The sequence below is a fragment of the Vicia villosa genome, unplaced genomic scaffold (genome assembly GCF_029867415.1).
Source record: "Vicia villosa cultivar HV-30 ecotype Madison, WI unplaced genomic scaffold, Vvil1.0 ctg.000244F_1_1_3, whole genome shotgun sequence".
Taxonomy (NCBI): Eukaryota; Viridiplantae; Streptophyta; class Magnoliopsida; order Fabales; family Fabaceae; genus Vicia; species Vicia villosa.
The window spans coordinates 417,316-489,404 of NW_026705096.1; the positions used below are offsets into that span (position 1 = coordinate 417,316).

General features: G+C 32.1%; 4 protein-coding genes and 1 long non-coding RNA gene across 5 annotated transcripts; all 5 read left to right on the forward strand.

Moving 5' to 3' along the window:
• Positions 1-18,232: 18,232 nt before the first annotated feature.
• On the forward strand, positions 18,233-21,094 carry LOC131625830 (ethylene receptor 2-like). Its single transcript, XM_058896656.1, has 2 exons — positions 18,233-19,995; positions 20,369-21,094. Exons 1-2 carry the CDS (start codon positions 18,247-18,249, stop codon positions 20,900-20,902), a joined length of 2,283 nt encoding a protein of 760 aa, XP_058752639.1. The 5' UTR covers positions 18,233-18,246; the 3' UTR covers positions 20,903-21,094.
• A 13,575-nt stretch (positions 21,095-34,669) lies between these two features.
• LOC131625843 (uncharacterized) lies at positions 34,670-35,837 on the forward strand. Its single transcript, XM_058896673.1, has 3 exons — positions 34,670-34,749; positions 34,849-35,135; positions 35,260-35,837. Exons 1-3 carry the CDS (start codon positions 34,670-34,672, stop codon positions 35,835-35,837), a joined length of 945 nt encoding a protein of 314 aa, XP_058752656.1.
• Positions 35,838-39,235: 3,398 nt separating this feature from the next.
• On the forward strand, positions 39,236-39,787 carry LOC131625831 (uncharacterized). The gene is made up of 2 exons (XR_009290965.1): positions 39,236-39,375; positions 39,463-39,787. It is a non-coding gene; the product is annotated as an uncharacterized LOC131625831 (long non-coding RNA).
• A 4,925-nt stretch (positions 39,788-44,712) lies between these two features.
• LOC131625832 (protein FAR-RED IMPAIRED RESPONSE 1-like) lies at positions 44,713-45,483 on the forward strand. Its single transcript, XM_058896657.1, has one exon. The coding sequence runs from the start codon at positions 44,713-44,715 to the stop codon at positions 45,481-45,483; it is 771 nt and encodes a 256-aa protein (XP_058752640.1).
• A 39-nt stretch (positions 45,484-45,522) lies between these two features.
• On the forward strand, positions 45,523-46,314 carry LOC131625844 (protein FAR-RED IMPAIRED RESPONSE 1-like). Its single transcript, XM_058896674.1, has one exon. The coding sequence runs from the start codon at positions 45,523-45,525 to the stop codon at positions 46,312-46,314; it is 792 nt and encodes a 263-aa protein (XP_058752657.1).
• The last annotated feature ends 25,775 nt before the right edge of the window (positions 46,315-72,089 follow it).

Genomic DNA, 72,089 nt, shown 5'->3' on the forward strand with positions numbered 1-72,089 from the left:
GATTGATAGTCCCTAGAGTCATCTAGAGGGCTTTATTACTAAAGGAAAAAAAGACAAGCTGAGGAACAAGCTCCTTATTTTCCCAATGTGAAGGCCCTGAGGCTGAAAGATAGCCTTTCACAGGCTGCTGGTAACGTCTCTCCTGTTCCAGGTGAGGCGAGCACTCATGAATTGTCTGAAGGCGAGGCTCCACCACCCCAATACTTTTTGGAGTGGTGTTGGCTCTTATGACATCAAATTCATAGGTTCTCATTTTCTCTTCTCCAAAAAGTTCAATGGTTATTACAAGGCTCTCCAATCTAAGTTGCTGTTGAAAGAGTATTGTGGTGTACTTTTCGTTATTATCGTATCCACAGGGATTATTGCGATATCACCGCCGTTCTATAGCCTATTTTGTCTTGAGTTAATGTTACTTTATTTTTAGGTTTGCAAAAGATCATTCAATTCTTTTAGTAGCAAAGAGTAAATTAATGAAAGTTCTAAGTTAAAGAAAATGTATCAAGATTCGATTTCATCGACCTAAATTTGTATGTTTCCTTATAAATAGATGCTTATGAACTTGCTAACGATCAATATAATTACGTATCGACACCTATATCGTCCGTGTCCGCAACGATATAGTTAGATTTACCGTATTGTTTAACCGACGATTTCTCCACCGTTTAAACAATACAAATAACGTTTTAAAACCGATACTTAGTAAACATCAAACTCTAAATCCATGTCTGCAACTTATAGTTTGAAAGATGATGAGTTAGGTCTAGATACAAACATTGATGTCTCAAACATTTATACCAAAGAAAAGCTTTAATAAACAAACTAAACCATCTATATTGATCATTACTTGTTCATACACATATATTCACAAGAAAAACATACAAAAGGCTAGGAAGATTACATCTTATCTTGATACAAAAGGGATTTAGCTATCCATGAGAATGGTAGCTTGCATAAGAAGGAAAGGATGAAGATCAACAAGCATCAAAGGCGATTAATCGACGATCAAGGCTTTCAATCTTCAATTCTATGTTTGCTACAGTGTATTATGCTCTTGGTTCTCTCTAAAAATATCTCTACTCTCTTCAAAAGTGATCTGGCCCATAAACAAATAAACAAAGTTTCGCAGACCGCGCTTAGCGCGGTGCAGCCCGCTAAGCGCGCTATCAATAATTGCTTAAACCGCCCAACCGCGCTAAGCGGGCTCCAGACCTCGCTTAGCGCGGAACTCTCTGCCAGAACTTCCTTCTTTTCTTCAAAAGCGCGCTTAGCGGGCTCAACCTCGCTTAGCGCGCTACCTCTTTTCAGCAATCCTTGGCTTTGGTCTTGGAACATCTTCAAAGTGCTTTTTCCATGGTCCAAGCTTCCAATTATCTATAAAAACTACAAAATCCAACATAGATTGCAAAGATAAGAACTATTCAACAATAATATAAATATAAGAATAAATATATACCAAATGACAATAAAATACTACTATTAACCACAAAAAGACTTGAGAGTTACCAAAAATTACCTAAGATATTTACACAAATTGGTAACTAACAACTCTCCCCAACTTAAACCTTTGTTTGTCCTCAAACAAAACAAATACACCAAGAGATCACAAGCTAAGACAAAAACAATTGGGTGGTTCAAATTCCATAAGCACACAAGCAACATCTCACCCTTACTCAAATAATACCATGCTTGAGATACTAATACTAAATACACAATTGATGTAAACAACTCCTAAAACAAAATAAGTTCAAAATTGAATCACAACCTACACACTTCTCTAGTAAGAGACAAAATTGAGGACCTAACACTCACACAACAATGTCGCCAACATCCAGAATTAATTATGCATTCATCTACACAACATTTATATAAAAAGCGTAAAAGCAAGAATCACAAAGACTTTAGGGTTGTATTTTGGCTTGGTTAACAAGGAAGTGTCATTTCTCAAGGCCATTGAAACGAAAGGGTCAATTCCTAAGAGAGCATTCAAATCAAGATTATATCCACACATCCTTATCAACCGATCACACAATTTTATTGCTCAAGAGTTCATCTTTTTAATTTAAAGGAAACTAGCTATATACAAAGCTCTTTTCTTTTTCTTTTTCTTTTTCTTTTTCTTTTTCCTCTTTTTTTTTTCTTTTCTTTTTTTCTTTTTCTCTCTCGAGCAATCACTTATTTTTTTCTCATCACCAATACAACCAAAAAAATTTTATTCTCCCCAACTTGAATATTACCACCACATAATCACGAATGCTCTCTATTCTAATGCGAAAAGGAATCATTCCTAACCACATTTCATGGTACTCTTCAAGGTTAAAAGAAAGTCATCAAGATTCAGATCAAAAATCGGCAAATATAAACAAGGAAATGATATCGATTGAATCTTGGCAAAAAGGCTCAAAGTGGTTATCAAATGTTCACACACTCACCGGGTAGGTTATATATGGTAGAGAAGTTTTACTCGAAATGCGAAACAAAATGCTTTGATCACTTTCATGCTTTACACAATTAAAATAAAAAACGCAAGATTAAACATAATAAACACGAGTTAAACGCACATTGTTGGTAACCACAAAATAATATATATATGTACAATGGAAAGGCTCCTCACACTAGTTTTAGAACTAAAATGATTCATTATTGAACTATATTTGTTAAAGAAAATATGACATCTCATTTGTACAATTACAAGCATCTCATTCATGGTATATTAAAGGAACGGTAGAAATGTACCTTGCACGTACTAATTTCACACTATATCATCACCGCCCCAATTGGTTGTAAAAGCTTGCTTCATCAAAGGAAGCACTTTCACAAGAACAACAACAAAAATTTAAAAACACAATTGCATATGTATATAGAAATAAAAGCAATTAAACTAAAAACTTAATAAATTAAAAACAAACACCAACAGGTGTCAAAATATCCAAAAAGGCATAGCAATGCCTAAGGTTCAAAATACCTCATCCTATAAAAGGACGGAACAAAAAACTACAAAGCTTAAGTCAAAAATAAAAAAAACTAGCACTAAACATACTAACTAAACATACTAAGCATCAACTAAAAAGAACTACTCATCCTCATCATCTTCCACATTCTCATCCTCGCCACCATCTCCCTCCTCCTCAAGAAATGGACTGACCTCAGGCCAATTAGCATAATCCACCAAATCTTGGCGAGAACTCCACGGATGAGCCACATGGGGCTCCATCATCTGCAACCTCAGCTGAGACATAGCGTCATGCATAAACATGAATGCTCTCTGATGTGCCATATGAAATGCCAAGTTCTCCTCTCTATCAGGATCACTACGGCGGCGAGCAGGGCGAGCAGCAGCAACAGGAACAACAGTTAACCTGGATAAACAATAACGCTCAATAAAAGTATCATCAATAAAAGTGTCAATGGACATAAGCCCCTCAGAAGGAATCTGCACTCTAGCTTTCCTGCACAAATTCATGATCAAACCCGGGAATATCAACTTGCAGGGAGCACGATCACCATGGCGAGTTCCACTCAAAGCAACCCTCTTCAGCTCATTCGCAATAATGCGAGTAATATCAATCGGCTCATGCTCAATCATACGAGCAACCAAAGCAGCAGACTCAGCAGGTAAAGAAGAAGTGTGACTCCTAGGCCTCAAATTATGAAGGACCACAGACATGAGAATCTGAGCATTAGTAGACAACGACTTCCTAGAGAATTTCTGGGGCTGTTGTGAAGGATTAAGATCATAAGACTGCCCAACCGAACACAAGACCTCCCTCAGATGCTCCCAATCGAAATTACCCCTTGCTAATTGCACATGATACCCACACAGCTCACCATCCTCAAAAGGTAATTGAGTTCCAAGAAACTCACGGATAGCCTGACGAGAAAAATCAATTTCCTTACCACGCACCCAAGTTTTGAACTCAAAGGGAACACCTTCAACCGGAAATTCTTCATTTGGAACGGCATTAGCATAGAACTCTCTTACAATCTCCAAATGAAACTTAGGTGCAGGCTCACAAAGTCTAAGCCAACCATACTCCTCAATGGTGCGATGACACCACCCATAGGTTCCCTCAGGATTGATCCTCACAATTCGCTCTGGCCACCATGTCCTAACCTCTAACTTCTTGTACCTCGCCTCCTGGACATGACTCTTAAAACGGTTTTGATTAAACGGAATAGCCCTAGGTGCTTGAGAAGAACTGCCACCTTCGGTTCCGGTCTTTCTTTTCTTAGAGCCCAGGAATTTCGGTCCCATCTGAAATAATTAGGAACACGGCACCACAAAACCAACATGTTAACACAATACATAACAAAAATTAAACAGCCACAGCAAGAATTAAAGCAAAAGATCACTCCCCCTGCATCAAACAAAAACAGGGAGAAGAGGGGATTTTTCTGAAATCCCCAGACCGCGCTAAGCGCGCCTACCGCGCTAAGCGGGCTCTGCGATTTGCAGAAAAAATCCCCTGCGAACCAGGGTTTCATCCATGCATTTCCAGCACCCAAATATGATTCTAAACAAGCACAAAGCACTGGAAACCAGATTGAATCACTAAGTTTTCAAAACAACAACCCTAACCACAAAATTTCTATTCCTAAACTAAAATTAAACCCTAATATATAAAACAAGCATAAAGAAATAGCAAAGGAAATAGAGAAATTACCTTGGTGATGATGAAGGAGAAGAAAAAGCAAGGAGTTAGATTGCTAAACAACACAAAAATGGAGAAGCAAAGAGAGGAAATTCTTTAGGAGAGCAAAATGAGGGAAATGAGGCCACAAAACCTCAAAACCCTATTTTCTCCATTCAGAACGCGCTGGGCCGGGTCTAACAAACAAAGGCCCAAAATTCAAAAATATTTTTTTTTTCTGAAAACTGACCCGCGCTAAGCGGGATTAGGAGCGCGCTAAGCGCGCAACTCTCTGGAACTAAGGGTTCAAAAATCTTCAAAGCGCGCTAAGCGGGCTAGAGCGCGTTAAGCGGGCTTAACAGAACACAGAAAAATTTTTCTTCTACCAGCAAGTGTAACTTTACCGGTAGACTGATTTTGGCTCGACCAGAACGCAAAAAACATAAACGGTAAAAAACACATAAAACAAGCTGAATATTTACAAATTGGGGTGCCTCCCAATAAGCGCTTTGTTTAACGTCGGTCAGCTCGACGGCCAAAGGCAATCAAGGATCACCAAACGATAAAACACAAGTTTCACGATTAAAATCGCATCCTCGATAAACCTTCAACCTCTGACCATTAACTACCCATTCTTGCTTTGATTTTTGGTCCTCTATCACAATAGCCCCATGGTTTCTAACCTCTTTGACCAAAAACGGTCCGGACCATTTAGACTTCAACTTTCCCGGAAAAAGTCTTAACCGGGAATTGAAAAGTAAAACTAATTGCCCTACCTTAAAGTCCTTCATTCTAACCTTACTATCATGATAGAATTTGGTCTTTTCCTTGTAAATCGAATTAGACTTATAGGCATGCAATCTCATCTCTTCCAACTCATTAAGTTGGATTTTTCTTCTCTCTCCACACAACTTGTGGTCAAAATTCAAAAGCTTCAAGGTCCAATATGCCTTATGTTCTAGTTCTACGGGAAGGTGACAGCTTTTACCATACACCATTTGGAATGGTGTAAGACCGATCGGTGCTTTGAAAGCGGTCCGATACGCCCACAAGGTTTCATCAAGCTTCATCGACCAATCCTTCCTAGAGCTAGACACAGTTTTCTCAAGAATTCTCTTAATTTCTCTATTGGTCCTCTCAACTTGCCCATTAGTTTGTGGATGATATGGAGTAGCCACCTTGTGCTTTACTCCATATTGCTCCAACACTTTCTCAAGCGGGGCATTACAAAAATGAGATCCACCATCACTAATTAATACTCTTGGCGAGCCAAACCGCGAAAATATATATTTCTTCAAAAACTTTATCACGGTCTTACCATCCGCTTTGGGTGAAGCAATCGCTTCCACCCACTTAGACACGTAATCCACAGCTACCAAGATGTATTCATTTGACATAGAGGAAGGGAAGGGTCCAACAAAATCAATGCCCCAACAATCAAATACTTCTACTTCTACAATACTTTGGAGGGGCATTTCCTCTCTTTTCCCTATTCCACCAGTTCGTTGACAACTGTCGCATGAGGCAACATGGTGGTAAGCATCTTTGAACAAAGTAGGCCACCAAAATCCCGATTGAAGGACTTTTGTGGCCGTACGCAAACCATTAAAATGACCACCATACGGCGAATTGTGGCAATGCCACAAAATGCTTTTTGTCTCCTCATCCGCGACACATCTTCTCAAAAGATTGTCACTACTCAACTTAAACAAGTGAGGATCATCCCAAACATAAAAATTAGCATCGTTTAAAAACTTTTTTCTTTGATTCCAAGTTAGATCCTCCGGTATCCAGCCAAATGCTTTGTGATTAGCCATATCTGCGAACCAGGGTCTAACTTCTTGTACCATGTATAGTTTTTCATCGGGGAATTCTTCCCTCACTTCTTTTTCATTGTTTGTCACCTCGGTATTCACTAACCGAGACAAATGATCTGCAATCAAATTTTTTGTACCTTTCTTATCTTTCACTTCAAGATCAAATTCTTGAAGCAAAAGAATCCACCGAATAAGCCTCTGTTTTGAATCAGGCTTGGTGAGAAGATATTTGATTGCAGCATGATCAGTATAACACACCACTTTAGAACCAATGAGGTAAGAGCGAAACTTTTCCAATGCAAATACCATTGCGAGCAATTCTTTTTCGGTAGTGGCATAGTTAACCTGTGCCTCATTTAAAACTTTGCTCGCATAATGTATAGCATGGAATTGTTTGTTCTTCCTTTGGCCTAAGACCGCACCAACCGCATAGTCACTCGCATCGCACATGAGTTCAAACTCAAGCGACCAATTAGGAGCGACAATTATGGGTGTGGTGGTCAAATTTGCTTTAAGTTCTAGGAAAGCTTTTAGACATGATTCATCAAAATTAAATTCCATACCTTTGTTGAGCAAATTACTCAAAGGCTTTGCGACCTTGGAGAAATCCTTGATGAATCTTCTATAGAACCCAGCATGTCCCAAGAAGCTCCTTATGCCTTTCACATTCACCGGAGGGGGAAGCTTTTCAATAACTTCAATTTTTGCCGGATCGACCTCAAGCCCCTTTGAAGAAACCTTGTGGCCAAGAACAATCCCATTCGTCACCATGAAAGTGCATTTCTCCCAGTTGAGAACCAAATTTGTTTCAATGCATCTCTCCATCACCACATCAAGGTTTTTCAAGCACAAGTCAAATGACGACCCGTACACAGAAAAATCATCCATGAACACCTCAATGCTTTTCTCGATCAAATCAGAGAAGATAGCTTGCATGCACCTTTGAAATGTTGCAAGAGCATTACATAGTCCAAATGGCATTCTTCGGTATGCAAAAACGCCAAAAGGACATGTAAAAGCAGTTTTCTCGTGGTCCGCCGGATTCACTGATATTTGATTGTATCTCGAATAACCATCCAAGAAACAATAGAAATTTCTTCCGGCTAACCTCTCTAACATTTGATCCATAAAAGGTAATGGAAAGTGATCTTTTCTTGTTGCTTGGTTCAACCTCCTATAATCAATACACATACGCCACCCGGTCACCGCTCTCGAAGGAATCAACTCGTTCTTCTCATTTCTCACAACTGTCAATCCACCCTTCTTAGGAACCACATGCACCGGGCTCACCCATTCGCTATCGGAGATGGGATAAATCATCCCCGCCTCTAATAACTTCACAACCTCTTTTCTAACAACTTCTTTCATGGTTGGATTCAATCGCCTTTGAGGTTGTGCTACGGGCCGAAAATCATCTTCTAACATAATCTTATGCATACAATAGGCCGGACTAATACCCTTCAAGTCGGATAAAACCCATCCTATTGCTTCTTGATTCTTTATCAATACTTCCTTCAATCGATGCTCTTCCTTGCTAGACAAACCATTATTAATGATAACCGGCTTAGTAGAATTGTCACCGAGAAACACGTATTTCAAGTGAGATGGTAACACATTCAACTCCACCTTTTGCTCTTCAACTTTAGGTTCATCCTTCAACTCTTCAATTTGAGTTTCAAATGGATTCATCTCCTCACAAGCCTCTAAATTTCTCAAGCAATCTTCAATTTCCTTCTCTTGATCTTTGGTGAGAACTTCAAGAGCTTCCATTAAAGTCTTCTCAAGAGGATTTGACAAGTGCATTTGATTCTCCACTTTCATAATAGCCCTTTCGGTCGCATCGATTCTAAAACAATCATCCTCATCATTAGGATGCTTGATGGCTTCAAAGAGATCAAGACATAATTCTTCATCTTGGTACCTTAATTTCATTAAGCCATCATCAATATCTATCATCATTCGGGTCGTCTTTATAAAAGGCCTTCCTAAGATCAATGGAATCTCAGGATCTTCTTCCATGTCTATGACAATAAAATCAACAGGATACCAAAATTTGTCAACCTTGACAAGCAAGTCTTCCGCAACTCCATGAGGATGGGCTGTGGATTTATCCGCTAATGATAACGTCATTCTTGTCGGATTCAAATCGTTGATTCCTAATCTTCTCACCATAGACAATGGGATCAAATTAATGCTAGAACCGGTATCTACCAAACCTTTGCCTATGTGAACATTTCCAATAGACACCGGTAAGGTTACCCGCCCAGGATCATTCGATTTTATCGGAGTAGTGCGTTGAATTAACGCATTACAACAAGAGCTCACCGTTACTACCTCCGGATCCAAGAATCTTCTCTTCTTAGTGATGATGTCTTTGATGAATTTTGCATACATCGGCATTTGCTCTAATGCCTCGGAAAAAGGAACATTGATTTGCAACTTGCTAAAAATGTCCAAGAACCGAGCATAGTGCTTTGCATCTTCTTTCTTTGACGGACCGGGAGGGTAAGGTAATTTCTTCACTTGTATAGAATCATCCACCTTCTTCTTTCCCTTTTCACTCACACTCAATTTTTTTCTCTCTTTTTCTACAACTTTCTCAAGAGTTTCTTTTTCCACTAATTCTTTCTCTTTCTCATTTTCAACTAAATCACCCTCAACATTTTTTTCTACTTCAATCACCCTATCTTTTTCACTCTCAACAATTTCCTCCTCAACTATCTCTCCTACACCCATATCAATATTTCTACCGCTACGAGTTAGAATTGACTTACAATGCTCACGAGGATTTTCTTGTGTAGTAGCCGGAAAAGGACCTTTGTTTTGATCGGCAAGTTGCTTTGACAATTGCCCGACTTGAGTTTCAAGGTTCTTTATTGCGGCATCCGTACTCTTTTGGCTTGCAATTTGCAATTGCATGAATTGGCTAAGAGTGTCCTCGATTGAAAGCTTTGTTTGTTGAGGTTGTTGATTGTAACCGCCTTGATAAGGATTTTGACGATTCGATGGGCCCGCTTCCGGCCTCCATCCTTGTTGATAACCTTGATTACCTCTTTGTTGGTAACCTTGGTTATTGTTGTAAGGTTGTTGTTGTTGTCTCCCACCATATCCTTGATTAGGATTAGACACATAATTCACCTCTTCACCCGGTGGAGGACAAAAACCTGTTTGATGGTCACCCCTACACAATTCACAACACATCACATGTTGATTTTTAGAAGGGCTCCCATTTATCTCTTTGATTTGTTGAGGGGGTTTTGACATTTGTTGAGTGAGCAATTCTACTTGTTGTGTCAATAACTTGTTTTGAGCAAGTATTGCATCACTAGTATTCAATTCAAGAACTCCCGGTTTTCTTTGCAATGCACTACGGTTGTGTTGCCCTTGATGATCATTCAAAGCCATTCTATCAATGATAGCAATCGCTTCTGCAGCAGTTTTTGACATCAACGAACCACCCGCGGTAGCATCTAAAAGAGTTTTTGGTTGAGGTTGGAGTCCATTTCTAAAGATATGGATTTGAGACAATTCATCAAACCCATGACCTTTGCACTTTCTAACCATGGAATTGAACCTCTCCCATGCTTCATTGAGAGATTCATTCGAACCTTGAGAGAACACCGCAATAGAAGTTTTCGCTTCCATGAACCTATTGTGAGGAAAGAACCGATCCAAGAACTTCTCTTCTAACTCGTTCCAATTTGTCATGACATTATTTGGTTGATCAAGGTACCATTCCTTAGCTTTTCCAATTAAGGAATGAGGAAAAAGTCTCCTGAACACCTGTTCTTCTTGGTCTTCCGGAGCACCAATTGTTCCGGCGATCTCGTAGAACTTTGTTAGATGAGTAAATGGATCCTCGTGATCTTCCCCTGTGAAAGGATTCTGATAAAGTAATTGAAGTAACCCCGTTTTCATCTCGGAGTTTCTTCCATTGGCTTGATCACGAGCAAATTGTGCATTGAGTCGAGGGCTATTAACACAAGGCCCTCGAACTGGAACAATAGGATCCGCAGCCATTTCTTCCTCAACCAAGTTTTCAACCGGAGTTGAAGAAGAAGATGCTTCTTGTTGTTGTCTTCTTTCCCTAGCTAGTTGTCTCCTCCTACGAGTTTTGCTATTCTCTCTACGAGCAGTCCTCTCAATCTCAGGATAAAAAAGGAGTTGATCTGCAGGTATACGTCCTCGCATAAGCTGTAATCTGAAAAACTAACCAAGCAAATTAACAAACACAAGGAAAATAAATTTAGAAACAAGATATTAATTATAAGACTCAATACAAAACAAACTATTGCAATGCTTGCAATATCTAAACAACAATCCCCGGCAACGGCGCCATTTTGTTGAAAGAGTATTGTGGTGTACTTTTCGTTATTATCGTATCCACAGGGATTATTGCGATATCACCGCCGTTCTATAGCCTATTTTGTCTTGAGTTAATGTTACTTTATTTTTAGGTTTGCAAAAGATCATTCAATTCTTTTAGTAGCAAAGAGTAAATTAATGAAAGTTCTAAGTTAAAGAAAATGTATCAAGATTCGATTTCATCGACCTAAATTTGTATGTTTCCTTATAAATAGATGTTTATGAACTTGCTAACGATCAATATAATTACGTATCGACACCTATATCGTCCGTGTCCGCAACGATATAGTTAGATTTACCGTATTGTTTAACCGACGATTTCTCCACCGTTTAAACAATACAAATAACGTTTTAAAACCGATACTTAGTAAACATCAAACTCTAAATCCATGTCTGCAACTTATAGTTTGAAAGATGATGAGTTAGGTCTAGATACAAACATTGATGTCTCAAACATTTATACCAAAGAAAAGCTTTAATAAACAAACTAAACCATCTATATTGATCATTACTTGTTCATACACATATATTCACAAGAAAAACATACAAAAGGCTAGGAAGATTACATCTTATCTTGATACAAAAGGGATTTAGCTATCCATGAGAATGGTAGCTTGCATAAGAAGGAAAGGATGAAGATCAACAAGCATCAAAGGCGATTAATCGACGATCAAGGCTTTCAATCTTCAATTCTATGTTTGCTACAGTGTATTATGCTCTTGGTTCTCTCTAAAAATATCTCTACTCTCTTCAAAAGTGATTTGGCCCATAAACAAATAAACAAAGTTTCGCAGACCGCGCTTAGCGCGGTGCAGCCCGCTAAGCGCGCTATCAATAATTGCTTAAACCGCCCAACCGCGCTAAGCGGGCTCCAGACCTCGCTTAGCGCGGAACTCTCTGCCAGAACTTCCTTCTTTTCTTCAAAAGCGCGCTTAGCGGGCTCAACCTCGCTTAGCGCGCTACCTCTTTTCAGCAATCCTTGGCTTTGGTCTTGGAACATCTTCAAAGTGCTTTTTCCATGGTCCAAGCTTCCAATTATCTATAAAAACTACAAAATCCAACATAGATTGCAAAGATAAGAACTATTCAACAATAATATAAATATAAGAATAAATATATACCAAATGACAATAAAATACTACTATTAACCACAAAAAGACTTGAGAGTTACCAAAAATTACCTAAGATATTTACACAAATTGGTAACTAACAGTTGCCTCTTGCATTTATAGGCATAAATGATAACCTTCTATTGAGGGCGTTGATGTTAGAGGATGTCGATCGAAAGAGGAGATATCAGGACGAAAAGCAGATGGAGGTGAAGCTCAAGAAATACAAAGATATTTATACCAAAAGCTAGAGGTTGTTGGAGGCCTTGGAACAAGACAAGGGCACTAGTTAGACGGGGAGTCTCCTCGCCCTAGCAAATTTCTCCTGGTGGCTTTATTCTTGAGCCTACTTTTCTGGTGTTCGTGCCTAGAATGCGTATCCTTTTTAGCTTGAGGCTCTCTACGTAGCACTTCCTGGTGATTTCCAAATCACATTAGATAACCATATCCGCCCGTTAAGGAGCGGGTACTTCATGCACAAATACAAAGTGAAAAAAATGGAGCCAAACTAGTTATAAGTCTGCCGCCCTATAATCATATTGTAAGAAGAGAGGGCATCAATAACCAAGTACCTCACTTAAATTTCTTCTGCTCGTTCTTACTCTCCAAAGGTGGCCTTTGGTGTAATGTAGCCTTTCACTTGCACATGCTTCCTATAGAATTCAACTAGAGAGCCTTTAAAAGGCTTTAGATACACAAGGACATAGATCACGTAAAACACATAGAGAAATGAAAAAAGAAGAAAAAGAAGAAGGAGAAGGAGAAGAAACATTTAGCATATTTAATCCATGCATGATTAGTTTAAGATTCATAAATCAGTTCTTATGAAAAATAAAATTTCTTTAGTAATAGGTTTAGTAATAATATCTTTCACTTCATATTAGACGAGTACACAAACTCAATTACACAATCCCCTTTTTCGACATGATCTCTAATGAAACGGTACCTATATCTATTTAGTTTGAGAGTGAAGTATTGAATTTTTTATGAGGCTTATGACTCTAGTGTTGTCGCATTTTATTGGGACGATCCTGAGATTAATTACACAATCACATAACTGTTGTTTCATTCATATAACTTGTGCACAACAACTAACCGAAACAACATATTTTACTTCAGCTTTAGATAATGTAACACTAGCTTGTTTCTTGCTATGCCAAGAGACATGCGAGTTGTCATGCAGCGGACACGTACCACTGGTACTTTATAAAATGTATTTATATACATCTGAAATGAATTTTTAAATAAAAATGAAAAATAATCATATAAATTCAATTGTATTAAATATGTATTGTATTGATTATGACTTGTGAAATGAAAAAATAGTTGTTTACATGGTTATCGAGTATTATCCAATTTGATACGGTATAAAATATATATACATACACATGTAAATTTGAAATTAGTTACTTAATTATAAAGTGAACAATCCTATAAATTCAATTAATAATGATTAAAAATAAAATAGGTATCATGTTGATAATGATCCATGGGATAAAAAGTTAGTTATCGACACAAATAAGAAGTATTATATAATTTGATACAATATTAAATATATTTAGTTATGAGTGTAAATTTTAAAAATGAGTTACTTAATTGTAAAATAAAAATTAGATCATATAAATTTTATTTTATTAAATAACTGTAAAAAAATAAAATAAAACCCGTGAGATGGAGAAAGAAATTTAGTTATGAATTTGATTTTAACCATTTCTTATTGTTACTTGACTTGTGTTCTATGATGTTTTGATGTTGTTGTGATGATATCTGTATTATGAAGCATGCGATGCGATATGATTAATATGATGAATGGTGATGCGGTTTAACTAGTTGTGGTCGTGTTTTATGTGTTGTTGCGCATCATGCATTCATAGCATTTGTTAGGATGATTAGTCCAATGATGTTTTGTAGGATATTGATCCATTGATATATGAAGGATAATATGGTCCAGTGATGACCTCAATCCCATAGTGTGGATTGAGTGCAATTTTGTGAAGTGCTTTGGTTCCAAGTGGGAACTGATCCTATTGGGGGGGATGTTTGGAGATAACGATGACTAAGCCATCAATGATGTTTGGTACCGCATGCATGAGTCTATTTATGCTGCATTTCATTATTTGTGGCATTGCACGTTATTTGAATTAAGTGGCGTGTTTGATTGATTCCCAATTTGCAGTGTTTTGATGTGAAGAACTAGTGATTGCTATTATGTTACGGATGTAGTAGATGATGTTAAGTTATTGTTATTCCCATGCCATAACTACTATATCTTTTATTTATGCATTTTATAATGATTATAATTTTCTCACCCTTTCTGTTTGAAAATGTTGCATCGAAACGTGGGTAACTTGAAGGTGATCAAGATTAGTCCAGGAAGCTTATGAGGTAGCTTTAGAGTGCGCTTATTTAGTTTCTGTTGAGTCCAGTGGGTCTTGCTCTGATATGTAACATCGGGGTTGAGATCGATTGATTGTGAACCTTGAGTATTTTTGTTATTTTGAATATTTTGTATTACTTTTATAAATATGAAGTGTGATGATTTATGGATGTTTGAACTACTTTTCATTGTATTGATTATTTTATGAAGAAGTTTTTAAGAATCATTTATTCCGCTGCGAAGTTTGAAGTAATTTAATTAATATTGCTAAAGATGATATTTATGTTTATGTGTTTAGCAACCCATGTTACGGAGCAAGACTGTTTGATATATGAAGTTATATGAAAATGTGATGCTCTTGTGGTTAATTGTTTTGTTTTTCGTAAAAATTACATGCAGAAATATATGTGAGTTAGAAGGGTGTTACAGTAGACGTAGCTATAGCGAGGATGATTGATGTACTTCCTAAACAAATCCTCGTGTCCTCTCTTTCATTTACTTTCAATTGCCAATTGTTAAATTCGTTGATTGTGCAATCGACACGTTTAGATAAACGTTCTGAAACTTTGAAACTGTTTTGTTGAGTTGATTACAATCCATAAGATTGTAATTGGTTTTTTGAAATCAACAAAGCATTAAGAAAAATATGACAACATTGATTGCATATCAAGTGTTTGATAGTTTGCTTCATTGTGTTTATTGTTTTATATTTTATTGGAAACACATTACTATTGTGATTACATTCAAACGTATTGTTTGATGAAATATATTGTCTTTGTAGTTTATCATTATCATTTCATATAACATTGGTTTAACGCATATCCGAGCTTTTCAATAACGGTTCAGATTAGACGATAATTAATCTGGATGTTTTTCCGTTTGTCATAGTTAACAAAAAGTTTAAAAACAAAATTTTTACAAGCTCATTTTTAACTTGGGATCTATTCAACTCCGCTCTAGATAAGTTGCCTCTATCTAACATATGTGTCGACCTATGGAAGAAATTTTGTTTCTATGTGTCGACCTGAAGGTATTATGTGTCGAGCTGAAGGTATTATGTGTCGGCCTGAAATGGATAGAAACTTTTGATTTTGAAAATATTCAATATGATTCGACCTGAAATGCGTACGTGTTGACCTATAGAAGCAATTTTGCTTCTATGTGTTAGCCTGAATGCTGCATGTGTCGACCTATACTTAACAATGGATTTTATGTATCAACCTAGAAACCTTATGTATTGACACATACTGAACATAGGCTTCTATGTGTCAACCTAAACAACTTTATATGTTGACATATAGACTAGTTTTTCACATAAAAACTTGATTTTTAACTTGTAAAACATCTCTAATATGATTTTAAGTATCCTAATATGAATATGCATATATAGACATAAAGAGACATGTCCAATATACACAAATACTTGCTTTAACATCATTCAAAATATTTTCAAAGAAAGGATAATGCACTCCCAATTTTTGAAGGTCTCAATCTTACTAAGGTGTTAGGGTTGCATAAAGTGGAGATTAATATGGATTCCATTGATATTGAGGTAGTATTTTATATTGAAAATTAGTGATTAATTTTTTAAGGACGACTAGTATTTTCTCTCGTATTTATTAAATATTGTACTTTTTGGAATTTTTAAAAAATATTTCTATGTATAAACTATGAAACATTGAATGTCATCATCATTAAAAATTAAATACTTTATATAAAACTAAAAATTCATAAAAAGAAAATATACCTTATAAATCTATGAGTATTATTTTATAATTAGTAAAAAATAATTAATAGCAAATATAATAAGAAATAGAGAGTATACATTTTTCAAATAATACAAAATAACAAGACATAGTTATATCAGCTATCCTTTAAAGTTATTTTATTATAATAAAGTTAATCTCTTAAGATTTTTCTATAACAATTTGATCCTTTAAGTTAACAAATGTGTGCCCAGTTATTTTTTTTAATCTTTAATTAAATCAATCACTCAAAATACATAAAGTTGTAACAAAATACATATATTTACAACCTAAGTAAATAAAGTAGAATCCAAAAAAATAAAGTCAGATCATAATTCAACCAATTTTTTTTAAAAGATCAAATTATTACAAAAAAAATTAAGAGACCAACTTGTTATAATAAAATAACTTAAAAAACCTTGATGTAATTATGCCAAATAACAAAATAATTCTTTAATATCGGAAGATCGGTCAAATTTCAATATTCAATACAACAAATTTAACTTAATTTAAATTCATTTTAAAATATGAAGCATAAAAAGATAATATATTATTAAATTATATGATATCAAATATTATATTTAATAAACCTATAGAGTACTAAAGTGTCTATATACATCCATTTTTCAAAAAATTAAGTGTCTATATGCAATTAATACAAAAGAGAAGAGGTTAGGTCTAATTTTCCTTTTTTAAAGATTGTTTCATCACAATCCTTCATAATAATTACAAGGATAGGTTTAAAATAAAAGTCAAACGTGATTTAAAATATGACGGTTTATTTATAGAGTAAAATTTCTTAGACGGTTAATGCATTCAAATTGAAATAATCATATATTTCAAAAACATTATTTTGTAAATTGCATTTTATTTATTTTTATGTTGAGTAGATAATCATAAGATTATGAGAATTTTCCAAACTATACTGATTAAAAAAAGAAGTGAACTATTTGGGGAAGAGAGAGACTTTTCACGTCAAAAAAAAAGCGTCCAAATTCTCTTCATGTTAGAATACATGGAACCATTTTAATATTGTTCTATTTCTCTCTCTCCAACTCTTTCTTTCTCTCTCTCATCACTGTCTCACTTTTTGTATATAAACTCATTTCAAGTCATTTCGTTACAAGTTTTCGCAATCCAAACAACGGCGCAATTGTTTCACGGTTTGTCACTTTCTCAAACAAACACATTCTTCATAACCATACTTCTAAATTGTTTTTACTGTCATAATATGTAACGTCATTATGAATACAAAGACATTGCCACGACTTACTTTACCATACTTTTGTTTAATAATATCATGTTTTCCAACATGTTCATAATATATTCATATATTCTGTACAGAAAAATTATTTTTTGCATTATGTTTCTGGGTATCTCTAAAGTTTTGATATTTTTGTGTAGATTATAAAAGCTTAAACTACCATTTTTTCCGGCAAAAAGGGTCGAAAACTTCACCTTCTCACCTGTTTACGTTGTACGAGGTTGCTGTTTTTCTGCTCATAAAGCCAAGCCAGGTACTTCCCCCCTCTCTTTCTATATGTATAAATATATAAATGACCAATGGAAAGATAGATAGAAAAATAATAAATGTTGGGATTTGTTACATGATAAAGTGTGTTTCTTTGTATTCTTTCTTTCTTTCCAATGAAGTTGATGATGGTGGGTATAGTTGCACTTGTTTAATGTATAATAAACTAATGGGTGGTGGATGACTCTTTCATTTGGTTCTTTCTTATGGCTAGGAATAATGTATCTTTAACTAAATTTTGGCATCTCTTGTTAGTGTCCGTCTCTTGTTAGTGTTCCTGTGTGTCTGAAACTGACATTGATACTTTGTGAGACGTTTAACTTATTTATTTTTTCAAACTGTGATTGGCGTCGACGTGTTAGTGTTGATGTTATGTCTATAATGTTAAGAATATTAAGATTGGAATATACTGGTTTCTTTTGCTTTTATTTATTTATAATAAACTAATGTGGGGGGTGTAATTCTGCAGATTTATTTTTCTATTTATAAATTTGTTTATTGGTAGAGAATCTAGTTGGATTATGCTCTATTTTTTTTATTTATTATTGATCTATTTTGGGATCTCAAATTTCTGTGTTTTCTATGATTTGGATCTTACTGAGTTTGAAACTGTTTTGACAATGACAGAACCAAAATATTGAAGTTGCAAAATTGTTGAAGAACCAACTGGAACAATGTATAAATCAACAGCATCTGGATTTTTAACTTTCCTGCTTCTATTGTGTGTATCTGCAACTGCTAATGGATTTCCAAAATGCAACTGCGATGATGACACAAGCTGGTGGACTATTGAGAATATTCTAGAATGCCAGAAAATCGGAGATTTCTTAATCGCCATCGCGTATTTCTCAATCCCTATCGAGCTTCTCTATTTTATTAGTTGCTCAAACATTCCATTCAAATGGGTTCTTTTTCAGTTCCTTGCATTCATAGTCCTTTGTGGAATGACACATTTGTTGAATAGTTGGACTTATGGACCTCACACTTTTCAAACCATCGTGACACTGACTGTCTTGAAAGTCCTCACTGCAATGGTTTCATGTGCAACTGCCATAACATTGATCACTTTGATCCCTTTGCTTCTTAAAGTGAAGGTTCGAGAGTTTTTGCTCAAGCTTAAGACGAGGGAGCTTGGAATCGAGGTTGGTATGATCACGAAACAGAATGAGGCTGGAATGCATGTGAGAATGCTTACTCAAGAGATTAGAAAATCGCTCGATAGACATAAGATTCTGTATACTACTTTGGTTGAGCTGTCGAAAACTTTAGGGTTGCAGAATTGTGCTGTGTGGATGCCTAATGTTGATAAAACTGAAATGAGCCTCACTCATGAATTGAATGGGAGGAATGTTAACTCCTCTATACCGATTACTGATCCGGATGTTGTACGAGTTAAGGGAGATAATGTAGTTAACGTTATTGATTCTGATTCACCGCTTGCTTCTGCTAGTAGTGGAGTTTCTGTTGATGTAGGACCGGTTGCTGCAATCCGAATGCGAATGCTTCGTGTTAGCGATTTCAAAGGAGGAGCGTCAGAAGTAACGGAAGCTTGTTACGCGATACTTGTTTTGGTACTTCCTAGCGCAGAGGATAGATCTTGGAGCAATCAAGAGATGGAGATTATTAAAGTTGTTGCCGATCAGGTAACTGTGGCTCTTTCTCATGCTGCAATTCTCGAAGAATCGCAGCTCATGAGGGAGAAATTGGAGGAGCAAAACCAATCATTGCAACAGGAGAAAAGGAAGACTATGATGGCGAGTGAGGCTAGAGCGGTTTTTCAGAAAGTTATGAGTAATGGAATGGGAAGGCCAATGCATTCAGTTATGGGTTTGCTTTCAATGTTGCAAGATGAGAATTTGAAAAATGAACAGAAACTTATTGTGGATTCGATGGTAAGGACAAGCAGCGTTGTATCGAACTTGATGAACGATGCTATGGATAATTCGGATAGGGATGTTGGAAGTGGAAGATTTACTTTGGAGATGAAATGTTTTGGGTTACATAACATGTTGAAAGAAGCAGCTTGCATTGCTAAGTGTATGAGTTTATGTAAGGGTTATGGATTTAAGGTTGAGGTTGATAAATCCTTGCCTAACTATGTTATCGGCGATGAGAAGAGGGTCTTTCAAGTGATTTTGCACATGGTTAGGAACCTTATAGATGGTAACCACGGTGGAGGTATTCTTGTCTTTCGAGTTTTTGCAGAATCGGGAAGCCGAGGAAGGACTGATCAGGGATATGCAACTTGGAGACCAAGCTCGTCTAGCGGTGATGTAGATGTTAGATTTGAGATTGGGATCAATAGCAGTGATTCTGAATCCGAGACCTCAGCTTCTTCAGGCCGGCTTTCAGGTAGGACGCGTACGAGTGATCGGGCGTTCGATGAAAAGTTGAGCTTCATTAATTGCAAGAAGATAATCCAGGTGAGACATACAGCATTATTTCTGCATTGCTTCATAATGACATTGTGATATAGCATTTTGGAATCCATTTCAAAAATTTCAAGTTCTGTCTTATGAAATTGAAATGTTTTACGCATAGAACTTGCGATTTAATTTACGTAGTTGTATTTGTTTTACTTACCTTCATTATCATGCGAACATTCGATTAAATACATATAACTTGTGGATTAGTTATTAGTCATGATTGTCTCTAGATACATTTTATTCATAGATTTGTTGAAGATCCATGAAATTTTAATGATTAATTGGTATACTATATTTGAAGTTGGAACTGTTTTTGTTTTCTGTAAATTATATTTTCTCTGCATTGATTTTGTACTTTTGTTTATGACAGTCAATGAAAGGGAGCATTCGGTCGGTACCAAACGCTAGAGGCTTTCCTCAAGTCATGACCCTGGCTCTACGGTTTCAGTTGCGTCGATCAATCGCTGTAACCATCCCCGAACCAGGAGAGAGTTCAGAGTCGTCGAGTTCAAATTCTTTGTTCCGTGGTCTGCAAGTCTTGTTGGCTGACAACGACGATGTTAATAGAGTAGTAACACGTAAATTTCTTCAGAAACTCGGCTGTGTTGTCACATCAGTTTCTTCCGGATTAGAATGTCTTAGCCTTATTGGACCTGCTGGTGGATCTCCCTTTGAAGTCATTCTTTTGGATCTTCACTTGCCTGATTTAGATGGATTTGAAGTTACTTCGAGGATCCGGAAGTTTAAAAGCCGTAATTGGCCTATCGTCGTTGCTTTGACAGCAAGCTCGGGAGAAGGTTTGCGGGAAAAATGTATGCATATTGGATTTAATGGAGTTATCCGAAAGCCGATTCTGTTGCAAGGATTCTCCGACGAACTTCGAAGAATCCTAAAGGGAAACTAGATCCTGAGAAGATCTTCAAGTTATTAATTTTCAGTCACATTTTAGATGAAAGTAGCATATGATAGTAATATTTCAGTTTATAAATTTTGGACACAACTATCATATTTATGAAAGAAAGAAAGTATACAATACAAATTAGGTCCTTTAGTTTTTGTCATGTTATGTACTTTCTGTTTTGATATGTGCAAATTTCATTCACATCACATAGATTGCCTCTTCTTCAAGGCACAAGCCATTTACAGTTATGGATTCTGTACTGAAAACCAGCGCATCCACTCACACCCTTTTAGAATTTCCTTCAATTGGAAGACCCTGATACTTTAAAGTTAATGTTCCAACCTTACAATCACAATCAGAGCCGGCGTCCAGGGTAAATAAAAAAAATTGACCCCTAATATAAATCAAAACAACTATACTGGCATCGGTGGGATCAAATCAATGTATTGAGTGAGTTGCCAAAATATTTGTTATGTACTTTATATAAATCCAAGGTTGTCATGATGACAACCTTAAACACAATCCTAACCCTAATGTTGACATGTCACCTTCATAGTAATCAAATGCTGACATGTCATCTTCATACTAACTTTGGACAAAAACTCTAATATGTTAATTATCAATTTCAATTATAAATTAAAAACAAAATAAAACTCATTCCTAATCTAATTCACTTATAAATTAAAAATTAAAAATAAAACTCTTCATTCTGTTTATTTTAATTAAAAAAAACTCTAATATGTTAATATCAATTTCAATTATAAATTATAAACAAAATAAAACTCATTCCTAATCCAATTCACTTATAAATAAAAAAAAATAAAGCTCTTCATTCTTTTTATTTTAATTCAAATATATATATATATATATATATATATATATATATATATAATATATATATATATATATATATATATATATATATAACAAATTTATTTTTAATTTTAAAACTGTTTTTGAAAAATAATTTATCAAATGACTTTTTTTAATATTTCTCTAATTTTAATAGTAATAATATATTTTAGTGTAAATTATTATAACAATTGAATTTGTCTCAATTTTATTCTGGGGCTAAATCATATATTCTAGGGCTTAATATTAAGCCTTATAAGAATACTTACATTCATGTTTCAATTATTAATGATATCTAATAAAACTAGACGTCTACCTGCGCGATGCGCGGATATATTTTATTTATTATCATTGATAAATAATTAGTTAAATAAATATAAAATATATTTGTAATGATACTTTATATGGAGTTTATGTTTTTATATAAAAAGATTAACAATAATTTAATAGTTTATAATATATATGTATATATATATATATATATATATATATATATATATATATATATATATATATATATATATATATATATATATATATATATATATATTAATAATCATGTTAAAAATGATAAACTTAATAAGTGAATAAAAAGATTTAATATAATATAATATAAACATATTCAATACTAAGAATTTATTAAAAGTGATATTAGACATTTTAAAAAAACGATTCTTATACCACTTATTTTCGCTTGAAAGACATGTAAATCTCTCATACTATATATTTAATCCATAATATTGAAAAAAAACATACAAATATAATAAATTCTAAAAGAGAAGAGAATTACAATAGTGAGATGTCAAAACCTAATCTACTAAATTAACTAATGAAAGAATAAATAAAATAAATGACAAAAATAAAACAATTCAAAATTGAAAATATAAATTAAAAATAGGAAAATATAAATTTGGGAGTCAAATTTTCCACTGCATTGTGCATTTGTTTCATACACAGTATATATGCGACTAAACCATATTTAAGTTAAGTGACTTACAATTTGACTATTATCCTTAAGTCCCAAATATTTAAGTTAAGTGACTTACAATTGACTATTAATCCCGAGATTTAAAGAGGTTGACACATCAACATTTGTGTTATATTAGAAAGACACGTCATCATTATGTTTAGGATTGTTACCAAGGTTGTCATCATGACAACCTTGAATTTATATTAAGTAGATGTTATCTAAATATTTTAGATAAATTACTGCCCTATTGAATCACTTTTGGCCTAGATACCCCTCAAAACTCTTGCATGTGCTTGTTTTGGAGTAGATATAATTTATGTTTGCAATATCTTGTATTCGCTAAGCCTGCAAAAATATATAATATGTTTTGACATGAAAATAGAATAACCGAGTATGAAACTTAATAATAAGATAAACAAATATAAAAATAGTTAATAGAAGAAAAAAACTCTCTAAATGGAGTTGAAATCAATAGTAGACATTGAGAAAAATCCTAGATAAAAATGTATAGGTGAAATGGATAGCAAAGGCAGTGTGAGTAAATAATGAATGTAGAATTAAAGGTGGTTATAAAGATTTGTAAAAATACAAAAAGACAATATTTTATGACAGTTTTAACATCATTTCTAAAAGTTCATTCTTCTATCAATTACAAAAAATAGTAACTGATAAACATAAATTAAGTATTGTATTAAAATAATATTTTTATGAGACCTTTGATGGAGTTAAAGAGATGGAATAAAAACTAAATTGTTATATATTCTATTAATTTACACCAGAATATATTATTATTATTAAAAATACAATAATATTAAAATTAAAAATAAATTAAAATATAGAAATGTTAACATTTTTCCTAGAGTTATGTATTTTTTTTAATTTTAATATGTGGAGTTTCTTATAATAATATGTAAATTATTTATATAAAATATCTTATTTAATTAAATGTAGTGTTTATGATTCTAATTAAATAAATGTCACTATGTTTTAAAAAAGTAAAGTCAAAATATAAAAACATTAGTATTTTCTAGAGTTAAGTATTTTATATTTTAATATATTATATTTATTAAATATATTAAATTGATATATTGATATCAAATTGATAAAATTTCATTAATCTGTTATTAAATATAATATTATATCTAAACATAATAATTTTAAAATTAAAAGTGATATATTATTAGTAAGTAATATTAATATTTTATAATTATAAAATAAATAAGTTTTAATATAAATTTATATTTCTAAATTAAGCAATGAATGCAGCAATTAAAATTAAAATTTATTATAATAATGGTAAAATGTAACATAAATTTAAATTGTTGTTAATAGTTCCAATTACTTGTTATTAAATAAAAATAAATATATTAAATTGTAATAATTGAAAAATTCTGAGAAAAAATTAATTTGTATAAAATATATTTTTCTAAAATCATATATCTTTACAAAATTTAAATCTGAAATATAGAAAGGGAAACATTTTTATTTAATATTTTTTTAATTCTAAAAATAGATGAGCTTAATTATTTATAAATTTTATTTTGATATTTTTTATATGTAAAATTTTCCACATAGAATTAAAAATTATCGAAATGATAAATATGTATGAAATTATAGTAAAAAAATTATATTTAAATGTGAAATTAAAATTAATATAGTTGAGATATCGCCAATAAGTGATATATAATTCTTACGTGAAACATAATTGTAATATAAATATAATATGCTAAAAAATATTGAAAGTTAAATACTAATGATAATATAATACAATCTTAGAGAAAAATTAATGACTGTGCAATGTAAGATGATATATTTTATATAGATAATCTTACAAAAATATTAGAAATTGAATCATATTGTCGATACATTCAGCTTTTATATATGGCAGACCTGTAATTATCTTTATAACAGTGGTAGTTTATTAAGGTAGTTATGAGGTTTGCTTACATATATGATTGGCCTGAAATTATTTTTACAACAATATTAATTCATTAAGATAGTTATATGAGGCATTAAGCCTCTAGAAAACTTATTATAAAATATAATTATAGAGAATAGAGACATAATAGCAAGAGAGAATCGTACTTTTCTTGGGAGCACTGTTCTTGAATGTGCATATGAATTTGTGTTCATAAATCTATATAAAAATAATAATATATTTAAATTCGTGGATAGATGTAGAAAGATAGATATTTGAGTGTAACATCAAAATATAATCTTGAAATCTCAAAATACTGATATGTTAAATTTTTGGATGAATATAAATATTATAGTTAAAAACATAAAAATACTTACATGAGGTACCATAAAAATATAATCTTGAAACCTCAAAACAAATGAATAATCTTTTACCCTGTGATGGAAATAAAATTAATAATCAATACACATGTATAAAGTAAGAAATAGAAAATAAAAACTATCATACAAATTTGAAGAATAGCATAGAAATGAAGATATGAACTTAAAGCCACATATTTATACTCACATCAAGAAAGAACATGTAGACCAATAGAAATTAATAAAAATTTTGGGTTAAATATATTAATATTGAGTGAAAAATATAATTATAAATTGTAAGAATTAAAATTAAGAATTAAAGAGGTTTATAAACATTAAATACAACACAAATGTAACGGAATTATTAAAATTATTAAAATTAATTTATGTAAGAATTAAATTTTAGAAAATGAGTAATTTTATAAACGGCCAATTAAATAATTATTCAAAGGAGAAATTAATGAAAGAAGTTATAAAAATAATTTTCAATTAAAATATATTAATGGTAAAGAAATTATGAAGATTAATTTAAATTTACATTAGTATTATTAAATTTTATATCTTTATATAATGATAAATAAAAACTAAAAATTTATTAAAAACACAGAAAGGTCATCTCCCCTGTCGTACGTTTCAAATTTAAAAAACTATAAAGAATAAATATTTTAATATAAATGAAGAAAACTTACTTATAAATAAAATTAAATAATATTTTTTATTTTTATATTATTAAAATAAAATATTGATAAAAATATTTTTATTTTATATTATGAAAAATAAATATTTTAAAATAAATTGAATATAAAAATGTTACATATTAAATTTAAAGGAGTCGTGTATTTAATTATTGAGTTCTAATACTATAAATTTAAAAAATAATTTAACTATTTATTTAAAAATATTATATACCAATAGTTAAATAAAAATAAATATTTTAAAATAAATAGAATATAAAAATGTTACATATTAAAATGTAAAGGAGTCATGTATTTAATTATTGAGATCTATAAAGATTTTTTGTATAAAAGAAAGAGAATTAGGATATTAAGATATAATAGTGTTAATTGAATATATTATTATTATTATTATTATTTATAATTATGGTGGTTGGTTATTATATTATTATTTTATTATTATTATTATTATTATTATTATTATTATTATTATTATTATAATTATTATTATTATAGTTGTTATTATTATTTTACTATTATTATTAGTTAGATATATTATTTTATTAATATTAATAGTGATGGTTTAATATTAATATATTATTATTAATAGTGATGGTTTAATATTATTATGTTATTATTAATATTATTATTATTTATTTTAGTATTATTATTAATTGTGGTATTTAATTGGAGTTGTTGTGAAGAATTAAAAGAAAAGTGATAAAAATTCTAAATTTTAATAGGATGCCACATAAGCATTGAGATGCTAATATGATGCCATGTAAGAAGTAGGGTTAGGGTTGTGTCCTAGGTTGTCATCATGACAACCTTGGATTTATATTAAGTAGATATAATAACATTTATGAATATATTATTATTTAAAACTCGGTTACATTTTACCATTGTTATAATAAAATTTAATTTTAATTGATGCATTCATTGTTTAATTTCAAAATATAAATTTATATTAAAAAAGTTATCATTATATTTTATTTATATTCCTATATTTTAACTTCTTTTTTAAGAGAAATGCTAGCAACACTCTCTTTTGAACACTCTCTCAAACACTCACTTTCTTATTGGTTGAAACATGTGTGGGCTCTACTACTTTATGTGGGACCTATTTTCAAAATGAGGGGCCCACACATGTTTCAACCAATAAAAAAGTGAGTGCTTGAGAGAGTGTTCAAAAGAGAGTGTTGCTAGCACTCCTCTCTATTTTAATATTCCTATATTCTACTAGTAATAATATATTTTGATGTAAATTATTATAAATATATATATATATATATATATATATATATATATATATATATATATATATATATATATATATATTCTATTTCATAACCACCTACAACTTTTTAATTTTTAATTTTTTTCATCTCTTTAACTATTCATTAAAGGTGCCATAAATTACTATTTTAATGTAATATTTTATTTCTATTTTTTTCGGTTACTATTTTTTATTAATGGGTAAAATATCCAACGTGATATTTCTTTTTCCAACTTCTACGATAATTTCACATTTGGTGCATCCTTCTCCTTCTACAGCGGTTACAAAATAGTTTATCTTCCATATGCCAAAAAACGGTTCCTACAACCGTTACATATCACATATCCCATAAATAACCCTAAATCGAATAACTTCATTTGCAGATCTACATAGACTTTTTTCTTCTTCTCACTCCCACCTATATATTTGGATTCAAATATGTCTACTTATCAACTTCATCCGATCTCTTCAACTTTGACAAGAGAAAAAAATGTAAATAGGGTTTCCAAATCACTTTGCTAGGGTTTCCACCAAAACTCATATTCTCACCGTCATCTTTCTTTTATTCTTCCTCTATCTTTTTCATGCTCTTTTCTTAACAAGTTTGTGTTATTTAGTGGTGCTGGAAACTAATGTACCTGAATTTTGTTACGGGTTGATCCCAAGTCTATATCATGTGATTTTTTTTAAATTGGGTCAATGTGTTAAGGGCTTCAAATGCAAATTTTTACCTGATTTAAATACTCGGAAGAAAGGAGAATATATAAATTATACTCGGATGATGATATGTGGTTCATTGATGTTGTTTGTTTTTTATTGTTGTGCAATTGATTTGTACTATTATTTTCAATATAGTAAAGTTGATTATCATTTTATTTTATTTTCAATATAGTAAAGTTGATTGTCATTTTATTTTCAATATAGTAAGGTTGATTGTCCTTATATTGTTTTCAATATAGTAAAGTGGATTATTGTTTCAAAGCAAAATCGTCAAATTTGCCTTTTATTATTCAAATTAATTGGTATTCAAAATTTGATAATAATGCTAATAAATAAAATATTTTTTTAATAATATGATCTAATTAATAAAATAAAATTAATAATAGTGCTAATAAATAAAATATTTATTTAATCAATGCTATACGATCTAATTAATAAAATAAAATCAATAATTGCATATTCAACCATTTGTGTATTATATATATTTATTACATGTAAATGTTTTATATATAGAATAACGTTATTTACTAGAACGTAATTTCATAATCGTGCTTTTGAAATTTTAATAGCTACATATTTTTCACTACAGTAGTGAAAATTATTTTTTCTCAAATTTGATATTTTTAATATATTAGCTATAAATATGCGATTGTTGTTGACATAAATACATTTATTTTAATTCTATTTTTTTTATTTTTACGATATTATGATTATTACAATTATATTCATTTGTACTAAAATTAATAGAAATTATAAATTAAATGTTAAACTTATTATAGTTCAAGTAGTAATATTTTTATACTCTTAATGTTTTAATATATAAATGCAACCATGATAAATATTATTGTTTCTAATTAAAAAATTAAAAGTATAATTTCAAACATAAGCTAAATGGACTATAAACTAATTTTATATGCAAATATAAAAATTTAATATAAATTATTATAAAATAATGTAATTTTATTTCTAATATATCCGTGCGGAGCTCGGGTGGACAATCTAGTATATATAGATAACAAAGAGAATCGAACCTACACCCTCTAAATCATTCGGCACTAGCTTAACCACTCAGATACACGATTTAGTTGTAATTAACTTTGCAAATAGTCTATATACTATTAGTAATTATTATAATATTTTAACCTTTTTATCGATTTTGAAATCTCCGATTTTTTGAGGCTTTGGGCCCTGGGCATGGTTGCCATGACCCAAGGCCGACCCTGCTTACAATGAAGTACTAACATTGCTTCCTCTATCCATTGAGATTATTAATACCGACGAGTAAACACTTATGAAAGTTGATTTTAAATAAAGGCACCAATTTCAAATAAATGTAGAGCTGTTTTAATTTTTTAAATATTCTTCCAGCTTTTCTTGCCAATTATGTGTATCGTCTGCGCTATTGTAAGTGCGAAAGCCTCACTCACGCAACTTTGAATAGATAATCATTAAAAAGACTGTTCTCAACCACTTTTGAAATTATCAAATGAAGCCTTTTGGCTGCAACCAAAAAGAGAAAAAAGTGATAGAGGATCTCCTTGCCTCATATCTCTTTCTATGTTGTATTTTCTATGTTGTACTTTTTTATTGGGCTATCCTTGATCAATACATATATGTAGGAAGTTGATAGACATTCTGAAATCCAATCCAGTTTCTTCACTTTCGATGAAAATCCATTTTCTCCATTACGTGATCTAGATAAGACCAATCCACTGAAACGATCGACTTTTTAGAATCAACTTTTATCTTACTTTTCATCTCATCAACTAATTCATTTTCTATTAGGATTCCATCCACCATTTTTCTTCCTTCTAAGAATAAACTCTACAAAAGCACCTCTTTCATTCTCCTCGCCAATATTTTGAAAAACACCTAATTAAAAGAGGGAATAGGTCAGGTCAACTAAAAGGGTCCTACGACCTAACCTACATAGACTCAGACCAGGTCAGATTTTTTTTTTAAATAGAAAAGACCTAGACTTTCTTAAAAGCCTATTTAACTAAAAAGACTATGCCACATAAAATACCAAAGGCCTTTTAAGCCTAGTAGGTTGGCATATATATATATATATATATATATATATATATGAGGAGGGTTATATTTACTCCAGGAGTAAGTTATTATAACTTACTCCAAATCTAGACCATTGAATATATATATATATATATATATATATATATATATATATCTATATATATATATATATACATATATATATATATATATATACATACATATATATATATACATACATATATATATATACATACATATATATATATATACATACATATATATATATATATACATATATATATATATATATATATATATATATATATATATATATATATATATATATATATATATATATATATATATATGAGGAGGGTTATATTTACTCCAGGAGTAAGTTATTATAACTTACTCCAAATCTAGACCATTGAATATTTTCAATCTAGTGGTTAAAAATAATAAGTAATTAAATGTGGAGAGAGAAAACTATTACTTATTATTTTTAACCATTAGATTGAGAAGAATCAATGGTCTAGATTTGGAGTAAGTTATAATAACTTACTCCTGGAGTAAATACAACCCTCCTCTCTCTCGCTCTATATATATATATATATATATATATATATATATATATATATATATATATATATATATATATATATATATATATATATATATATATATATATATATATAGAGAGAGAGAGAGAGAGAGAGAGGGATATATTTACTCCAAGAGTAAGCGTGAAAGACTTACTCCAAATCTTAACCATTGATATCATTAATTTAACGACTTTAATTAATTTTTTATATAGAAAAATATTTCCAAAAATAATTAGATTAAATGATCAATTAAAACCGTTAGATTAATGAAAATTAATGATTAAGATTTGGAGTAAGTCTTTTATACTTACTCTTGGAGTAAATATATCCCTCCTCATATATGTGTGTGTGTGTGTATATATATATATAAAATTTAATTATTATTATAATATTGTATTTATACTTTGGATTAAAATACAAAAATCAAGCTTAGTCATTTTGAATATCAGATGAAAATTAACTGTAAAATCTTTATGAACAACGTCATAAGTTGTTTTTCATAACTTCTCTCAAACAAAAAGTTTCACAAAATTTTTGTTAATAGGTAAACTTGAATAAGTCAACACAAATAAGTATTTAGTCTTGTTGATATTTTAATTTGTTAGTCTATTTAAACATTAGTTAAATTTCTTATTTACAAATACTCTAATAAAATAGGCTTTCATGCAGGCTCTTAGGCCAAACAGACATTCGAAAAGGTCAGACTTAGGCCTAAAGATAAGCCTTTGATAAGCCACAGACCAGGATTAGGCTTTGAAATTTTGACAAGTCAGTATTAGGCTTAGCAAAATCTAGTTCGACCCAGCCTATTCCCACCCCTACACCTAATACATGTGCCCAATTAAATAGATCGGCCGAAAGTCATTCAATTTAATTGAATATTCACATTTTAGAATTAACACTATGTAGTGGTATAAATAAAAGAGACCTGGAGGGCGGGCCGAAAGGCACACATTTAGCTCCTCTTAAGTCGACATTTCATTAGTTCAAGTGCTCCCCTGCTTATAACGCGTGGTCATGCGTGAAATGTATATTGGGCCGTCCAACATTATTAAAGGGATTGCCCATTGAGTTGTCCATCTCCTTCTGCAAAGTCTCGATTATAGTCTTCCCTTAAGCTAGGTCCCTTTTGTACTTGGAAAGCTTTTTCTTCAGATCCTTACCTACCTTATCATATTACCCCCCCCCTCAAGATTCACTCTATAAGGAGAACCCTTAGCTGCTGAGCCTCTTTAAGGTTGAATTGCTTCGAGAAAAATTGATTATTGATCGCCTTATATCCCATGAGATGTCCTCAGAAAAAGGAAGGCGAACTCCCGTAAACTTGTTGACATTAAAGGAATAATTGCTCCATAGAGAATTCCCAGTGGGCGAGGCCTTCTTTAAAGTTGATGTGGGTTCACCCCCTCTTTCCCCAATGGTCAATTTAGCCTCCCTACCCTTAGGAGAGAAGTCTACCTCCCACCTTGGGACTCTAGGGGGTGGAGGCCTAGTCGAAGTCTCTCCCCCAGTTTGGTGTTTGAACCCCTATATATCAGGCCTTCAAGAAAACTCCGAGAGTTATCTAAACCTACACATTAAATTTACAGTTTAAATTCTTGCAACTGGTGCAAAGATTTATGTGAAATCACAAGAAGGACTTTATAAGAACTCCTTTGCAACAAGTTTTTCCTTGCGATGGGAAATTGAGCCATCTTGTAGATACTTCACCTTGTAAACTCACTTCTAGGGCCGTCTATGAGGGTGTACAGAGCGAACTAGCGTACAAGACCAAGAAAATTTCAAAATTAAATCTTGGCTAAAAAGGGCTTTATATATAAAATATTGTCACGATTAAAGAACGCATCAATAAATTATCGATTTATATTGACATGGTTCACTACGAGAAAAACTCTGTATAGCCAAGGAAATTTGTCAGGGGTAAAATTCCTCACTAAATAAACAACTGTGCTTGGGGTTAAAAACCCCTCGCGACGCATGAAAAAAGAAAATATCATCCAATTACTTGGCGTAGGATATCCCTTTGTAGATATCACATAGGAAACTTTTGAATTTTGGAATAGAACATTGCGAGGGGTCTGATAAGTGCCAAAATATTGTTATTTTGAGTATATAATTGTGGCACTTATCGATTCTATTCATTCCGTTTTTGTAATAAAATCCCCACTTTTGTGTATATATTCACATTATTTAGTTTTCATATATTTTATATACCGTTTAATAGTTTTTCCTTTGTTTTTATAGGTATTCATGCTTATTGGAGCCTCGAGGAATAAAGTGTCGAAGGCACGGCTCCGATTGCGCGATTTTGGATCAAATAAGCAAGTTTTGTGCAGAGAGCGCCGCTGAGCGGCGTCTAAGCGCGCTTTCCAGGGGCGAACCAATTTTCCCTGGCCGCTAAGCGGTGGTTCTGGCCGCTAAGCGGAGGCCTGTTTACTGTTGTAGATATTTTGTGAATACGTGTAGCCCGCTAAGCGAGATTTGGCCGCTAAGCGGCCGTAGCAGAAAATGTGTTTATATTTCTTCATTTGAACCATTTTTAGGGCATGGTTTTGGAGAGTTTTTGGTTCCAACTCCATCATTTTCATTCTTAGAGTAGGATTAGCTTAGAAAACAACACTGGGTCATGCACTTGGATGATCGGAGGTGGATTTCTCATCAACCGGAGCTGACAACCCGCGAGATGTTTGGTTTATCTTCTCTATTCTTTGTGTATTTCTTTTGTGTTGGGGTTTGTTTGTATATTTACTCGAATCTTATGTATATTTACCGATTATAATGTTATGTTTAACTTGCTTTATAAATCTGTGTTGATATTGTTCTGGATTTTTGCTCTGTGCTGAAGATTTGAGTTGCTTTAGAGATAAACTGCTTGAATCTTTATCTAGGATGATATTCTGTTGGTTCTGAACTCTAGAGATAGATTTAGAGCTAGCATTCACCGATTGTATCTGTACTTAATGCTTTCGTGTTTGAGCGGCGCGCGAGAGATCGCCGACGCGAGAATACGGATGTTCTCGTGACTTTGCGTTAGAGATAACCTTAGTTGTGAGATGATCTCGTTTGTGCTCCAGAGATGGACGCTTATGTGAGAGATACGTGATGACATAGATGAGTATCGTAGGTTGAATATAATGGGTTGGTAAGTGTATGTTTGTGAAGAGTGAATATATTTACATTCCTGATAAGTTATTTCTCTTCTAAGAATGTGTTTATTCTTTTCTTGTCCATATCTTTGTTTACTTTTTGCTCATTCAAACCCGAGCTCGAAACCGTAGAAACTGTAGAATGGCATCTTCCATCTCTGTGGACGATAAATCCCGGATCAATATTTCCAAATCTTTCTTTTGTTGCTTGCCCTATACTGCATTCAACAGGGTCACCCATCGCAGAAGTAAATAGCGCAAAAATCTTGTTTTCTTGAGCAAACAAAAGTTAGCATTTGCGAGAGGTAGCCCCTAGCAAAATTTCAATATTCATATTGCGAGGGATATCCCCTAACAAAATTTGGTTGTTAGGTCAAATAAGCGTTCATCGTGTCAGGGTGATTAATGAGTGATTTGATGTTGTCAGAAATTCTCTAGGGGTTACCCCTCATAAATTTTCTAAGGGTTGTCCCTCACAAATTTTGATATTAGTTAAACTTGTTTCACTTATTCTTCTCCACTTATCCAATAACCCTTCTACCTCCCACTCCTTTTCTCTCTTCTCTTTAAACCATTTAAATCATACCTTCAAACCTTCTTCAATATTTTCAAATTTTGCTTCAAAATCTAAAACATTTTAATCATTTAAAGGTAAATGTTTATATTTAATTTTAATTTTGGATTTCTTTTCATTTTACAGTAACTTAATAATTTTTTTGTTCATTTTATTTATCCAAACGTGTTAATTTGTTCATCTAAAGGAGATTCAAATCTAAAATTTATATCTGGTGTTACTTTTTCTCCATTTAAAATACACTTTATTTTTTTACTTTTTTAAAATTTGAATATATTTAGTGTTGTTGTCAGTTGATAGTGTTACAAAAATTAAAATTTCTAAAGTTAAAATTAATATTGTCAAAAAGTATACTTTTAGTAATATGTTTATAATTGTACATATTTAAAAAGTATATTTTATTTTTTAAAGAATATATGTTTATTTAGAAAATCATAAGTGTATATATTTTAAAATTAATTTTTATAAGTATATATATATATATATATATATATATATATATATATATATATATATATATATATATATATATAATAAGTGTATATATTTAATATGATTAAAAGTTTGCAATTTTTCTAAAAGTGTCTATAAATTATTAAAAGTATGTTTTTTTTTTAACTTAGAATAAAAGTTTAAGTTAATAAGTTTAAGTTAGAATAAAAAATGTACTTTTATAGAAACCTTATGGGAAAGGCCGCCAGTAATGTTACTCACATTAATATTGCTGTCATGAGGAAAGAGAAGTAAGTTAGTTTGGAGTAGGATGAGTATTTGGTTAGCTAGGTTACTGAAGCTAAAATAGAGGAAGCTCTTAATGGTATTGGTAATCTTAAATTTCTAAGAGTGGGTGGTTATGTTGCTAAATTCTTTAAAGTTTGTTGGCCTATTATCAAAACTGATGTGGTGGCTGCTGGGAGGGAATTCTTTGATCAGGGGCAAATTTTGAAAGAGTTTAATAAAACTGTGGTAACTCTGATTCTAAAGACTGAGGAGGCAAAGCATGTTAAGGACTATATACCAATAGCTCGTTGCATTACTGTCTATAAAATCATTTCAAAAATCATGACCTCTAGATTGGGCAAGGTTCTCCCTAGTGTCATTGGTGTTAATCAGGCTACTTTCATTCCAGGTCAGAACATACACAACCACATTATGTTAGCCTTTAAGTTGCTTATGGGGGTACATTACTAGAAAGGGAGGCACTCATAGGTTTACGCTTCAATTAGATCTTCAAAAGGTTTATGATACAATAGATTGGTATGCCATGGAGCAAGAGCTAAATGAAATTGGGTTGCCTAGGAAATTTATCCATTGGGTGATGGCTGCTCAAAACACAATTAGCTATGTCTTCAATGTTAATAGTAGTGTGTCTGGGACTATGCAGGCTAAAAGGGGTTTAAGGCAAGGGGATCCTATTTCCCCCTTACTTTTTGTGACTATGATGGAATACCTGAAGCGGTTGTTGGATAATATGCAGCATAACTATAACTTCAATCATCATGCAAAGTGTGAGAGATTGGGTATTACAAACATCACCTTTGCTGATGATGTGCTTTTGTTATGCAAAGGGGAAGTAAACTCTGTCAATAGATTACTTTCTACTGCCAATGTTTTCTCTGCTTCAACAAGATTGGTGATTAACCCTAAGAAATGCAAGGTCTACTGTGGTGGTATGGACAAGGTTTCTAAGGTTCAAGTGATTGAGGCAACCAATTTTGATGAAGGGCAATTACCCTTTAGATATTTGGGAGTCCCTATTACTAGTAAGAAGCTGAACACTAACCATCACATGCCTCTGATAGATAGAATTATGAGCAGGATCATGCATTGAACTTCCAGATTACTCAACTATGCAAGAAGAATCCAGTTGGTGAAGAATGTGATCTTGGTCATTTCTCAATACTGGATGCAATGTCTGCCTCTTCCTTAGTTTGTAATTAACAAAATTGATTCTCTATGGATGTCTTTTGTTTGGAATGACAACTTAGATAATAGTAGAAAGATCTCAGTTGCTTGGAAAACCATGTGTAGTCCAAGGAATCAAGGTAGCCATAACATTTGTAATTTGTCTATTTGGAACAAGGTGACAATGCTTAAGTGTTTGTTGAACCTTTGTAACAAAATTGATACATTGTGGGTTAGATGGATTCATGCCCACTATTTGAAAGGAGCTAATGTCATGGTTGCGAATATTGTGAAGAATGCCTCTTAGGTTATTAATAGGATCTTGATTCTAAGAGACCATGTGAGTTTGGTTCAGCAAGATTGGAATGATATGCTGTCAAAGAGCAAATTGAAGATTAAGAAACTGTATGAAGTACTTAGTGAGGTTGGGGTGCAGGTTCCTTGGAGATTCCTCTTCTAAGGTAATGTGGCTAGACCCAGAACCATCCATGTGACTTGGCTAATCTGTCATGGGAAGGTAGCTACCAAAGACAGGTTGTATCATTTCAATATGATCCAGGATAGCAGATGTAGCTTATGTGGTAATGTTGATAAAACTCTATGTCATCTATTTTTTTACTGTACTCACACTATCAGCATTTGGAAGAAGATCTTAAACTGGCTATAGATTATCTATTCTCTTGGTAGTTGGGCAGATGAACTAAACTGGATAATTGGTTACAATTCTACAAAAGGGTGGAGGGCTGGTATTCTTAAACTAGCATTTACAAAAAAATATTATATGGCATATGGAGTTATAGGAATGATGTGGGTTTTCACCACCATACTAATAGCAATACCTATGATAAAATAGTTGATTGTATAGTGTATAGGGGTTAGAATTCTAAGAAAATTAGAAATCATATAGCTAGCCTTATGATATAGGTTCTTTGTGGATTGGATCTTTTTTATCACCTTGTACTTGATTGGTTTTTTTGAATTAATATATTTTTTCCTTTGATTCAAAAAAAGTATTTTAATTTTAATTTTAATTATGATTCTTGAATTTTATAATTTTATTTAAATTTTGTTTTCATAAAATTTAAATATATATATATATATATATATATATATATATATATATATATATTATATTAATGCTATTTTATTATAATTATATTATTATATTTATAATAATATAATTATAATATTTTTTATACAATATTGTAAATATTAGCTAGGGACAACTTGAAAAAAATTAATAATTGGCAAATTTGCGAGGGGTTAAACCCCACACAAAAGCCAAAACGTGGATTATATGTCAGGGGCTTAGCTCTAGGAAAATACTAACACACACATTGTGCGAGGGGTTTAGCCCAAACTAATTAGCGGAGTGACTAGCCTCTTACTAAAAGATTGTGACCCTTTGTTTAACTAGGAGAACTATCCCCTTACAAATTTTTATTGTAGTGATTAAACTGTGACTAACCTACACATCACTTATAAAATAAATTTAATATGACTATAGCACATGAGTATAATTGACCTATTCTTTGTAAGTAATAATGTGACTAGATTTTCTTCTCTGTTGCTTGAACCTATTCCTCCACACTTTTCCTTAGATAATTATGCATAATTAAGAGGCTCCACATAAAACAAATGCTAAGTATATTAGCTGTCCATCTAGATAAGCATATTGCAAAAATGACATCATATTCTTAAGGCTCTTGATTGGAAATCTTGGTCTTAGTGATATTTTCATGACATGTGACATTTATTTTACATTTATTTAATTTTATATACTCAAAATTATAGTAATGGAGTCTTCCATTTCTTTTAAAAAATGGAAAAGATCTCTAACCCTTTCATGTACAATAGACTCCTAATGATCATCATGAAATTTAAATGGCACACACGAAGACAACGTAGTATTGTAGGTTTGTCAATTCCAAAATTCCTTCTCATTAGTTGAGACATCTTTTCTAATAATTAACAATCCTTTTAGAGAAGGAACTGTACAACTTATGGTATCCTTCAAGAATTATATTTTCACTCTTATCTTCAACCTTCTTCCTTCATTGGTCTTGAATGTGTCTTAAACAAAAACAACAAAATATTCTCAAATTTTTGATAGATGGAGTCTTATCTGAGCAAATTTCTTCATATCTTATATAATCTCCTTGGAACACCTCATCTTTGGTCTAGATCAAATAAACTCATATTATTCTTACATATCATCCACAAATGATACCAAAGTATGTATTTTTTTTTTTTCACAATAAAAGTGTGGCAAAGGAACCATAAACATTAAGCGACGACCCACGTCAAATTTTTCCTGGGATCTCTTTAGTATTATATACAAAATATTTCTGGAGTTGTTTTCCTATCAAGAAATTATTGCACACATTTGAAAAAAACTAATCATAACAAATTCATGCACGTACTATTTCCCTTGACATAAAAGTGTTGAGACTCCTAAAGCTAAGGTGTCTATAACAGTCATGACCAAAAATTGTCATCAATGATACTAATCATATAGAGTTGTTTTAGGTCGAAGAAAGTGAGTGTTGAAGAAGAACAAAAATAATAAGGAGTGATCATGTTGCTTCAAAGTATATCAGAACGTTTTGTAAATATATTTACGAAACATTTTGATGCTAAGACATCCTGTAGATATAGCTCAGGAAAAATATAAATTTTGACAGAATTTTTTTTCTCAAAATGTATCTCTTGAATCAAAAAACATAAATGATATTGAATTAAGTGTCTAAAAATATCAAGAGGTGGATTGAGATATTCTTTAAATATATGTTATATTATAAGATATATGGGATCTCAATATAATATTTTTGATGGATACCACATGAAATATAAAAATAGTTATTTTTATATATGGTTGAAGAGATATGCTGAAGATTCAAGTACTATCTCCATTACATTAAAAGGGATATATGTGGAAGATAAAAGGATATCATCAAAATAAATAAAAATGATCTTACAGCACATTAAATCTATGTATAAAAATGTAGTCACATCAGCTGAAATCTACAAATAACTTTGTCATGATCCAACTTTATTAACTTTTTTTTTTTTTTTGTTTTTTTCTTTTCGACCAGGAATGATTAAAATAAAATGAAAAATTGTTAAGAAAAAAGAATGAATTTTTAAGATTGGCTGCTTATTTTTATGTGATCTATTTACTAAGTGTCATGAAGGGACAACGTTAATGAGTTGATATACATTAAAGACATTTAATAATATTATAAGTTTAATAATATTATAAGTTTAGACAATATATTTCTTTTACAATTATTTAAGTGCTATAAACTATTTGTTTGACGTAAAGACAGCATGAGTTTTGTATTTATAAAGTGATCAAATCATTTTCTACTTACTACCTAAAAAAAAGAAGAAAAATATGGCTATGTTTTTCCATGCCTTGGTCTTTTTTCTATCCCTCATTATTTTTGCAATAGAAAATAAGGGTAAGCCATTTTTTCATCCTTTTAAAGTTTTTGATATATAATATTCATCTTTTATTAACATTCTTATATTCTCTTTTTTCATTGCAGTTTTTGCTGCATGTAATTATGACAAGGATTGTCCAGCTTGTTATTCAGCTTTTGTTAGAATGTGTGTTAACCAAAAATGTCGATGTGTTAATTGGGATGATGTTATGGCTTAATTAAGATGATTGTAATGAAAATAAATAAATATAACAAATAATATTACTTAAATTATCTCCTTCTATCATAATATATATTTTTTTTGGGGAGGGGTGGTATAACTATAGTTTTGAATCGAAGCATAGCGTTATCCCTTCAATAATCTCATAATGTAATATTTAAGTAAAAAAATAATATTTGTATTACATATAAACCTATAGTTTTATTTTCATTTTATAAATTTCTTTCAATTGTGGTTTTGCTCGCACTTCAATATATATTTCTATTATCTATTGATTTTTTATCGGAATCACATGCTTTCTACCTCTCTTTCTTTTAGGTACCTTGGTCTTGTAGGTATTTTGGTCTTTTTTTTTTTTATTTTTTTTTATTTTTATGAGTTTTTTTAGATAGACCTTTTAGATATAGGTATATTGTACTTTATAATTATTTGTTTTAGTACTTTGATATTTTTTTCACTCTTTATTAATATATTATTTTATCATTTCTAAATAAAAGTTTATTAAAAATTAATATGAAATAATATCAATCAAAAGAAATTATAAAAATTAAAAGAAATGTAGGAAGAGAGATAGCTCATGTCCGAGAATATGAAATCAAATATGAATATGCAAGAAAGAATGACACACAAGTTATATTATGAGAGATGAAGAAAGAAGATTTGGTCTTGAGATGTCCAATTGGATTGTTGAAGTGTAGGAAACTGGGCCTCAATTGGGAGAGCCTATGCAAAATCAATGAAGGAAGCGTACGGTGGGAAACAAAAGTGCCTTCAAAAATCAAGATTTTCAATTGAAGATTGCTATTAGATAAACTGCCCACAAGGAACCATTTGATCTGAAGAAACATCATTCAGGGTATGATGGAAAATCGATGCCCGTTATATGCCGCGAGCGAAGAGAATACACTGCATCTCTTTCTCAATTGTCCCACTACTGTAACAGTATGGAAGCATATATTATCTTGGCTGGATAGAGAGCATCCCATTCATATGGATATTATAGATCATTTCTTGTCATTCAATACAACATTTAAAGGCAAATGTGGTAAGAACAAGGAAAGTATGGTATGGATGACTATAACGTGGAGTGCGTGGAGAATGAGAAATGACTTGTTATTCAATAACATAATAGAAGTAGATGTTGGAGAACTTGTTTGTGTTTAACATCAAACTTGTCTCATGGTTATGGTTGGGAATTGATAGGAAGAATTTTATAGGTTGTACTTTTTATGATTGGTGCAAATGCCCTTAGACTCTCTCTCTCTCTCTCTCTCTCTCTCTCTCTCTCTCTCTCTCTCTCTCTCTCTCTCTCTCTCTCTCTCTCTCTCTCTCTCTCTCTCTCTCTCTCTCTCTCTCTCTCTCTCTCTCTCTCTCTCTCTCTCTCTCTCTCTCTCTCTCTCTCTTAGGAATGAATAGGAGACTAAATATTCCTTGATCAATGTCTATGGGCTGAGTACCCCTTGTGCTCATAATATATAAATATTGTTTATAAAAAAATGAAAAATTTAATTAGGAAATTTCTTAACCCATCCTATGAGGTGAAAAAGAACTACTAAAAATCGAAAAATACTCCTTATTTTTCATAAATATATTTTTCGAACGCACCGTTTGTATTACAGTGCATGCATAAAGATATTGGCATCCTATAGACAAAGAAAATTTTATTTCAGAGATATCTCCGTCACATAGTATGCAAAGTTTTTTTTACGCATTCTAATGTGTTAGCCGCCCCATACTAAATATTCAATGTTCTTGTATCTTGAACAAAACACTTTTTGAATAACCTTCCGATGTTGTCAATCAAAGAAAACATCATTGAAAAATTTATTCGCAAACATGGAATCTTGCCATGAACACGTTTGCTCAAGATAATGAAATCTTGAAATTTAAAGAAGCTTGAAAAAGTTCTTTATGTTGAATTGCAAATGTCGAAAAATATTTTTCAATGGTTGGAACAGATAACTCCTTTAGAAGTTGGATGCATGCAATCCATATAAAAATTTTCAATGTTTGGAATAGATAACTCCTTACAACAAAGATTTGTTGTTCTTCAAGAATATGGATTTGTTGTAATATTATGTTTTAATATTCTGCATAAACATTGTAATGCAAAAAAAAAAATTTTCACCTCAATTTTTAACAAAATCGAGGGAATAATTTAGAGTGGTGATTGAGGATATTTATCACCGTCCTTAAAAAAATATGTATCATCCATTTCATGAGTAAACAACACCATTAATGATCCGTGTGAAACCTAAAAAACTTCCATTATAAAAGCATTATGATATCTAAAATTGATAATGAAACATCATGAAGCGTTTGAAACTATCTACATCCTCCACTTAAAGGTTTGGAAGAATATTTGTCATAAAGAGTTCTCTATGAAGGATTGCAAGAGTAGAAAATTATTTGGATTTAAGGTTTGTGTTATTAGATATTTATTTAAGCAGAAAATCATTTATTTATCTAACCTTTTTTTTGTTTATATAAAAACAAATGTATAAAAAACAATTGAGAATATAGCGGTACCTATCATTTGATCTCGTCCAAATATCAAGGATTCAGAGATCTAACATATGATCTTCATGGACAAATTAATTTTTATTTTAATATTCTATGTAAATTAACAATGTAATATTCTAGATAAACATTGTAGTTTGTAAACAAATTATTTTATTAATTTTCCGTGCAAACAATGTAACGAGTTTTAATTAAAATATTTTTATCGTATCCTTCGGTTTTATTGATTAACTGAGATGAACTAGGTGCAAGTTTTGTAAATAATAAAAGTGCAGAAGATGAGGTTCAAACCCATGCACAAATAAATTTACCCCCCGGTGTTTTAAAAATTGAGGTGTTAAGTTGTTACTTTTCATGATGTCTTTTGTTACCTTACTTCTTTAGTCGAGGTAAAATACATTTAGCGCCCGAAGTTAAAAGCGCTTTTTGTAGTAGTGTCTATACTGAGAGTCACACAAATATACCTTAGACAGGTAACTAAAAGATTCCTTGCAAATATATACACATATATTCTTACATTACAAAGTACTTTTCATGCAGTACAAAAAAGTCGCCAACGGGGCTACTCTAGGAAGGATATGATCTTCTCATATTTGAGCATTTGATCCGAACAAACCTGTTCCCTCCTGATAAGAAGAGGATGGTGAAAGTGCTCTACTTGTTGCAAAATATTTTCAAAAAACTGGGAAACTTCCCTAAGGCTGGTGGTCATACAGTCAGCCAAACGCTACATCTGAGAGGCATTCTCAAGGCACACCGACTCTAATCCCCTATGAACTACTAAAAAAGACTCTAATTTGCTTATGTTCATTGTTGTTATAGTAATACTCTCATATTTTTCTGATCAATTTTATACTTTTGCCATGTTAAAGTTATGTTTGTGTTTTTTATTTAATTCCAAGCATATCATTGTCTAGGATAATATGCATATGGCATTAAAATGGTACATGGATATCATACATAAGCAACAAAAATAGATAAGTGTTAGTATAAGTACAGTAGTCAAATGTGATACGGTCAAAATATATAAATCTCAATATGTACTAATACATAATCCAAAAGTACATAAGCTGAAAGATACAAAAGAAAGGAAACATCGCCGCAGAACTAAATCATCTATTTCTTTGTCTTTGTTCTGCCTCGAACCACCTGAAAATATAATAATTGAAATGTGGAGAGATTACTAAATTTTAGTGAGTCTCCCTATCTTAAGGGTTCACTTAGTTCTACATGGTTCATACAATCAAACGGATCTATCAAATATTTGAGATTTTTCTCACAGTCTGGTACAAATACACAACAGAAATAGTATCATCATTGGATGTCTCACGCCTTTAACCAAAATCAACGACAAAATCAATCATCTTAAAACTTAAATTAAAAAATATAAAATATAATATTTTTATTCATGACTTTGGATCGTAAAATTAAATTTAAAAATATAAATATAATATTATTATTCATGACTTTGGATCATAAAATTTAATTAAAAAATATAAAATATCATATTATTATTCATGACTTTGGATCGTAAAATATCAATTGTTTGCTCACATGCCAAATGTGTCAAACTCAAACCGTAAAAAAAAAATATTGATAGTCAAAACACACTTTTACTTATTTGGCAGTTTTTAAAGCAATTTTGAAGATTTTTGTCTCATAATGAATAATGTGCTCAAAATTATCCGGGAAAATCCAAATTCCCATAAAGCTTGTGTTTTTGGAAATTATAATGTATAAATCATGCTGAAATAAAATACATCTTCATAATCCATTTTGACTCTTCCAAAATAAAATCGTACATACACCAAAAGAATACTAAAATGGTGCTGGAAAAGTTGAATAAAAACTACACATTTGAATATTTAAAAGAGAAATGCTAGGGTCAAGCATTTTAACACACTCTTCTATCACACACCAATAATATTTAGACATGTCATCCACTTATTTTTAATGAATCACCTGTTACCGATTACTTTTTGAAACACCAACCTATTATTTCATATTTAATGTTATTTTTATTATTCTAATTTTACTCTTCGTCTTTTGTGCACCATCTTTTCATATTCTTCAAGTTCTCTGTGTAAAGAAAATTTGGCAAAAAAAAAAAACTTGCGTTCCATTTCATTGCTAGTATCTTGCTTTTTTTAAGCTCTCTTCACCATATATTATCATCATCTCTACTTTTTCAAGGTATGTTAAATTTAAGTTCTTGTATTATTTTCTCTATGAAAGACACTATATGCTATGACACTCTCTTTCTTTATATATGTGACAGTTTGTATCAAATATCCTGTATTGGTTTTCTATATTATCATTTCATTTAAGTTTGAATTTTATCAACCTTTGAAGAATGTTACATGTTATGAATCACTCTATATATGTTTACAATATGCTTTGAACTTGTTGTTATATATTTACTTCATGCTATGTCTCTCTATATATGTTTACAATATACTTAAAACTTGTTGTTATATAATTACTCCAACTTTTTTAGATGTTTTTTTTTAAAATATTAGGAATTAATGGAAGTTGTTAAAGGTGATAAAGATTCTGTTGTTGAAGAAAATGAAGAGAATTTTGGAGCTAGTGATAGTAAAGAACCAGTCATTGGAATGGAATTTGAGTCACAGGAAAATGCATATTCATTCTACATTGATTATGCTAAATCAGTTGGGTTTGGAATTTCAATTAAAACTAGTCGTCGATCAAAGGTTTCTATGGAGTTTATCGATATTACATATGCTTGCACAAGATATGGAAAAAAGAGACCATCCATTGCACATAATCCACGTCCTTGTTTGAAGTTGGAGTGTGAAGCTAGCTTGCGTATTAAAAGAAACTGTGATGGCAAGTGGAGTATTCACAGTTTCATTAAAGATCACAATCATGATCTTTTTCCAACATATGCACATTATTTCCCTTGCCATAGAAGAATCAATAAAGCTCAAAAGAATTGTATTGAAACTTTACAACAAGTTGGGGTGAGAACAACAAAAATTTACGCCACAATGGCCAAACAACATGGAGGATATGAAAATATTGGTTGTTTGGAGAAAGATGTTAGAAATCATTTAGATAAAGATCGTCTTTTGAGTTTAGAATTGGGAGATGCAACTGCAATGTTGGAGTGTTTTATGCTTATGCAAGAAGAAAATCCAAGATTTTTTTATGCAATTGATTTGGATGATGAAAACCGTCTTAAAAATGTGTTTTGGGTAGATGCAAAAGGAAGAGATGATTATCAAGAGTTTGGAGATGTGATCTCATTCGATACAACATATATCACTAATAAGTACAAAATGCCATTTGCTCCTTTTATTGGTGTGAATAATCACTTTCAGTCAAGATTACTTGGTTGCGCGTTACTAGTTGATGAAACCTGAAATACATTCATATGGTTGATGAAAACGTGGCTTAGAGCAATGGGTGGAAAACCTCCAAATGCAATAATAACTGATCAAGATAAGGCTATGAAAGTTGCAATTAAAGAGGTATTTCCAAATACTCGACATCGATTTTGTCTTTGGCATATACTTAGAAAGGTTCCTGAGAAGCTTAGTCACGTATTAAGAAAAAATTCCGACTTCATGAGATATCTCAACTCATGCATTTACAAGTCTTGGTCAAAGCAGGAATTTGAAGATAAATGGCAAGAAATGGTGGAAATATTCCAGCTACGCGGGGATGCTTGGATTGAATCTTTATATGATGAGCGTGAGCATTGGGTTCCCGTTTACATGAAGGATACTTTTTTTGGTGGTATGTCAACGACTCAGAGATCAGAAAGCATTAATTCATTTTTTGATAAATACGTCTGTAAGAAAACTACCTTAAAAGAATTTGTTGAAAAATACAAAGTTGCTTTGACGGATAGAGAAGAGGCAGAAAAACTAGCTGACTTTAATACTTGGCACAAGCAACCTGTTCTTAAAACTCCTTCCCCTTTTGAAAAGCAAATGTCAGTGATTTACACACATGAAGTATTTAAGAGATTTCAAGTAGAAGTTTTGGGATTATCAGGCACTCTTGTTTTGAAAGAGCATAAAGATGATCAAATTACTACATTTAAAATCTTGGACTTTGAGAAAAATGAGGAGTTTGATGTAGAATGGAATGCATCAAAAGAGGAAATTTCTTGCTTATGTCGCTCATTTGAGTTTAATGGATATCTATGTCGACATTCATTGATGGCACTTTTAGTTGCTGGTGTCTGATAAATTTAATTGAATCTATAGATACAAATTATAGCATATTATAATATTATAGAGTAATCAAGAATAATTAGAACGGTGTACCTTTTGAATTGAGAGACCTTTTGAATTGAGACACCGTCAAAGAGAATGAGTATGAGAGGATTACTACCCTCATTGCCGTTTAGGATTTTCACAGTATGTTAATCGTCTAATGGGGCGACGCTTAAATAACTAAACGGCTGAGGGCAGAGACCTCTCATTGGGCTTAACTGAATGGTCCAACCCATCACGGTCCATTCAGGCACAAAACCCAATCAAACAATTCATCAATAATTAGTGTTTAATAACATTTGACCATAATATAATTAATTAATAATTAATTATTTCAATCCATATTTGATTAATTAAATAATTAATCTAACAATCTCCCACTTGGATGATAATAATTAATTATTAAAAATATTGATTCTAATATTAGAATACCAATAATGGTCAAAACACTAATCAATCCAAAGAGAAGTAAATTTCAACGCTGCAGAAATTGTATCCGATAGGGAAGACAAATCATACAAGTTAAAACTCACAACTTAAATCAACAACGATGAATTTAGAGTAACATATTTAAGTTAAGAGTAATATGTTATAAACAATGGCCCAAGCATATGAAAATGCTATTAATAAACTCCCACTAACCCAAAATATCATAAGACTTACTCATGTGTATAAGTCATGGGAAGTGATTATACTAATGAGTTTTAAATTATAGATCATAGAATATGCACATAGGTCTACGAATAGTAATTACATATAGGAATATCCTATTACAAGAGTAATTACATTTAACCATAAGTACCTTCATAGTACAATATCATACTCGATAGGAGTATGAATATTTACTTGTACTTTCATATTATGACCTGACAAGAGTGGACTATTGAAGATAGAATAACACAATACTATTGCATGCTAAGGAGTTATTGTGTCTTTTCAATATCGACCCAAACATCCAATTATGATGTTTCCTGAGATTAAGAGAATAATATATATCTCAGTATACTAGAAAAAAAAACTTCTTAAAGTTATTGTACATTTTGAAGTCTTTTTAGAATATGTCATATTTTATATTGCATAAAAGAATATATGACAATATGAGAATAATAATCTATTTCTTTTTCTTTTGGATTATATTATTTTGTTTACACGTGCACTCCCACTGATCCAATATAACAATGGATATACATTTATCAGAGCCCGCTAATATTAAATACTCTGATTATTCAATGGGATACTAATTTTATTTTTAGTGCAAAACTATATAGAGAAGTGGTTGTATAATATATCATCACTAGAGTGTTACAAACTCAACCACATATTTTGCACATAAACAGAATATATCATTATAGATATAATTTCACATGAAACAATATGATGGTCATATAAAAGGTTTACCATCATTTGAGTGACATCAAATCCATATAATTTTAAATATAGGATTATATACAACATATTAATAATTAACTCAAAACTCAAATGCTACAAATATAACTACACACATTTGAGAAACATAATATGTTATACGCAGCGGAAAGAATATGAGACTTTAATTCAATTAATATTGAGGATATAACACAAGTAGTCATGAATTTCCATCAATAACATATGACTACATTATCCACAATATAAGTCTCCATAAAACAATACTATATTAAATAAATAATATTTATTTCTCATTTCTATACAATTGACATGTTAAATTCTCCCACTTGATAGAGAATAATAGTTGAATTATTAACTAAAAATAAACCAAAAAAACTTTAAACAAATGTTCAACTATTTTCTCTATCACACAATGATCATGTCAAGTAATGTCACACCGATAGGGTATGTCAATCACTTACATAATACATAGAGAATTGAAATCCATTTTAATAAAAAATATTTAAAATAATTTATTGGATTTCATAAAATAATACATGTCTTTAAAATAATTTCTTATTTTCAAATGATACTTTCAACAATATTAAATAAGAAATATAACAATGTACAAATAGTCTATCACCAAAAATTCTAATACCAATAGGGTACTCGAACCATAGTTTATATAATCATACATAACAAGTACATTGAACAAAATAAATTATATTAATAATAATACATCGATAGGATATAATCATTATCAATATAATATTTATTATAATTAAAATAAATCTAATTATTTTACCACACAAGATTTCTACAATTGTATACATGATATGTTAATTACAATCATACAAATAAAATAATTATATTTTACTCAAAATAGAAAAATTTATATAATTGTATCCACGATAGGTGAGATTACAATTATACAAATTAATAGTGATTACTTAATTTTCCAGAATAAAACTCTCAAAATAATAAGATTTTAATATACTCATAAAATTAAATTTTATTTATTTGAGTATACAACAAAAAAATCAATTTATAATAATAAATAGAGATTTTTTATTTTTATTATATTCTAGAAAAAAATAACTTCATATAAATGCACATTTATTATTTTCAAAAGAAGTAAATAATATCAGAAACAGTTTCTCCTTAATGCAATTATATAATTAGTCACAAGAGATTACAATCATCAAATATAATCATTAAATTTTGATGACAGACAGAATATTATAGTGTCATCCCAAATAATTCACAAATTAGTGACAAATCATTATGACAAAATAAATGAGTCTAATATATTCTAGCACTCATAAGTCATAACACTTAAATAAATAAAGTAATTAGCGATAGTGTTATAAATCAAGTATATTTTCAAAAAGATATTTTACACTCAAAGTTTGAAAATAGAGAAAATGCTTATTGATAAGAAAATGTGAAACAAAAAAAAAAAAAGAAGAATCTCAACCATTCATTATCACGGTTTTGGCTAATATGCATAAGGATTTTCCTTATGCACCGTGCATAAGCCTACATAAGCCATTGGATCATGTTTTTAATCCATATTGAGTATTGAGTATTGAGTATTGAGTGATGAGTATTGAGTATTGAGTAATAACAATTGATGTCTAGAATTTGATCCAATGATCCAAGGGTCCATAATAATCTATGCACGGTGCATAGATTTTTATCTATGCACGGTAACTGCACCCACCACCCTGTGATCCCAATTAAATAAGAAATTATTTTTAAAATAAATTTAAAATTATACTCTAAAATATGGCATGGGTACATTCTTGCATTTCTACTTCAATTTCTTTCATACTAAATAGCACTACTCTTGAAAATATATAATTTAAATTCTTATAATTTCTCATATAAATTAAATACCAAATATGAGAAGAGCCCATAAAATCAAGAATATAAATTTAAAATAAAAAAAAATATTCTTGAGTTAAATAAAAAACTAAAATAATAATTTTATTTTAAAAATAAAATTTCAAATTTGTTGATCATAGAATAAAATTAAATTCCTTAATGTGAGATATATCAAAGTGTCAACAGTAAGTAAAGAATACACACATAAATATTAGACACAAAATAATACCTCCATTAATTAAGAATGATAAATTTATAATTAACTAAGAAAATTTGATATAAGTGGAAAACATGCTAGTGAATGTTTGAGCAACCACTAGAAAGTTCATTATGTCTATGATGTATTATTCTTTCACTACATATTTCATTTATTCAATATTAATTGTTTGGGCAAAAGAAAACCCAACGCATATAAGATTTTCAAGAACACTGGAAAAGCTTATTTTTCATCCAAAGTTGTAAATGGGTCGTAAACGACCCACAAATTATGCTCGGCTCAATTTCAGAGATTTGGAAACATAGATCAACAATTTCATGTAATTTGAGAGGCACGTGATTCGCATAAATATGTATGTACAAATATTAATTAGTCAAAATCAAAGTTTCTCATACCATCAAAATATAGTGTTGCCAATACTGAATAAAATTCACTGCAACTATTGAGTAGCAACTACCCACATAATTTATCAAGAATATGTGGGATCATGTGTGGGTCTTAATCGGAAAATTAATATAATATCTCATGCCAATTCAAAATTATTGATTCATTGTTTCAACCTTTTCAAAATCAATGACAGATTGATATAATACGATGATAGCCACAAAATTATCTAATCAGGCTCTGATACCAATTGATAAATTTAATTGAATCTATAGATACAAATTATAGCATATTATAATATTATAGAGTAATCAAGAATAATTAGAACGGTGTACCTTTTGAATTGAGAGACCTTTTGAATTGAGACACCGTCAAAGAGAATGAGTATGAGAGGATTACTACCCTCATTGCCGTTTAGGATTTTCACAGTATGTTAATCGTCTAATGGGGCGACGCTTAAATAACTAAACGGTTGAGGGCAGAGACCTCTCATTGGGCTTAACTGAATGGTCCAACCCATCACGGTCCATTCAGGCACAAAACCCAATCAAACAATTCATCAATAATTAGTGTTTAATAACATTTGACCATAATATAATTAATTAATAATTAATTATTTCAATCCATATTTGATTAATTAAATAATTAATCTAACAGTGTCTTTGCTGTTCCATCACACTACATATTAAGAAGATGGACTAAAGATGTTAGAAGTAACCATAATAGGAGAAAAATGAATGAAGATGTTGGTTCAGATAAAGAGAGATTTGATTGTTTATATGAAAAGGCTATTGAATTTATTCATGAAGGGTCATTAAGTAATGAGAGTTACAATTTTGCTTGTAAGGTTTTTGAGGAGACCTTACCCCAATGTGCAACTATTAATAAATCTTTGAAGATCAACAAAGAAAATGTTAGAAAGAATGTTTTACCTTTGAAGTCACTACTTGATCCTCAAGTATCAAAAACAAAAGGGGCTCCAAAAAGAATGAAGAGTGGAATCGAAAAAGGTTGTAAAAGAAAATCTAATATTAAATTGAATAAGGTTAGAATTTTTTATTTCTATACACACTGTTTTTATTCATTCTCTGTAATGCATTTGTTGTAAATTGTTTAGTAGTTACAATTTTTGATTTCTATACACACTGTTTTTATTCATTTTGAACTTTTATATAATTCTCTTTCTTTTTTTTTACAGGATTGTTAATTCTAAGACATGATGATTCTAAATGCAAGATGAGTTGGTTTAATGATGTTGGCATTATCATCACATGGAATATCAATTTGAGTTACAAATTTTGTGATGTAAAAGTTACAATTTAGCGGTTTTGGATTTTATAATGTAAAAGTTACAAAATTTAGTGCTGTTGGATTTTGTGATGTTAAAGTTACAAATTTTGTTGGACACATTTTAGTGTCAATTTTGTTACTGATTCAGTACTTTTAATTATCAAACCAGTTGGGCATTACTCTATTGTTTAATACATCATATGATATTTTTTGGATTCAAGTAGTGTAGACTGTGAATGAGGAGTGAATTTGTTAAGTCCTAAGTTCTTCTAAGTTGCTGAAATCAATGATTGGAGTTCTGTTACAGTGTCTCATATAGATGAAATAGATGCATAAAGCTGATTGGATTTCTATTGCAGTGGTACTTTTACTATAACAAATATAAGATCAATTGTGATTATAGAAGAATTTTGATTGTGATTATAGAAGAATCTTATGTTTAGGATTGTAATTATAGAAGAATTATAATTGTGATTGCAGCCTACCAATTTTAACATTGATTACATAGTATAGACAACACCAATAAAATCACTAGTTGATAAGACACATGGAAATTGATACATTTGTATTGCTTTTAATGATTTAACCAATCCTCATAAACAACATCTTTCACTTACAGTGATAAGAAGAAGATGAAAAAAACTTATTTGCAAAATTGAAATCTCTAATTGATTATCTTAAAATTGATTACACCTCCACACCACAGAACAATTTCAAATTTCAATTAAACAATTTACAGCAACAAAGAACAGATGTCAGCACAGAGAATATGGCGAGGAGGAGAGTTGGAGTCGGAGATGCAGAGAAGAGATTGGGACACTTAAGTCGGAAAAACAAAATTCTTCACAAATCAATCTATTTCTCTTGCAACAAAACCATTTCTCTTGAAATAATACCACATCCACTCGAAACCTCACCATGGAAGAACACTCAGTAGCAACCTGAAACTTCTAAAAAAAATTCCACCGACACCACCGCTGCCGGCATCGCTTTTCCAGTTCCCTTCATCTCTGAGCTAGATAATAAATTTCTATGACTAATATACATATTCTCAAATGGGTTTTCCAAAAATTTAAAAATAAAATGAGTTGTATACAAATGAAAAAGAGAAGGAGTCAGAGCCATCTATGGAGACTGGAAATATGAGAAGAAGAAGAAGAAGAGTATTAGTTTATTTTTTTAACTTTTACTACAATTTTTAAATAACCTATTGTACCGGTAACAGGTGAGTCAATAAAAATAAGTGGATGACATATCTAAATCTTATTGGTGTGTGATAGAAGAGTGTGTTAAAATGTTTAACCCTAGCATTTCTCTATTTAAAATAATGGTCAGAAAGCTCCAAACCCACGTTGCGGTTTAACCAAACACACATTTAAAGTAATAGATTATATGAACAGAGAAGGTGTTCTACATGACAAAAACCCAACATGTGGGACATGAAAGTAAAGCCAACATTTTCCACCATTTTCATGGTGATACATGAATCTTTCCTACTAGCCACAAATAAGTTATTTAACTCTCAAACTCACTTATACATAAAAAGCGTTTATTGAGTGGTCGACATTTCATTAATGCAAGCTTAGTGGAGTCCTTTCAATAATAAAATGATTACCTTACACGAGGGGAATATTATTTATTTTTTAATAAGGCCATTCACTGATATAGGATTATTATATACTATATAGTTTGTAATTAATGGATTATGAGAGGGGTCCATTGATTAAAATTGAGACTTTAGCTTAAGAATGTTGTAACCAAGTTGCTCACAATAATTAAATTAAATAATCAAGGATTAGGAACTAAGACACGTGGTTTCACGTGAAGTGGACCCTCTTGTTTTGCCTCTAGGATCCTTTGAGCACTTATTAAAGTTGAATTTTCCTTTTATGGTGTTGATTGCTACAATTAATTGAGCTAGGTCAAGTTTAGGTAAGTTGTATTTATTTAGGTTGATAATCAAGTTTTGATAAGCTTTAATCACGCGATTATAGAAGTCTGGGTTATAGGATTAATAAATTTTTACTTCCTGCTTTCGGAGTAAAATTAGATCCGCTAATCACATGAACACTACGATAAATGTATAATGAGTTTTTATTGGAAAAAGTTTTTATTTTTATTTTTATTAATTCTGTCAAAAAAGAAAAGGAGTATCATGTGATACGGAGGGAGTATAAGATAAAATATCATTATTGTTACTTCAAATTCTATACTTGCACTCAAAGATAAAAGAAACAGATAGAAAAGAATTAACAGAATAAGAGTATATGTTGGTGAAAGTAATATATTGAATTAAATGATTTCAAATTATTACAAACACAAGTATTTATAGGTTATATATGTAATTACTTCATAAGTAACTAACCAACTATCTATCATAACAACTTTCTAACAATCATAACAACCATAATATTTATCAACAATATGCTCCTTATAATCTAATTTATTAAACAACAAAATATACAAATTAATCAAATTGAGTGACTCTTAATTTCTTTCTAAGAGACAAGAACCAATCAATCTTCAATCCCTTAGTAAGAATGTCGATAACTTGAGATTCACTTGGACAATGTTTCACCTCTAACTTTCCTTGACTCACTTGCTCCCCTTAAGAAATGAAATCTAGTTTCTATATGTTTGCTTTTTCCACAAAGGACTAGATTCTTTATTAAGTTGATGGTTGACTTGTTGTCTAGTTGCAAGACAAGTGGTCTCCTGACTTGAACCTTCAATTCACTAACCATTGATATATAAGAGGGATATTCTTACTCAAAGAGTAAGTTGTTATAAATTACTCCACATCTTGACTATTAATTATTCTCAATTTAATAGTTAAAAATAATAAGGAATAATTTTCTCACTTAGAGTAAATCATTATACTTAATTTGACAACCATTCAAATTAAATAATAATATATCAATGACTAAAAGATGCATTTGGACTATGATGGAGAAAAGGTCATTGGTTTCCTTGCTTCTGGTACGCACCCATGCTTATGGATTTCCTTTCTTTTGCCTTGCACTCCTAATCCTCCGCGGCGGGACTCTTTCAAATGGTGGAGGGATGCTGGCAATTTCTCGGTGAAAGCAGTGGCAGCTAAGCTTTATGGTCTTTCACCCACAGGTTCGCGTTCCTTTTCTCATTTAAAATCTATTTTCAGTCGGTTATGGAAGTCTCCAGTTCCTAGTAAAATCAAAGTTTTCACTTGGAGACTATTTCATAATAGGTTGCAAACTCGGGATCAATTAGCGAAAAGAGGAATCATTTCGGGTCCGCAGAATTTGGTTTGCCCGATTTGCTTAGGTTCGGAAGAAAATCTCATTCATCCTTTTTTGAATTGCTCGGTAGCAGTTCAGGTGTTGGCATCAGGCTTCTTTGTGGATTGGTCTTGGTCTGTTTGCGCCTTTCGTTTTAGTTTCCAACCATTTTGAGGAGTTCCTGTGCTTTCTCAGTAACAAGGTGAGTAAGCCATTCGGTTCTATTTTTTGGTTGGCGGTGGTTTGGACGATTTGGCTAGTGCGGAATGATACCCCTTTGAGGACAATCTCAAAGGGGTCCGGGAAATCGTGGAGTTGGCTAAATCTTTAGCATGGAACTGGTTGTGTTCTAGGACTAAGGGGTTTTTTTAGTTGTAACAGATTGTTTTGGGTATTGAATCCTTTTACTTGCATTCGTGCGCTTCGCTGTAATTTTTTTCCGATCGATTCTTGTTGATGGGTTGAGTACCCCTTTACCTCCTTATAATTAATCTTGCTTATAAAAATAATTAACATTATTACAAAGATGTGCCAAAACAAACAAACAAAACAATATGCATATAGATGTACCAAATTATATGATACTTTCATGATTTTCAAAACAAAAAAAAAATGTGCCAAAAGTGAATTCACTATGTGTTTATAGAAGCAACAAATCTATCATTCCTAAGTTAGCTCTATGTGCGAATCTCCCTGTCGAATGGCCTGTTCTCCACGGGGGTACTTGTTACATCGCGATTTTCAATCAGAAGAGAGATTTAAAGAAATGGCAAATCTATTCAATCTCTCAATAACAAAGCCGAATCTGGTGTATTGTAATGGATTCTCTTTTTCTATTTCTTTTTCTAGGCTGGACCAAAAAAAATTCATAAATGAGGTATTTAACTCCAGGGATGAATCCCGTAACCTCAAGGTTATGAACCTTGCGAGCTACCAAGTTGCTCTACTCCGCGATAAGAAGAAAAATTTCCAATTAATGGAAAACAGAGATTGATCCGCTAAAGTGGCTAAAGTAGTTATAAATCCCGTGAGTAAAATAGGTCCTATAGAGAGTCCATCTATTCCTAATCTCCAGTAAAAATCAAAAAAATTGATCCATTTAGAATTCTCCGGAAGAAATATTTATCTAGTAAGAAATTTCGTTCTCCTTTTAGATCGGTCATGTATTTATTTATATTATAACGACTGTTCCAATAATATTTTGCAAGCGCATATTCCTCCGGGGGTAGATTGGGGCCTGCCTTCGGCATCCCCCTCTTTACGGTTAAGGTAACGACTTCGGGCATGGCCAGCTCCCAGAGTTGCCTCCCATAAAGATTGTACAGCCCTACTCCCCTTGTGTCAACCCCCAAGCCTCTTATCTCCTTGGATTTGTTGAGAAGGCATAACTTGTATCCATGGGCTTTCGCCCAGAGTTGTCTCCCATAAATATTATACAGCCTTACCCCCCCCCCCCCCCGTGTGAGTCAGCAAGGACCACCTTGCAAGGCTAAATACTCCTGGGTGACCGATAGTGAAGTAGTCCCGTGAGGGAAAGGTGAAAAGAACCCCCGTCGGGGAGTGAAATAGAACATGAAACCGTAAGCTCCCAAGCAGTGCGAGGAGACTGGGGGCTCTGACCGCGTGCCTGTTGAAGAATGAGCCGGCGATTCATAGGTAGTGCTTGGTTAAGGGAAACCACCAGAGCCGTAGCGAAAGCGAGTCTTCATAGGGCTATTGTCACTGCTTATGGACCTGAACCTGGGTGATCTATCCATGACCAGGATGAAGCTTAGGTGAAACTAAGTGGAGGTCCGAACCGACTGATGTTGAAAAATCAGCGGATGAGTTGGGGTTAGCGGTGAAATGCTAATCGAACCCAGAGCTAGCTGGTTCTCCCCGAAATGCGTTGAGGCGCAACAGTTGACTGGACATCTAGGGGTAAAGCACTGTTTCGGCGTGGGCCGCGAGAGCGGTACCAAATCGAGACAAACTCTGAATACTAGATATGACCCCAAAAGGGTCAAGGTCGGCCAGTGAGACGATGGGGGATAAGCTTCATCGTCGAGAGGGAAACAACCCAGATCACCAGCTAAGGCCCCTAAATGATCGCTCAATAATAAAGGAGGCAGGAGTGCACAGACAGCCAAGAGGTTTGCCTAGAAGCAGTCACCCTTCAAAGAGTGCGTGATAGCTCAGTGATCGAGCGCTCTTGCGCCGAAGATGAACGGGGCTAAGCGATCTGCCAAAACTGTGGGATGTAAAAATGAATCGGTTCGATTTTGCCGCTTAAATTAGATTAATGAGAAAACGTGTATTCAATTCAACCATTCGCATGGTCTCCCCTAAGACTGACCTCTTTTCCAAATGAACCGAACCTCGATACCACATTCATTAGTGATATAAACATGAATTTATTGACAATTTTCCAAACAAATTACACTGAACGCATATTGAAACCATAAACAGTAACAAAAAGTATATTAAAAAGATGAATTCCAAAAAGTATATTTCATGATTTCATCAATAAATTTCTCGATTATTAATTCAACTATTGATACGAAAATATTTTTAGTTGTAATTGTGTCATTTTAAATTATTCTTATTCTCTACAAATTTATTTTATTATTTGAGCCAATTATTATAACTTCGCTTGACATCTATAATATTTAGAAAATGCCATTCAATCTAAATATTTTTGCATTCACGTACATGTTTTGTACTTCTAATGTTCATTGTACATATTTATGTGACATAATGAAAATTGCAAATTATTAGGAGTAGCGACAAAGCACAATAATCATGGCAAGCTATTCTTATAGTTATAGACAAATATTGGAAAGGAGAAAAGACAACTTTCATTTTCATGTTTCTTGTCTTGAAAAATTAAAGTTGTGGATGGGGTGGATTTAATTATTCCTCCATAATTATTTCCCATGTCACTTCATTTCATTGTTTTGTTGTTATTTGTTGTTGATTTACTAACAAACCAGGTTACCATCAGGAATAGTGTTCTTTGCCAACTCCTTTTATATATATTAAATTATAAACCCTTTATGCATTGCTAACAATGTTATTTAGAAAAAGGTGATACACAAATTAAATGTTTAATTTTATATTTATATGTACATAAATGTTAAATTATATGATAAACCAAATTAAAAAAAAATAGTTTAGTTGATTATTTACTAAAATATTTAAAGCCAAATATCTTATTTAAAATAGTAATAATATCATATTAATATTTTAACAAGAATTATTTTTAGACAAGGAAAAAGATAAAAATGAGACAGGAAGAGAATACTTTCACCTTCTCTAAAAACCTATTTTATTTCAAATATTTTTCTATCTTAAAATAATGGTATCTTTAGCATACATGTACCATGAGTACAATAGACACTCACTAAAAAAAAAACTCTAATTTATACAGTAAATAACACCCTGCAAATGTAAATATTACCCTACAACGTAATAATTATTGGGTGGACGAAACACCCCACAAAAACGTTAGTCGTAACTTTTTGCCAAGAGAAATGCATTTTGCTAGTTTGCTAGTTTTCTGTTGTTGAAAATATGTGAAAAATGAATAGAATGTTGAATTGCATAGCTGAGATATTTATAATGTGGTCACATGATTGAGGAGTCATTGAGAAGACTGGATTTATCATTGAGAAGACTGGATTTAATGCTTGTGAATTCTATCATGCAACCATGGCTTTTGCCTAATAGTAGGAGTAAATGAAGTGACTCATCCCTAAGATTAAGAGATGCGTTTATCGTATGAGACCTCATATCTTTTTATTGTTCATCTAACTTGTGGCTTCACACATTCTCCCACGAGTCATAATGAAGGAGAAATGGGTTGGGCTAGATCACACGATCACCACATGATCATGTCCTTTAGTACCCAAGTATCCTCTACGTTATTTATAGGTTGAAGTGTTGATGGGTTGGGTTTTTTTGGGCCTAATCAAAGTTGTTTCAACCTAGAGTCCCTCAAACACAAGGCATATAGAGGCGAAATGATTAAGGTAGGATATTCCACTTCATAGTCCCTCGAGCACGGGACATGTAGGGCGCAAAGTGATTACGATGATACATTCCAGTCCACAGTCCTTTAAGATCAACTCATGTAGGGGGCGAGGGGAAATAGGCATGTTTGTTAGTGAAAAGGGTCAATCTTGATTTTGGTTGTAATGTTTCATGATATTGGAGTCGTGAACCGTATAAGAAATGTTGGGAGAGAATTTAGGTGAGAAAGGTCAAAAAGGGGGACAGGGTGGGTTGACTAGACTTTACCTTAAAAAATTGTTTTAATTTTTGTTGAATAATCAGATTTTTTTCAAAAACGAGCTGCAAAAAATTTATTGTGTATGCATTGAATTTACTCTATGTTTATTTTGTTTGTGTAATTGTGTCTATGCCCCTGGTGATCAATATTTTCCCTTACTTAAATTATTTTGAAAAATTATGAATTTTATAAAATTTATTGCATAGAAAAAGTAGTGAATCCATGAAAAGTGAGACTTAAGGCTAAAGACTTTGGGAAAAACTTGGTAAATCGGTATCATTCTAATGCCTAGAACCTCTTGAGTAGATTTCAATTTAACTTTGATTTATTTGTAGTCTCTAATATCATCACATAAATTTTGAGTAATTGATATAATATGTCCGGTCATAAGTTTAGTTTATGCATATTTTGTACAGTTTGGCTGAGGATAGAAAAAAAATTGAAAATTGAATAAGGGCAGTAAAAGGAAATTGTGCCTATTGAGTTGGATAATTCACACTTGATTATTCAACCCAACAGTGAATTGATCCACAATGTCTGGAAAAAAAATGTGTGTAGAAAATAAAGGATGTCTAATAAGAGTAAGTCAGACGACTCTAAACTGGTTTCCCTTCTCAGCAGTTAGTTCATTCCTGAATCATAAAATAAATGGAAAATTTCCTCAGTCTAAGCAATGCATGTATGTTGTGAAATTTGTGCAAAAATGTATAAAATGCCTTAATGTGATCATATGTGTGTCTGAAAAGAAAAGAGTTAGGTACAGAGATTTACGGTCAATCCTATAATGGAATTGTTATTTTTTAACGAGACTTTAGAGTGCATATTTATAATACCCTTAAGACCAAACAAATATAAAAAAATTTAACCTTATGTTGATTGGATCATGGATTTTATTATGAGTACATATGCATGTGTTTTATAAAAAACATTATTTGCAAAAAGGCTTTGTTTCAATTCTTTCAATACGAGTGTATTGCTTGAGGACAAGCATTAATGATTTAAGTATGGGGGATTTGACTAATGACATTCTTAACTATGTTTTTTAGTGTTTTATTTGCAAATAATAAGTAGTTGAATCCTATTTTGGTGCATTTTACTTTTGTATATGTGTTATCTCTTTGTTTCAGATGAAAAGAACGAGACAAGGCAAATTGGAGCTGAACCAAGGAAGGTTACACAAATATTGTACAAGGAAAGGGTCTCTTGTACAAAAACTAGAGCCTTCTATGGCCTAGCCTTAACAAGAAATAGTGATCATAATGGGAGCCCCCTTTACTTCCTATTTTAAGCCCTATAAGAGAAACCCGAGGGCGCTATGATTTGCTCGTAGTCCGTTCTACAACCCGTAACGCACCAGAGGTTAGCCTCAAATTCTATTTTGACAGTTGATATTTTTTTATGTCTCTTTAATTTATGATTGTGTCAGTTGTTAATCTTCATCATCAATGACTCATTATACGAATTTAAGCCATATTTATGAATTTAGGTCCTATATAAAGTCATGTAACAATAAGAAAAACACCAAGTCATACTCGATAACAACAATGAAAAACAACTAAAACTTTTAGGGCCAAAATGCCTTTACAACTAATACATTAAACCTTTTTCTATTAACAATAACAACAACAACAATCATTTTACAACAACAACATATATTATCAACATAGCTAGTGAAAATGTTACTCATGGGAGGTAAGCCATACTTTATCCATACTTCAAGATTTGAACATAATATGATAATGAAAAAATAGTAGAAGATGGATAGGGCATGGATACCAACAACAACAAATATTACTAACATAGTTAAATCTTCGATCTCAATAACAACTATAACATTAGATATTTTTACAACAACAACAAATATTTCTAAGTTACATGCATGGGTAAAATGATTTACGTACCAGAAATGTGGCAGAGAACAAAAAGATAGTGGTGGAGGAAGTTTCGTTTTGAGTTTCATTTACTTTCCTCGTTTCTTTCGAGTGTTATTGCATTTACTTCGTTTAAAGTTTAGTTTGAGTGATCTTTAATGTCGTTAATGGCATTCAAGAAGAGAATATGAAGTTTCAAACACGTTTATGGAATATATGAAGTTTATTATATAAGATGTGATGTTTTGAGAAGATGAAGTTTCAAAAATCATTATAGGACAAATGAAGTCTTAAGTTCTTTGGAGAAGATGAAGTTTCAAAACTTATTATAGGATAAGTGAAGTCTCAAGTTGTTTGGAGAAGATGAAGTTTCGACGAAAAAGATGAAGACTCATTTTAGGGTTTGTTTGACTTCAAAAGAGAAATGAAAATAATGTTTATTCTGAAAACTCTCTTTTATGGAAATATAATTTTGTTTGAGTTTTCTTATACATTGGGGGTTCAACCGAGGGAATAGGTAATACTTTAGAAATCGGGTGCCTAACCAACAGAGAGAATATGCAACCCAGATTTTAATTAAAAAATTAAAAAAACTGAAAGGTGCCAAGTGAAAACTTTACCTATCGGTTGTCATACCGACTGATGTAATAGGTAGTAGTTTTAAAAAATAAAATTAAAAAATGTAGTTGTTGGGAATCAAATACGTTTTTCCTACGAATTTTTTTCATCATTTAATAGCCCAAATGAGGACATAAGTGGTCTTTTTTAAAATAAAAAATATAAAAGTGGCGTGCCTATGAATTTCAAATCAATTGATTATTGGCTGAATTGAAAACTTTGTTATAAAATCTATTATTTGTTGAAGTTTAATTTTATTTTAAAATACATAACACTTCAATAACATTTATATTTCTAATTTTAGCCTAAATTTACTAAGTACACATTTAATGCATTAAATCACTCTCATTAGGGTTTAGAAATTAACTTCACCTTAGATAAAATAAGGAAATGAGACATTCTTGTTCGTTTTACATATGCAATAGTTACGATTTAAAATTGAATATATAACACATTACCTTATTGTTCCATAAGGGTAATTAAGGTTTTAAGATCAAAATAAAGTACGAGAATAACACATGACCTTATCGTGCCATCAGAATTTTCTTTGAATCAAAATACCTACTTGCAGCCTATGGCTTTTATGTGGGATGATAGAGAAGTAAGTTTCCAAGTGTTTTTGGTAAGAAGGGCATTATACTCTTGTTTCATAGCTTCAAACAAGCAAGGTAAATTTAAGGCATGTTTAACCGTGGTTGGTTCAGTATGGGCTAAGAACACCTTAGGCTTTAGATGACCTATCTTGCCTTTGGTTATCATTGGATGGTTATTTGTTACTAAGGGTATTTTAGGAATAGTATTATGAATAGATGAAGAAAAGGAAGGTTTATAATAAGGAGAAATTGGGGGACTGGTGTGATGTTCAGGGCAAAAAGTTGCTCAGAGCTACTTTTTCCTATTGTGTTCTCATACTCAGGTTGTGGGGAAAAGTTATTATGGTCATTGGTTATATCCAATAGATGTTGGTCAGACTCAGACAAGGACTGTTGGGTATCATTGGGTGAAGAGTTATTACTGATGATGACCGTCTTGTAGGATTAATGGTATGGTTAATAGGTGACACAGGTTGGACATGATTGATATTAGTAGTCTGTCTTCTCTCATTGCTAGAGCAATGTCCTGGGGTATTGTGGGAGTGTAACAGTCAAGGTGCAGGTAGGGATTTAGTAGTACTGATTGAACCAGTTTGAACAGTGCTACCAGTAATACCAGAATGAGGAAACTTAGTTTCATTAAAAACAACATCTTTGGATATATATATATATATATATATATATATATTGCCTTCCTTACTCAAACATTTGTGGGCTTTGTGATGAGGGGATATTCCTAGATATGTGCACTCACAAATTCTAAGTTGCAGCTTATTTTTATTGAATGGTCTGAGGTGTGGAAAACATAAGCATCCAAAAGTTCTAAGACTTTTGCAATCAGGTATTTGATTGAATAGAGCATGATAAGGGGAAGTGAACTTAGGAAAGTTAGAAGTGGGCAGTCTATTTAGGAGGTAGACAACTGAAGTGAAGCTATGGTCCCAAAACTCAATAGGAAGACTAGCATGAGCTAAAATTGTGAAACCCATTTCTACTATACTCCTATGTTTTCTCTCCACAGTCCCATTTTGATGAGAAGTGTGAGGACATGTTAACCTGTGCACAATACCCAAGTCATTTAAATATTTAGTGAAAGGTCTAAATTTACCCCCAAAATCAGACTATACAACTTTGAACTGAGTTTGGACATACACTAGAAATTATTTAAAAATGCCTAAGGCTTCAGATTTTTGTTTTAGGAAGTACAATCATATGTACTTGGTATAAGTATCAATAATAGTTAGGGTTAATAAACTTTTTGGTCCCTCTAAATATTGCAGATTTCGTTTTTAATCCCTCTAAAATTTTCCTTTAAGAAATCGTCCCTTCAAAATTTTTCGTCTAAACTATTGGTCCCTAACGTCAAATTTGCTAGAGATTAGCTACGACTTTAGCCACCGATTAGCTACGAAATTTGACGTTAGGGACCAATAGTTCGGAAGAAAAATTTTGAAGGGACGATTTCTTGAAGGAAAATTTTGGAGGGACTAAAAACGAAATTTGAAATATTTAAAGGGACGAAAAAGTTCATTAACCCTAATAGTTATATAATAGGAATATCCTTGACTAGAGGGATTAGGAGAAGGACCCCACAAGTCAACATGGATAAGTTCAAATGGAGTAGTGTAATTAGTTTGAGATAAATGGGCATGTAACCTATGAGATTTACGCACACTACATGAGTTACATAATTCAATGCACTCTTTATTAGGTAATGAAATGTTACAAAGTTTCAATATAGGTTTAAGGGTAACTGCATTAATATGACCTAGTCTATTATTCCAAAGAGAAAACTTATTAGAACAATTACTTGAACATTGTGTAAACTGATCTTTGGAATACATGCTAACAGTGTTCGCAGCAGGGTCAGATGTGGATTCCACTGGCAGAGTTGAAAAATAATATAGTCCACTAGTATCTAGGAATCCTTCTAAAAAAAACCTCCTTAGATACCTGAGATTTGACAAAGCAATAATCATAGTGGAACTCAAAAAAGACATTGTTATCTTTGGCAAACTTAGATACAAATATGAGATTTCTAATAATACTAGGTACATGAAGCAAATGATTCAGAGACAAAGTAGTTTGAGATACTATAGATGGTTTATTTTAACTGAACCAACTGGATTTATGCCTAAGCCTTGACCATTACCTACAAGGACTTTATTAGAACATTACGCAGTCGGAAGCCGCCCAAAGGAATAACAAGCGCTAAACCTTTAATGAAAATATGGTTGCAAGCGCAAACCCTATAGATAAGCTCTGGAGTCCACCAGGAATAAAGAAAACTTTGGATTCTATTATAATAAAATAGATAATCCTTATGGCCATGCCAAAGGTCTTTAAATACAAAAAACAAATAAACCCTATTGGGCCTTTAATCCAAAACAAAATTAAATAAAACAAATAAAATAGAAATTATTTAAATATTAAAACTAAAATTGCTTAAATATTAAAATGCTTTCCGACGTGCGGTTTCTTCTTTGATACGCACAATCCTCCTACATCAGTCTTCTTCACTTCTGAAGAACTCGACCCCGAGTTCTCTTCTTGATAAAGAACTTCATCTGGCAGCTTGCTATAATTGTAAGTACCCATTGAAAACCTCTCCTTACACCGAAACGCCATCACATCTTCTCCCACATTGAAAACTTTAACTTCCATGTGTTTATCTCGCATAGGAGGCAAATTGTTTGCCAGTTCATCTGCAGTTAACTTCTTGAAATCCTTTAGGACCCCTTGCAGTTCTTCTGGAATTGTTGTTTCCTCTTTTACAACATTCATCAACCCTTTGATCACCATTGGGCAGAAACATTCAGTTTCTTTTACAACCTCATCAAGCTTCTTTTCACTTTGCATCATCATCAAGAATCTAGAATTCTTTCCTCCTAGATAAGTGATAGCAATTTCATGTGTGCCCCATGTAAACATCATCACGTTATCCCGTCCTCGATAAGTGATATCATTATCAAACTGCCAAGGCCTACCAAGTAAAATATGACAAACATCCATATCAAGAACATCACAAAGTACCTCTTCTCTATAATGTTTTCCGATGGAAATAAGAACTCTGCGGGTTAGTGTTACTCGAACTTAGGAGCCCTTAGTTACCCAACCGAGGGTGTATGGCTCTCATGGGGTTTTATGGACAACTTCAAATAATCTACCAATTTCTGCGACACCAGATTCTCCATGCTGCCACTATCCACAATTTGATTACACACTTTGTTCTTGATAGAACAATGTGTCTTGAACAAATTCTTCCGCTGCCCTTCATCTTTGGATGCTAGTAACATTCGTTGCAACACAAAATTTACCCTCTCATGAGATTCTTCCTTCGCAAACTCAACATCGGCATACTTATCGTTCTCAAGTGTAAGATCTTCCTCCCTTTCTTCCACAACAGCAGCGACTCTCCTTGTAGGACAAACATTCGATTTGTGGCCTCTTCCATTATAATGATAACATGTGTCTATAACGAGTCTAGCATATGGGTTATTCTGCCTATGAATTGGTGTTTTACCCTGCTGCACACCGCTAGATCTGCTAGCCCCCTTATTTCCTGGGTTGGAATCTCGGGGTGTTGCATTTTTTTCCTTGTCACCTGCTGATTCACAGTTACTTTGGGGTGAATACCTTTCAATAGACGAGAAATTTCGAGGGGATTTCTCCATAAATTCTGCCTTCAAAGCCAAACTCGATGCTTCAGCTACGGTCCATACAGTCTTTAAACCCATATTCTCATGCAAGGATCCCTATATACCACTGATGTATTGAGCCACTTTCTGGATTTCTGATTCTCCCAATTTATTGCGCTCAAAAAACCGCAGGAACTCAACTTGCAAGATAGAACTCTAGGAAGCACCGATTTAGAGATCGTGGAAAGAAGCTAGGCGAACAACGTTTGATCTTGAATGATCCAAGAATCGTACTCATCAGATCGTATATTGGCAATGCAATCTTCTTCAGTCTTGAACATCGAAGGGATTTGTAGATTAACGACGAACCTATGAAGCTTGTGCGCAAGCATTATGCCTTCAACTTGTTGATTCCATAGAAGGAAATTTTTCTCCTGTAGCTTGATGGAGAGCTTTGGTCCAAACATTGTGTGACTGGATGTGTTTGAAAATGGAGAGGGTTACGACGCCGTAAATTATGGCTGCGAATCCGAATCTTAAGGTGACGTATCCATGGATGAAGCTACTTAGAAGCTTACACAGAGATTCTTGATAACAGAAAATGCACGAAAAACGATGAACTTCATTGCCGAAGTTCAAGCGAGATGATGAAGGTGTGGTTGGAGGAAGGTGGAGTGGGTCGTAGGCGATTGATACTATATTGTAGTGTAAAGTGCCCTGCACTATCATTCATTCATTCAACAATGTGAGTACTTTTCAGTTCCAGAAATAGTTGAACCAATATCAACTATATACTTCAGTGGCTCTTATCTACACAACACTATCTAATGGAATAGTAAGAAATTATATAGCTAAAGCCCATTACAGATTGAAAGCCCAATTACACTAAAATCGAAGACAGAAGTGTGCACTAATACGAGGACGCATAAAATGCACAATCACAAGAGCATAATCCACATGTGCTACTAGGTTAGAAAATGAAATTTCTCCAAAATTAAGCTACCTTAGTGCCTATTAATCTAATAATATCTAATTCTAATTCTCTCTAAGGTAAGTCCACTCATTATGATCTATACTTCCTTCACTAAAATAGTAGTCTCTCAAAGGTGTTACATAGAACATTGCCTTCAAAGTTGTAAGAAGGAATTTTATATTTTCCTCCTAACAGAAAATGTTTCCTCCATGTAATTTCTCCAACTTTTCACAAAGTAAGAAATTATTGAGTGATGCAACACTTGAGAAATGATGATGAAGACTACACTTAGAGAACACCAAAATAAATGTATTACACTAAATTTTAGGTCTAGTTCACCTCAACTAATCTATGGATTCAAATGGAATGAATAACAATTCTCCTCTAAAATATTTTAGAAACTATAAAGAAAACTTTAAGTTCTCTTAAGCCTATCTTTCAATGGTATAATACAAAAACAAATGTACACATCACTTGCTCTAATGCATTTGAGAAGAGAATGATGGTTTATAATGAGAAAACGGAACAAAAGTGGCTTAGTACAATTGTCAAATTTACATATTCTAGTTGCCTTGGTAACATTTGTTTTTAGAGCAAGACATACCACTTGACATGTGAAAAATAACCTTTCCCTAAGAGTCAATGTCCATATCCATGTATCATCATATTTTAGAAACTATTCACAAAAGATATCCTCAAAATGCCTCCACAAAGATCAATCCAATATAGAATCCCATGTTTACACTCATATTATTACTTTATTATCTTGTAAATGACCCTTAGAAGCTTACACAGAGATTCTTGATAACAGAAAATGCACGAAAAACGATGAACTTCATTGCCGAAGTTCAAGCGAGATGATGAAGGTGTGGTTGGAGGAAGGTGGAGTGGGTCGTAGGCGATTGATACTATATTGTAGTGTAAAGTGCCCTGCACTATCATTCATTCATTCAACAATGTGAGTACTTTTCAGTTCCAGAAATAGTTGAACCAATATCAACTATATACTTCAGTGGCTCTTATCTACACAACACTATCTAATGGAATAGTAAGAAATTATATAGCTAAAGCCCATTACAGATTGAAAGCCCAATTACACTAAAATCGAAGACAGAAGTGTACACTAATACGAGGACGCATAAAATGCACAATCACAAGAGCATAATCCACATGTGCTACTAGGTTAGAAAATGAAATTTCTCCAAAATTAAGCTACCTTAGTGCCTATTAATCTAATAATATCTAATTTTAAGTCTCTCAAAGGTAAGTCCACTCATTATGATCTATACTTCCTTCACTAAAATAGTAGTCTCTCAAAGGTGTTACATAGAACATTGCCTTCAAAGTTGTAAGAAGGAATTTTATATTTTCCTCCTAACAGAAAATGTTTCCTCCATGTAATTTCTCCAACTTTTCACAAAGTAAGAAATTATTGAGTGATGCAACACTTGAGAAATGATGATGAAGACTACACTTAGAGAACACCAAAATAAATGTATTACACTAAATTTTAGGTCTAGTTCACCTCAACTAATCTATGGATTCAAATGGAATGAATAACAATTCTCCTCTAAAATATTTTAGAAACTATAAAGAAAACTTTAAGTTCTCTTAAGCCTATCTTTCAATGGTATAATACAAAAACAAATGTACACATCACTTGCTCTAATGCATTTGAGAAGAGAATGATGGTTTATAATGAGAAAACGGAACAAAAGTGGCTTAGTACAATTGTCAAATTTACATATTCTAGTTGCCTTGGTAACATTTGTTTTTAGAGCAAGACATACCACTTGACATGTGAAAAATAACCTTTCCCCAAGAGTCAATGTCCATATCCATGTATCATCATATTTTAGAAACTATTCACAAAAGATATCCTCAAAATGCCTCCACAAAGATCAATCCAATATAGAATCCCATGTTTACACTCATATTATTACTTTATTATCTTGTAAATGACCCTTAATTTACTCCAACAGTTAAGAAGGACAAAAACAGCAATTACAATATGATTATTAAAAAGGTTAAATATGTTGAGGCTATATAAAAAATTTATTTTTCAAATTTTTCATCAATAATTTTTTTGATCTCTTAACGATTAACAAAATCTGAGGTGACTACTATTTTTAAATTTAAGTTTAATGTTAATTTTAGTCACGCTGTATGTCATGTTAACATCTTTCACAAGTTAATATAATTAAATGTGAATTTTTCTTCACCCACCTCCTAACCTTCTTACCCACCCCTGGTGAATTTACCACAATACCCCTTGTTTCGGAAGTTCATTTCCGAAACTGTACTTTTTTTCTTAAAAAAGGTGTTTTCGGAAATGTATCTCCGAAAACGTGTTTTTTTTAATATAAAATATTGATTTTGGAGATGCATCTCCGAAATAAAGTTACTTTTCAGAAAATGTGGTGTTTCGGAAGTTCATCTCCGAACGCACCCCCCTTGGAGAATTCGGAAATGAACCTCCGAAAATATGTCTGGACAGAATAAAATGAAAAACAACAACAATTCGCTTTATTTAATCGGGTGAAGATTACAACGATAATATTACATAAAATTAAAGTTACATATTGATGAACACGGGTAGGTGGGGATGAGAGAGTGGTGGGGAGAAAAAAAGGCTTCCAAATTTCAAAAGGTGTACTACAGTAAGTAACAAATGACGGAGGAGGTGTAACCGGGGCCGGAACATATGACGGAGGAGGTGGATGTCCGGAGGAAGAAGAACCGGAGGTACGTCCACCGCGAGACAAAGGAGCCAATCAATGTAAGCTATAATTTATCATTATCATCAGGGGACGTCATTACAAAAAATTGGGAAAAAAATCTTATTATTTTTAATCTTGATTTTTTAGAAATGACGTCCCCAGATGATAAGGATAAACTATAGCTTACAATGATTGGCTCCTTTGTCTCGCGGTGGACGTACCTCCGGTTCTTCTTCCTCCGGACATCCACCTCCTCCGTCATATGTTCCGGCCCCAGTTACACCTCCTCCGTCATTTGTTACTTACAGTAGTACGTATTTTTTTAACATGATAAATCCAATACAAAAACATTGTGCGATACAATCCGAAATCCGAACAAAACAAATCAAAACACGTCAAACAAAACAAAAACATGTTATTCTGCCCGACGAGCGTTACAAAATACACATCAAACAAAATAAAAACACGTTATTCTTCTCGACGAGCGAACTCCTCCGAATGAAGATAATTATACCAATCTTCATCCCACTCAGTATCAGAACCATCAGCGTTGATCACGCCTGAAGGCTGAGCCTGCGCGTCCGAGCCATGGACTCCCAGGGGACGAGAAGTAGAACCAGTCAAAAGCTTCTTCTTCTCCTTCACCTCCTTCACCTCCTTCACCTCCTTCACCTCTTTCACCTCCTTCTTTGAAGAACCCTTTCTTCCCTTAGCGCCCTCTTTAGAAGACGCAGTCCTGCGTGCTTGTTGGTTGTCTGACATGTTCCTGTAAACAGTTGAAATCGATTAATATGCGAGACAAAATAAAAAACAAAAAATTTGAACTTCTGATACAATTCGGAAGTTCATTTCCGAAAACTGGGAGGGAGGTGTTTTCGGAAATGAACTTCCGAAACACCCCTGCGATGCACTTTTCTGCAACTTCCATGGCAGACCCCTAAACCAAACTTCAAACCAAATCAAAATGCTTCTAAACAACCTAAATACTACTAACAACCTAACCATATATCATTTATGCAATTAAAACCCTAAATAACATGCATTTCAATAATAGATCTAAAAATTTCAAAACTTACAAAGTGTTAGGATTAAGGGCTTTTGAATGTTGTTTAGCAGTGTGATTGGAGCCTTGATGCAGCTTTGAAATTCTGTTTGCACAAATTTTCGCCTTTGCCACTTTTTGTTTTGATTTAGGGTAAATGATTGGGGGAGGGGGAGTGTTTTGATAAATCTGCAGAAATCGCAGTATTTCGGAAGTTCACTTCCGAAATAATGTTTTCGGAAATGAACTTCCGAAATAAGTCAATTTTTAAAAAAAAAACGCTTTCGGAAATGAACTTCCGAAGCAGGGGTATTTTGGTATTTTCGCTGGGGGTGACCCCCATAGGGAGGTGGCCAAAGAAATTTTCTTAAATGTACATCTAATTACAAAAGATTTTAAATGTGATGTGTCATGTCAACTTCTATTCTATTGACGGTCGTTAATAAAATAACTTAAAATATAGACCCAAAAAAACATTATGATGATGATTCTTTAAAGTTATTTTATTTTATTTCTATAATAAGCTAGATAATTTGAACCATAAATAATTTAATGTGAAATGAGAGACTTTGAATTATTATGCATATGAAGCCAACGACCTCTCCCTCTCTCTATCTCTATCTCTATCCATGCCTTTTGAAAGACCAATATTATAAATCCAAGACATTTAGGCATGGACATAAAATCCTCCATTCTGCCAAAATAAGCTTTATCATGATTTTTAGGTGGATTGAGCATGTTCCTAAACACGTGGGTGGGATGACAAAAGTGTCTGATATTTGAAGAAATCGAAGTACAAAGAATAGAGCCTTATTTCAAACATTGGCAGCTTCGACTAAAACAAACAGGATATAGTGTGTAAGATGCCCCGGCAAGGTTTGAATTTGAAACACTTTAATTTGTGCAATACTGAGGTCATGTGCATACGCCAAAGCGAATATTTTAGAATTTCTAGAAATACTCTTGGTTTTTTATACTCTATATTGCTCCTTAATTATAAATCATCTTTAAAGAAAATATTGTTTCCTCAAAAACAAGTTTACAATTTACTACTCTCTGTCTCATAATAGGTGTTTTTTTTAAGATTTTGACACTTTTTAAAAAATAATTAATTATGTTAATTTCAATGATAAAATAAGTCTCATTTACTAAAATAACTTTATTAATAATAGGTGGTGGAGTATTTAAATTAATTAAAATACAATAAATAAAGGCAAATTAGTAGAAATAAATAATAAATATCACATTAATATTCTAAATAGACAAATAATTTGAGACAAATAAAAAAAAAAGTACACCTATTATAAGACAGAGGGACTAGTTTTTTTTTTCTTCTTTAAACGATACAACCTATCACTACTACCACTTTATCTTTGAATATGAAAAATTATAGGTATACACATTCATATATAAACGGTATTTTAAAAAATTTACTTGCAAAATCAACACATTAAAGTTATTAATGATCATTTTTTTAATTAAAAAAAATTAAGAGGGACTATATTATTAAAAAAGAAAAAAAGGCAAGAGTAGTTTGAAGCCTTTCTAAGATATAATTTTTAGATTAGAACGATACTTATATCTTTGGAATCTTCTACGTTAACAGATGTGTCTGAGGAA

What these genes read in the sequence shown, in the direction of transcription:
- LOC131625830 (XM_058896656.1), top strand. Translation starts at nt 18,247, where the DNA reads ATGTATAAATCAACAGCATCTGGATTTTTAACTTTCCTGCTTCTATTG. An exon ending in ATTGCAAGAAGATAATCCAG is followed by an intron (nt 19,996 to 20,368) that starts GTGAGACATACA and finishes TGTTTATGACAG; the next exon opens with TCAATGAAAGGGAGCATTCG.
- LOC131625843 (XM_058896673.1), top strand. Translation starts at nt 34,670, where the DNA reads ATGTACTTTTATAGAAACCTTATGGGAAAGGCCGCCAGTAATGTTACT. An exon ending in GCTGTCATGAGGAAAGAGAA is followed by an intron (nt 34,750 to 34,848) that starts GTAAGTTAGTTT and finishes TAAATTTCTAAG; the next exon opens with AGTGGGTGGTTATGTTGCTA. An exon ending in TCAGGCTACTTTCATTCCAG is followed by an intron (nt 35,136 to 35,259) that starts GTCAGAACATAC and finishes ATGATACAATAG; the next exon opens with ATTGGTATGCCATGGAGCAA.
- LOC131625832 (XM_058896657.1), top strand. Translation starts at nt 44,713, where the DNA reads ATGGAATTTGAGTCACAGGAAAATGCATATTCATTCTACATTGATTAT.
- LOC131625844 (XM_058896674.1), top strand. Translation starts at nt 45,523, where the DNA reads ATGGGTGGAAAACCTCCAAATGCAATAATAACTGATCAAGATAAGGCT.